Source organism: Saccostrea cucullata, unplaced genomic scaffold (genome assembly GCF_032062105.1).
Source record: "Saccostrea cucullata isolate Sc308-1 unplaced genomic scaffold, CSIRO_AGI_Scuc_v1 ctg1135, whole genome shotgun sequence".
NCBI lineage: Eukaryota > Metazoa > Mollusca > Bivalvia > Ostreida > Ostreidae > Saccostrea > Saccostrea cuccullata.
The window spans coordinates 4,381-76,469 of NW_026924282.1; the positions used below are offsets into that span (position 1 = coordinate 4,381).

Genomic DNA, 72,089 nt, shown 5'->3' on the forward strand with positions numbered 1-72,089 from the left:
TTTGAAAACAGATTTGGAAAGAAAATTTACAAAATCAAATATTGTACAAACCAGATTTTTTTTACATGACTGACGTGTTAGTGGTGTCAGATTCTTATCTCATTATCTCATTAAACGCAGCATTGTTAAGGCTTGAATAAGGGGGCGAGGCTTAATTTATACGGAAATAGTTTACTGTGACGTCACACAAAAATATTACTTTTATGTATTTCTCATTATATCTGAAAATGAAATGGTTTGCCAATTTTTAACTGTATTAGCATAATAAAAAACAATAAAACTTGTCAATGAATTTAAAAAACTTGCTAATTAAATCCCATGTAGCTTGTTATAGACAAAGCCCTGATCGCGATGAACTTGTAAACATGACGTCATTTTGGTAAAAATGACGTATTTCATGTGCTGTGAGGGGCAGCTTGAGGAATTTTTAACAATGAAAAATGCGTTTTATTATCAAACAGAATATTATTTAACAGGTTTTAAATAGTCGATTAATACTTTTGTATATCCTTTGTTTAGTGCGATTATTCATTAACTATCAAGAGAATGTATTTTATTAATTATGTCGTGTTTTTATGTGCAGGTTACGTATATTTTACAATGAGATGCCTCATAAAATCGTACTTTCGCAAGGGCATACACTTAATAGATCCATTTTTTGAATATAGATAAAGGATATTTTTTTTAACTTCAAAAGTGCTGCTGCTTTCTTTAAACCAAGGGCGTGGTTTTATAAGTACACACAATATTTGGTAAAAGTCAAACATATTTCGACATTGACCTATTTACTTGAAAATTTAACTATTAAAACGCGAATTCTATTCAAAGCAGCAACACTTTTCAGAAACTACAAAGTATGCAGAAACAATTAATAGCTTGAATTTTTTTTATTTCAGCTAGGGTATGCCCTTGCGATATTGAAATTTGTTCATGACCTAAATTCAGTACACGGACTATGCATTCATCACGTGACTGTCCATCGATGGGACCAAACTTCATACAGTACAGAGTGGGTTATACTATGCTATTTCCATAAGTATTTGAGTACTGTGATAAAAAAAACAGCTTAATTGAAATAAATTCAGTTTTAAAAAGGTCCCCCTTTTTGCACGTCTTTTTTCCATTGATTTCTCATAATAGGCCTTAACAGTGGTGCGAAGTGGCAATACGGCGCATCTCTTCAAAAACAGACTTGTTAAAATTTTCCTATACGATTTGGATTTTTTTTTTCATACTCATAAATGTATACACTTTTAGAAAATTACAAATTTCAAAAGTAAATAATTCTGATTATTTCATTAAAATTAATAATTATTTATGGTCCATAAATATATACATCGCAACGTGTTCGAGGTTCCACTTTCCATGATATCGAGCACATGCGTATAGTTTTCATAAACAAAACAGCATGGTAAGAGAGGGAAGCCCGGTAGGCCTACTACATTGACAAAGTCGACCAAAACGAAAAACAAAGCCAAACATAGGGCATGAAATTAAAAAGCAACTTTGCTGACAAAAATTTAGTCAGGAGATTAATATAATCATTGGATGAAGAAGAGACGGGATCTCGGCGACATTCACGTGGGGCTTGCGAAGGTTCTACCCTACAAGTTTGTTGATACATGCTATAATTTCTCGTATCACCATGGCTTTCAAAAAAAAAAAAATCAATGTAAACTCAACGTTAAAATGCACTTATGACATATAAAATTTATTGTCATTTGAAGTGCAAATTGTATTGGAACTACAGAAAGGTATTATGTTTGATATTTTGCCGCGATGACGTATTATTTGGTGGATTTTCCTTTCCTGCACCCCAATACACCAAACGTCAACATGTACTTAATCATGTTAAATTCGTCTGAATGCAGATTAATATGTTAAGTATTATTAATTTACCGAAGAGTTAAGTTATTTTAATTCCCAGAATTGAATTTACTTAGGCCTAATATTCCATTATAATTGTAAACCCTACATTGTATGCACGTAACATTTTAGAATTCACGTGGTACAAGTGAACAGATCTAATTTGTGCGACCTTAGATTTTCTGGCAAATTCTAATTACGTTAATTTTGTATGAGGAGGGAATATTTATTTTTCTCAAATGCTTAATTCAACTTTTTACCTTATTCCTGAATAATATATTGGGTAAATTTGAATGAAAAAGCACACGATTTGCACCCGTAATGCCGCTTTAATTGTCGGCACTACTCTGGAAAGAGAGTTCCCTTTACTATTTCCAGCTGTGTCTTGCTATCAGATGCTGGCTATGTGATTCAGTGAATTAAAAGTACAGAAGACAGTAAAAAAATAATAACAAAACTCCCAAAAGATTAAATTGGATGGTAGTTAATCAATAAAATGTGAAATGTTTGTTTATAAAATTAATGTGAATCAAGAGACTGAAAAATCAAATATACTCAAAAGTAGATAGATTATGTAAACGATTAATATACCATGCCATTGTAATAATTCTTTTAGTCTTCAGTCAAAATGCCAAAAAGAATTGAAATATTAATCGTGCATAGATTTATCAATGAAAGTCATGTTGTTGAATTACAATATAGCTAAATTGAAAGAAATGTAATATTCCATGTGCATATCAATTGAAGTCAGGTAGATACGAGGGCCATTCAAAAATTACGCGGAGTTTTTGCACAGAAAAAAATATTTGACGACATAATCGGATAAAATGTCACAGATAATATAAAAGAATCTTTACATATATGGTCTTTGAAATTTCATATCAAAATGTTGTAAATTGGTATCAATTTTGAGTAATTTATCAGGACATATCATTGAGTCACGGAGCAGCAAAATCTTCGACGTCACAGGCATTATATAAAAATTGAGTTTTCATTTTCTTCACATTTTCACAAGAGTACCTGTACAGATTGAGTTACCTTATCTACTCATGCAGCATTCAAACACAATTTCTTGTCGAGCTTATTAATGAAAAATCTTTTAAACAAGTAAAGAGTATTCTTTTCTGTTTAAAAACCAAAAACTGCAGGTATTTATGAGATATAGTGCGATATTGGTGACTCTCAATCATGTTCTTTACAGTCCGCCAAGTTTTCGTCGATAATCTTCTCGTCCTTCTCGCCTTTATACAGAACTCTAACGGTCTAATATTTCATTTTGCTATTTGTGGACGAATGTCACGAATACCCTAGTTTACTACATGTTTTATTATGCATATTTTGGATCTATGTTGGCGATATCTCGAGCATACATGTAACACATAATTTAACAGAAGTGTGGTGCGCCGTCAACTCAGGAGACGTCATTTTCACGGGAGTCGCATCGTGAAAAAATCACTATATTTCTGTTAGTAATTAAAATATTATGTAAGAAATATACATACAAAATAATAGAACAATTTAAAGATACTTGTGAGAAAATTGTCGAAAAATATAGCTAATTATAGACAAGAGGCCCAAGGGCCTTGAATCACTCTTCTGATAAATTATACAATCTATCCTAAGACCCAAGATGCATCAACTGACAAAGTTTGATGATTCTTAGCCAGTTAGTGCTGAAGATATTTAAACGTAACTATAAAATACTATAAGTAGGTCATGGTGACCTACTTTTTGATTGAAATTTTCTGAGGACACAAGATGCATTATTTGACAAAGATTGATGATTCTAAGCCAATAAGTACTTGAGATATTCAAAAGTGGGTCACAGTGACCTACTTATTGGTCACATTCTCCGAAAACCCAAGGTGCATCAACTGACAAAGTTTGACAATTTCTAAGCCAATAAGTACCCTAGAATATTCAAATATAGCCATAAATTTCACAAGAAGGTCACCGTGACCTGTTTATAAATGATCATTCTCCAAGAACCCAAGATGCTTCAAATAACAAAGTTTGATGATTCTAAACCAATAAGTACCCGAGATACCTAAATACAGCCAAAAAATGTCAAAAGTAGGTCACCGTGACCTACTTTTTGGTCAACATTCTCCGAAAACCCAAGATGCATCTACTGACAAAGTTTGATGATTTTAAGCCAATCATACCTGAGATATTCAAAGGTAGGTCACCGTGATTTACTTTGTGGCGACATGATCCGAAAACCTAAGATGCAACTATTTACAAAGTTTGATGATTCTAAGCCAATCAGTATCTGAGTTATTCAAAAGTAGGTCACCGTGACCTACTTTTTGGTGGACATGCTCCGAAAACCTAAGATGCATCTACTGACAAAGTTTGATGATTATAAGCCAATAAGTACCTGAGATACAAAAATCTAGCCATAAAATGTCAAAAATAGGTCAATGTGACCTACTTTTTGGTCGTCGATCTCCGAGAGCCCAAGATGCATCAACTGACAAAGTTTGATGATTCTAAGCAAAATGGTACCTCTTCTACTGACTTAAATCTAGCCATAAAATGTCAAAAGTAGGTCACAGTGACCTACTTTTTGGTCGACATTTTCTGAAGACCAAAGATGCATCAACTGACAAAATTTGATGATCATAGGTCTTAAAGTATTCAAAATATGCCTTTTAAACAATTTGAAAACAAATGCCTGCAAAGTTCAAAAAGTAGGTCACAGTGACCTACTTTTAATAAATATATCTTAAGGACCTAAGATGCATCAACTAACAAGATTTGGTGATTCTAAACCTCTCAGTGTCTGAAATAATGGGATTAAATGTTTTATAAAAGATTAGCAATAAAATTCAAAAAGTAGATCACGGTGACCTACTTTTAAATTGACGTTGTTTAAGGACCCAAGATGCATCAACTGACAGAGTTTGAAGATCATAGGCCTTAAAGTGTCCAAATTATGCCTCCAAATCAATTTGGAAACAAAAGCCCGTAAAATGGTGCTCCGTACCTCTCCATCCTTGATATCAACATACCGATAATTTTCGTAGAATTTCTTTAAAATACAGAAAGTTTGCCCAAAATTTATTGGAATCTTTAAGATACATATTTTTGTGAAATTTCCTAACAATATGACTTCTGTAAGAGTAAATAAGAGCACAGTCCGCGTAATTTTTTAACGGCCCTCGTATATTTCAAGAGTGACTGAACCAAACGAAAAAACATAAAATTAAAATGTTCATTTCAATTCAAAGTCAAAAAGAATTGAATTTTAAGAGCAGCTAAATCGGGAGTATTGGATTATTTATTTTGCATATCAAAGATCATACAAGTCAAGGAGTTGAATTTCACGAGTGGCTAAATCAAGAAAATATCAAATATACATGCAAATTTTGAAAGACGTGGAGCTGAATTTTAATAACCATAGTAACCAAATCAAGAAGTTTGAATTTTGTAATATACATATCAATGAAAATAGAGGATTTAAAATTTAAGAGTGGCTCAGTCACGAGAAATGAAACATATTGATGTGCATTGAAAAATGTCAAATTATTTGTCAATTTATGAAAATGGGGAAAATATTTCATGTGTATATTAATGATTTTTTTTCATTTGCGCTCTTTGTAAATTATAGCGAGCGCAGCGAGGCGGCGCGAAGCGCCGGTCGCGTAGCGAGCTCAATAGACTAACGTGTACGAACGGAGGAAATTCAGGTTGAAATATGCACATTGTTCCAATAAAATTTTATCTCACCGCGTGAAAAAATTCCAAACTCCCAATAATGCTTTGCGGTGCATAGCAACTTGGAGGTTGAAACATAGCAACAACTTACTTGAAAAAAATACAAACAACGATTTAATGCAATCTCCGGATCCATTCCATAAAACTATCGTTTGCGTCCTAAGTCAAAAGGAATTTTTATTTGACGTAATACTTTCGTCTTTTCAACGGTTCGTGAATTTCCGATTTTGTCGGAAACTTCCGAGAAGTTTGGAATCTCGATCCCGATGCATGGGAAATGATATATTTTTTATTGTTTCGTTTTCTTGTTTCTTTTTCTTGAATGATAGGGCCATAGACAGTACATGTGTAGGCTTAAGATAGAAAATAAACTGCGCTCGCCCCAACGGTCACACCGTAAAACATATTAATTCCCTATTTGTAATATTGTTGAAGGTTGGTACTCCTAGTTTGAAATATTTGTGTGGAAAGCTGCTTTATTTATTTTTTCATGATTGCACATAACACATATAACCCAAATATGGATCAGAGACCTCAACTCATTTTAATACGTGTGGCGTAGTAGTTAGAGCGTCTGATCTAGAGTTGCAAAATAAGCAGTTGATCCTTACATTGTGCGTTTGATACCCCCTCTGGGAACTGGCGACTGCTCCTTCATGTGAGACCGTATAAATCGAGGTGCTGTGTCGCAGTGTGTGCTGGCACGAAAAAAGATCCATCACTGATCAATGGCCCTGTGTGCCGAGTATAGGCCAAATTTGCAGCTCTCCACTGGCAAGCGGTGGCGACTAGTTGTATGAGTTAAAATTCTCGAGAGGGATGTTAAACAACGTACAAACATTACCATCAACTCCTAGCAGTACTTTCAGTACATTGATTATGAGATGGAAAATTATATGAAAGCTTCTTAGTGTGATCAGACTTATTATAATTCAGGACATGCTATTAAATTCATACAGTAAACAAGATGTGTTTGTGAAACACTGATGCCCCCGTATGGCAACATAGCAAAGGTTAATATTTCTCAAATGCAGATCAAATATGTTGATACATTAAGAAAGGCTTTTTCACAAGAAATACAAATGTGAAATATAAAACCATAGCACCACCTGTTAAAGGGTTATGACCGAGGTTAACATCTTTAAAGTTAGAGCAAACTTCCGGGTCAAGGTAAGAGGGTCAAGGTTATTGGTTCAGAAAGAAAGGAAGTGTCTCAAAGACTATATATGGGAAGAATTAAAGCGCTGGCCCCTACCGTTCAAAAGTTATGGCCAAGGTTAAAGTTTGTAAAAAATAGGTCAAACTTTAAGGTCAAGCCAAATGGTCATGATGTTGATATCCAATGAAAGGTCTTCTCACAAGAATTACATATTTGAAGTATGAAAAACCCTAACCCTTACCGTTCAAAAGTTATGACAAAGGTTAAAGTTTTTTCGTAAGTATAAAAATCTCCAAGGTCAAGGTCAAAAGGTCAAAATTGTTGGTTTCACATGAAAGGTCTTACCAAAAAAATTTGATATCTGAAATATAAAATTCCTAGTATCTACCGTTTAAAAACCAGAACCGAAGTAAAAGTTTGGAATTTTTGTGTAAAAGTGGGTCAAAATCCAAAGTCAAAGTCAAAGGGTCAAGGTTCTTGATATAAAATGAAAGGTCTTGTCACAAGGATTAAATTTGTGACGTATGAAATCCCTAGTTCTAACCCTTCAAAAATTATTTTCAAGGTTGTATTTTAAGGTAGGTCAAACTCCAAGGTGAAGGTCAAAGTCCTTGGTATCCAATAAAGATTCTTTTTACAGGAATTACATATGTGAGGTATAAAAGCACAAGCATTAACCGTTCAAAAGTTATAGCCAAGGTTAAAGTTTTATCATAAGTACAGAAATCTGAAAGGTCAAGGTCAAAAGATCAAGATTGTTGGTATCCAATGAAAGGTCTTTCCACAAAGAGTACATATGTCAAGTATAAATGTCCTGGTTTCTACTGTTTAAAAGATATGACCAAAGTAAAAGTTCAAAATTTTTGTGTAAAAGTGGGTCAAACTCCAAGGTCAAGATCAAAAGGTCAAATCTGGTGGTACTTAAAGAAAGGTCCTGTCAAACCGAATACACATGTGAAATATGAATGTCATAGCTTTCCTAAATCATAAGTTATGGGCAAGGTTTAAGTTTTGCGGACAGACAGACAAACAGACAGAGAGACAAACAGATGGACACGACAAAAAATATATACGGGGGCATAAAAAAGCAACAGAAAGCGAGAATTTGATACATATGTTGATTTCCGTTTTACAAAAACGCGCATTTCGTCATAAAAATATATGGGAATTATATTTATTTTAAAGTACAGCTCCGTGTAAAAATCATGCAGAGGGTGATTCATGGGGGGGGGGGGGGGGGGGGGGTTCAGAATTTTTTCAAACTTTGCATGTTGGTAGAGTATGCATAGATACTCCAAAAAAAATTATAATTTTTTTTTAAATTCTCTCATTGGTATCCATGGCAACCAGCAAACTGTTTTGGACAAAAAATGGCTGAAATTTCCTCTAAATACAGGCAAAAATATCAGTATTGAAGATCAAATTAAAAGAAAACTAAACAATAAAACACATTTATGTTTATTTCTTATTAAAATACAGCATAAGTAGTTACTTTTCATAACTAGTCAAAATATATTTATTACCAGTAATGAGTTCCAATTTTAAGCTAAAAAGGGGAGGTAATCCATATTTGCAAAAACTGTCAAATATTCATTTTTGAGGATTTTTATCTATCAAAAATTTCTAAAACCCCCACAGCTAATCTAAAAGGGCATGGTGGTTTCATAGACACTATATTCTAAAGCAAATAAAATAATAAAAACATTTTTGTGCAAATGATTATTAATTTCCCAAAATAACTGATGAATTTTGTACAAAAAATGGTAATTTCACCCTTTTCGTCACAGTCCAATATATGCCATATATGTTGGCATGTAAAAAATAAATAGAATTTCAAAACCATTTTTTTTATATTACCAATTTCAAATACAATTAAATTAATTACTTTTTATAATTAATCCAAATATTACCACGTCCAGTAGTAGTTTTTAATTTTAAGCTGAAAAGGGGAGATAATCCATGTCGAGAAAAACTGAAATTTTCAATTTTAAAAGGATTTACAGCTAAATTCAGCTATATGATAAAAAAATTAAAGAAAAAATACAATACTGCCAAACAGAAAGACTGCACTTACTTCATAGACATCATACCTTATGGCAAAAAATAATAAACATTTTTGGGCAAATGATTATTAATTTCCAAAATTCATTGAAGAGTTTCATACAAAAAATGGAAATTCACTTTTTCGTCATGGTCGAATAAATGACATGTATATATTCATGCATGTTAAAACAAAAATAGCATTACTAAATAATTTAAATTTCTTTATAGTTCCAAATACAACACAATTATTTATTTTCATTAATCAAATTATATCTATGTACAGTATTATTTCTAATTTCAAGCTGAAAAGGGGAGATAATTCATGTTGACAAAAACCAACAAAATATCAATTTTTCAGGATTTCAGTTATCAAGAAAATAATATACCGGTATATCTATGATTTAAAAAATAGCCAAACAAAAATGCTGAGTACGTTTCATAGATACCATACCCTATCAAAAATTTAAAAAAAATCATTTGCACAAAAATCATTGTGATTAATAATTTCACCAAAAAAAGAAGTAGCATCATCTTTTGTCAGAGTCAAATATATACACCATGTACACACGCCAATACATGTTTACATGTAAGAATATCAGTTTACATTTCAAAATAAATTACTTTACATTTCCAAATTCAAATACAACACAAATTATTTTTTCATTAATGAACAGCAAAATGTTGTAAAAAACATTTGAAAATATTAATCATATTAATATTGATTACTAGATACATTTATTATATAAACATTGTATTTGTAAACACAATTTTAAAAGTTTTACATCTTTGTAAGGTGCAGTACATGCCAAACAGAATATCACTAATCTCCCCTGCTTCTCTTCTGTAGTAAGTGACTGTCCTTTGTTTATTAGCCTCTTCTAAAAGCACTTAAGATCCTTGGGAAGAGAATCACTGCTTGATTAACATTATCCAAAGTACCGTCACGGAATCCACTGAACTCTAATCTATGCTTTTTGACAGCTTTAAATATTTTATTTTCCATTATTCCTAAAATAATAATTACAATATACATGTACATGTATTTATCATTCATCAATTTAGAACTCTTTAGTTTATGCCACATTATTATTAAGGTACTAAATGGTCATTTTGATTTTATAAGTTTATAAAATGCAGTAATTTCATTAAAAATCTGTAAGAATCCAAAGTGCGATGGTGACGCCAAAGCCCGATGGTCTCGCCAAACCCCGATGGTCTGCGCCAAACCCCGATGGTTTGTTGTCATCACGGACGCCAAAGTCCGATGGTCACGCCAAAGTGCGACGGCTCGTTTCCTATGAGACACGTTGCGCTAAAGTGCGATGGTCTGACACGCCAAAGTCCAGTCTACGCGAAAGTTTAAAATTTTTACAGGACAAAATGTCTGGTAAAAACAAAATTTTGACCAGACCGAACAATTTCTTACCAGACCGACTTTTTTTCCCTTTAAAATCCATAAATCATTATTATACTTTAGATTAAGAGGGTGGGTGGGATGGGGTTAATTTTCACTGTGAAATTTAACCTTAAATAAATACAGAGTGAAATAGGAAAGTTAACTATTTATAATTTTCCTTTGCAAAAGATGTCTATTTATATAATTGCATGCATTTTTTTCTTCATATTTGACTTATACAACATACACTGTATCAAAGATTTTCTTAAATTTAAGATGCACTTTCAATGCATATTTATTTTTCCTGAAACAATTCATTATGGTTACTCAAGTCAATAATCATTTGAAAATAATTTCCCAACCGAATCTACGTATAAGCTATCTAAATATTTTCCCAACCAAATTTACGTATGAGCTATCTAAAGATCTCTAATCCTTGACAGAGGAAATTCGAATTAGAATAAAAACGATCATGACAGGGTTGTAATACATAAAAATTAATCAGGTATTACTACAAAATTGGTCAAATAAAGGATATTTGTGGGGAATTTGACCATGTGTACCTCTTAATTTAGATTTATTTGGCCTTATTTTTTATCGGACATTTGGTCCTGTATACTAAAATTTTTTACCGACCCGACCTAAATTTTACCGGTAAAAACCGACGGTCCGGTGACTTTCGCATAGACTGAAAGTCCGATGGTTCGAAGAAACAAAATAATTCGACGTCAATCCTTGACGCCCTTTTCATGCATTCAAATGCTCATTTCCGAATTTATTCTTGCAGACGCTTTTATTCATTTTGCGTATTGCTGACATGTTTCAGAGATATTAGGATTAATCCTCGCACACCACACAACTGATTAGGATCAGTCCTTTTAAATTGCTTTGATATAGGGTTAGTCCTCACACACTAGTCAAGTTATTAGGGTTTAGTATCGCACCCACCAAAGATATCTAGATACCTATAAAGCTGTTAGTCCTACTCACTTTTCTACCGATTAGGGTTAGTTTTGCAACTATTCGAGAGATAATGATTAATTTTCGCATAATGAAGAATGTAAATACTTATTTAAAACCTTGGCATGGTGTGGCTTTGTAGTTTGGAGCAATAGTACTATGACGTCATATACGTTAATTGTTTCTCCGCACCATCGCACTTTGGCGTGTCAGACCATCGGGGTTTGGCGCAGACCATCGGACTTTGGCGTGACCATCGGACTTTGGAGTCCCATCGCACTTTGGAGTCCTACAAATCTAAAATGGTTGCATGACATATATTCTCCCACCTTTGGAGTCTTATTAGTTGGTGGTGTTCAATGGTGTTTCCTTGCCGTCTGTAATAAATAGTGTAACCTTTTCCTTCAAAACCATGATGCAGCCCATCGTGTACATTCTGTGAAATTATTAATTAAAAATGGGGTATACATGTAATTCATTTCAACAAAAATAATACTAATTTATGAAATACAGTGAAACAAAAGTTATAACAAAGTCACCGGAACCTATGAAATTACTTTGCTACATCTGTTACTCCTTATATCAATATAAGGAATTTGTTAAATTTATATAGCTGGGGATCTAAAATAACTTCGCTATATCCATGAATTCGCTATATCCATGTTCGTAGTAAATGAGTTTTGCTGTATGTGAAATATCTTTTCTACTAGTGTATTTTTCATCATTTGCAATATGTCTCCGGTTTTAACTTTAGTAAAATTTAAACAGCATTATAAACTTGAAGCCACACTACTTAGGCTTCTTCCAATGACTTCCATATCAGTACAATATTAATCATGGCTTTGCTGTTCTAGGGAAGATTCTCCCCTATATATTGCAATGTGAAACTTTGATCCCCATTGTGGCCCCATCCTACCCAAAGGGGGGTTTAACTTAACCAATTTATTTATACACTACATCATCAGAGAATGCTTCCATATCATCACTTTGCTGTTCTTGAGATTTTAAAAGATTGTTACTTAAACCATTCCAAGTTTTCTATCTATTTTTTAAGATCCATGTGCGCCTTGGTTATGAATCCCAATGAGAAAAGACCTCTTTTTTTCATTCAAAAGTCATGACCAAGGTTAAAGTTTTTGAAAAATTTTACATGTCCAGTCGGGTGTCAAATCTGAAATCTGTTTCAATCTGTTTGCCTGTGACAAAATTTGTGCATCTCAGGCGGTTGAGCAACAGTTATTTTAAACACTGCCTTAACCATACTTGTCAATCATACTTTTTCATGCTTCATTGCACACAGGGGAGTGCAGAGTTACTTAAACAGGTCTGACAGTATCTGACGTCAGCTTAAATTTGCATGTAAATTGGCTATCAGTTTACAGTTTTCTTTACATAGTTTAAGACAGCAGTACAAGGTGCACAATTTTCATTTAAACCCTCAATCAAATATCAAAAGTAGGACATGCAAACCTCACAAGATTTGTACGGTACGTATTGGAGGCAACTACAGTGGAACCTCATTTATCCGGACGCTTTGGTTCCTAGTCAATTTGTCCAGATATGTGAAGGATCCAGATACCTGAATTACCATTTAAACAAGACAAAATAACGTTAAAAATTTCCGTTTTGATGAAAAAGCCTCCGGATACTGAAGCATCCGGATATCTGGCGTCCAGATATCTGAAGGTCCACTTTATTTATCATCTAAAACTACAATTTTAAATGTGAGCATTGAGCAGTGTGTTTGAAAAAATAATCTTTCAATTTTGGCTGTATAAAGTAAAAAGAAACTTTCTTGTTCTTGGTGATGAAGTAAATAAAGTATGTTATTATCTGATTGAATAATTTTCTTCTCTCTGATTGACTGAGAACCAACTATGTTAGAAAAATGCTACGTTGCATTGACCTGCACGTGACGTTCCAGGTCAATACAAGGAGTTATTGCAGGTCAATATAAGGAATTATTGACCTGTTCAATTTTTTCTGTTACAACGTGTTCTTGTTGAAAGTTCTTGTTACTTTCCATTAAAGCAAAGAAACAGTCTTGTAGGAGTTTGCTATCATTTAATCATATAATAAAACAGTTATTGCTGTTTTTTGCAGTCAATACGATGATTTATCCACCTTCGAAGTACTATATTCACTTCGCCCTTCGGGCTCAGTGAATATTGTACTCCTCAGGTGTCTAAATCATCGTATTGCATGCATGACCTTAAAAACAGCAATAATTGTATACAGTAAACCGACAAAAACTGTGTGTAGCTTTTGATTTGTATTAACAAATAGTAGACTGTCATGCTTGAGGACTCATTCAGTTAATTTGGAGAATGCTAGAGACAAAAACATTGTGCTGAAAATTGCCTTCCATTAACGGTATACATGGTATAGTGTACACGAGCTTTTGAGAAAATGGAAATTCGTCTTTTGCTTAATTAAAAGTATTCAACAGCTGCAATACTACAATTTAAGTATCTATGATTTGAGGTTATTTTTAAGACTCATAATACATTGTCATATAGGACTTGTAAAATACATTTGACTGCATATAAAAAGCTTTACCAAGCTATTTTGAATAGATTAATAGCAAGTGCAGCGAGGGTCGCAAAGCGATGCACGTAACTGCGAGCTCTAATGACAATGCCTGTGCAAAGAGAAAATTTGGAATACTGCAAATTCATTTCGTAGAATTTTTTATCGCAGTAATTTAGACCCACATGCAATGCTTTGATTCGTACACAAACTCTAAAGCAACGTTCTCGTGAGAATAACAACAAAAGATAAACGAATAATAATTTTGTCTTGATTTAATTAAGATAGAAAGACAGTCATTAACTGATTGAAATCAGCCTTGTTCAGGCTTCGGTTTGGTAAAGCAACATACAAACGACGTCATATGACATCAGAGTCTAATACGCACCAAATGTCATGTGCGGATTTACATGTCCAATCTAAATGAATATGGATAAGAATCTGCGCTCGCCTTAACGGTCGCACCGTCAACATATTAAAGCTACATAGCTATTTCAAGCTACAAAATTAATTATCTTAATCAAGACATTTTTCTGGATCTGATCTTACCTGGTGAAATGTAACTGTCCAAATGTGACATTTTCCCTCTCCAAGTCGAGTATGCTGAAAAATCGGACTGCCACCCCTCTCTGAGAGTTTACTCTTGCACTCTGGTGGATTACCGTAGAAGTTTAACTTCCGAGATCGATCACAATGGTGTCAGTAGGCGAGTAGCATTTCGGGAAAGCGTCAACATGGTCAATAATGGATATACTGATCAACACGACACATGCCTACTTTCGCCCCAAAAACTATGCCTAATCTGTTCTTGTAAAATCCTTCCAACCAATTTATGTCACTTCACACATATTTTTGCAATATACATCACAGGATGCATCAAAATAACTTTGCAGCGTACAGCTAACCATGGAGCCTGCCATTATTTTTACTAGCGCCACCTATGTAAACTTGCAAAGGGAGATAACTCTTTTGAAGAATCTTAACAAATTCTCGATTTTAAACACCTTGTATCTTTTCAATACTTCGTTTGCACAAAAATGTTAAAGTAAATTTTTATTAAGCCTTCCATTTTCACTTTAATCATGATGTATTAAGTTTTTGTACATCTTCTTGGGTTTTAAAGATATTCTTTCCTGAAATAGGCATCATTTGCACACTATCTATACAAAATTACACCTCAAGTACTTTATCCCTGGCTATATGAAAAAAGAAGAATTATAACGAAATCAACTGTTTATATTCATTTTAGACCCAAATGAATATATTAAACCCAATTTTTATGAATTTGAAGATTATCGATGAATCACCTTTTCTGTACTATCTGCATGATTTTTACACGGAGCCGTACTTAAAGATTTTCTAAAAGGGAGTATAGTAATGAAGGCTTAAATATTGTCCGAGTACAGGCATAAGTTCTTTATTCTTTGAAAAGAAAAATGATCGGGTTTGTTCTTCATTATGAGATATAAGCGATAAATTTAATTTTTTTAAAGGTGACCACGCCATTGCAAATAGCGATATCGGATCTTGAACGCACCACTGTTAAGAAGCGGAAGGAAAACCCTTCGCAAGCAAAGCAAGATTTATACTGATACAAGATTAAGCGCTGCATGCAGTATATATGTTATTTTTACAAAGGTAAATCTTTACATATTTCGACTTTATCATTTTACATGTTTAGCCCTGAACAGATATGAAAGAAAAACAAAATAAAGAAAACGAAACAGGAAACAATTATCAAATATTATGCTATTGTGGATTTTGGAGTAAGAATCGAAACCGAAAGTAAGAATTTTTTAATTCCAGAGGGTATTGATTTGATGGAAGTTTTGCATCCCCAGGTTATCTGACAGAGTTCATTTAAAGAGAAAATAAATGGGTAATGAAACATTTATTGATGTTAAATCTCTACTTTAAAAAATCTAAGAGTGTTGAATGTTTTTTCTTTATTTGCATACTACACCTGTACTACATGTACATATCTCATTTGGGCATTTCTTTTGGCATTACGTAAGCTTCTGAGCTATCCATTATTTGTTCTTTCCTTACAATTGCGTTCATTGGCCGTCTTCCTGGATCTTGATTAGTTGAAAAAAAAACATGTTCATAACAACGGGTTACTAGCTATAAGCAGGATATACCTGATTAAACCGCCGTGCAGTCAAATTGCAGTAGGCGGAGCTATATGTGGTTACTACACTTCTCTATTTCGTCTACATGTATTTATATAGCCAAAGTCAAAAAAATCTAACCTAATATAGTCACAAGACACTCTTCTACAAAACAAGAAGTATATTTTAATTAATCGTTCAGGTTATCTGACATTTTAATAGGGTCAACAACATAATAAAATCTACTTGTAAGGTGTTGCTACTACGCCGAACAGAAAAACGGTACGGAACAGAAAACAGAATAGATTATTTTAGATTAAATTATTATTAAAGCCGCTTGATCCGAAACAGGCACATATTATCTTACACAATAAAAGTACGTCATTACATAGATAAGATATAAAAATAAATTATAAGATTGGTTTAATAGTTTATTACACAATCCTTACGTGGAAATCATAGATCAAAAACCTTATTGACAAACAGAAGTTCTGACAGGAAGTTAAGATCTGTTGAGAAGTCACCTTTGAAAAATAATAAACTTATCGCTTTTATCTTATTATGAAGATAATTCAAACCCGACTATTTTTTTCCAAAAGTTGAAGTCTATCACGGGATATATAATCCATAGTAACTTTTATATCAATATGCGTATTTAAAGAATGGAGGAAAATCAGATATGATTGCGCCCATGAGAAAAGGGTCCTTATGACATTTTCACTAAAACAGAGAAATAACGTCATAAAGACGTGACGTTGCAAATCGACGGCGAGTGTCAACGCAGATTTTTTTTTTTTTTTTTTACCACGTGTTTACGTTTTTGACACTAACTTTTGTCGTAGGTCTGAATATTGATAATAGTCTCTTATTGAGCTGTCAGTCTCTTATTCAGCTGACAGCTCAGTGACCTAGAAACGAATTTGAAAGAGGGAATTAAACTACCTGAAAAGAATTTGACAAGCTTAAAAAAAAAGGACAATTGTTTCATTCGGAAGGGGGCATAAGTTCCAACTCCAACATCTTTCAGTACTATTTTTTTTACACTGGTTATTTACTTCAATAATTACATTAACAAAACGCATGGGGGTTTCAGTGAACATTTCTATTGTAAAAAGGTTATGTCTTGAAAAAAAAGGGCGGCAAATATTTGATATCTAGATGAACCATGGTATAATGTAAAATGTAAAAAAAATATTCTTAAGATTGCCATCAGAGCTAACCTTTCCGTTAAGTTCAGATAGTCGCCCGCGTGATGCAGTAGTTAGAGCGTCTGCTCTTGAGTCGCAAAGTATGGAGTTGATCCTTACGTGGCTGTTTCAAATTCCCACGTTGAGATCGGTCCTTCAGATGAGACCGTATAAACCGAAGTCCCTTGTCGCAGTAGGTGCTGGCACGAAAAAAGCTCAATGACCCTAAGTGCCGAGTATAAGACAAAATTTGCAGCTCTCCAGCGGCAAGCGGTGGCCGGCATCTCAATGTGAATAAAACATTCTCCTCTAGAGGTACGTTTAACAACATGCAATCAATCAATCTGGCAAGCTCGGATAAACACCTCTAATGTAGTACTTGAGTAGTTGTTAAAACTTTGTACAAAATAGAGTCGTTTCCTACATGATAAAATTCTGGATAAATGAGGATGGTAAACTTTTCTGTGGTAAAGAGGGTGTTGCAGTTCTTTTGTCATTTTCCCTAAATGTAAAGCAGATTAAAAGAAGAATTTTATGTTAAAGAAACTAATATTAATTTTTCTCAAATGCAAAAGTGTATAAAGCAAAATGAGGAACAAAATTTGGAAGTTGCTTATTGACTTCCAATTTGCCATATAAAACGAAGTTCCGCTTTTCGTTCCGTTTTCCAACTATACGTATTTCGTGTTTCTATGCTTCATTTGATTTAACTCCGCCCATCAACCAATCATCTTTTAAAAAGGTTGTCCAACTGAAAAGGACATTGCTTAACGCCTATCAGAATGAAGAGCGTAAAGAAGTAGTTAAATGAGAACAGCAATTACATGTTGTTTTACATCCGTCTGGAGAATTTTAACTCATTTGGAGAAGCATCCACTTGTCGGTAGAGGGCTGCAAATTTTAACATATGCTCAATACTGAGGGTTATTGAGCAGTAAGGGATCTTTTTTGTGCCAACGCCTATTGCGACACGAGACTGATTTATACAGACTGGTCTCCACGTCCCGCAGTGGATTCGAATCCGCAACGTAAGGATCGACACCTTAATCTGCGACTCTAAAGCAGACGGTCTATTTACTCCGCCACGCGTGCGACAAGCAATATTGCAAGTTTCGGGTACATTTTATTTTCCTCTTAGGAAAATATTGCAATTCAATTTTCTTTGTTGTTGGTTTTTTTAAAATTTGAATGATTTTTTTAAAAGGCATTGCTCAAAATTCTCATAAATTGTTAAATTTCAAAAGCATTTTTTTTTGTTTTTTTCACAGAGACCTTTCAGAATTCTCATAAATTGTTAATTTTTAAAACTTTTGTTTTGAATAAGCGTAATTCAATAAGTACAAGTCATCTTTGGCTGTTTGGAATTGACTATTAAGAATCTGAGTAGTACCATGAAAACGTATTTTCCAGCTGGTGCAAAGTAAATCAGACTATAGCTATATATAGCTGATTTAGCTGATTTAAGTCCTCTTCAAGAACACATATGACATAATCCAGATGTTCCCATCGGTAGCAAGTCAATTTTCTTCAAAATTACTTTAATTCGGGCTTTGTTTTTATCAATAATTTCTTACATTTAAATGGAAAGTTTTACAGTTTTGATTTCATTCAATATAACATGAAGGCAAATGCAAACTATGTTGAATTATCAGAATATGCAGGACTAAGGAGAGCAATTAGAAAGAGACTACTGTAGTATCCTGTTTTAAGGATTATAAAATAAAGCCAATTCTTAGACCACTGTTTCCATCCAGTCTTGGAATTTTCTTAAAGAGTAAAAATGTTAATGTTATCATTAAGAATAAAAAGTGCAATATAACTTCAGTTATAAAATGGAGTGCAAAATGGGTAAGAATTTAGTGAATAATACTGGGAAAAATGTTTTGAGCTACCTTTCAAAACACCCAAGAATCAAAACGTCAATGGTAACAATTCCAAATCTACATAGAATAATTCCTACTAAATGCGATCTTTTCAAATGAAGACTTATTGATTCAACATTATGTTCCTCCTGTGAGAAAGATATTGAAACTATTGATCACCATTTTGTTGAATGTTCCGTTGTAAAAGAAGTTTGGTTAGAGATTGAGGAATGGATCTTGCAAAAAATGAACAGGTCTGTTTTTTGGATGGGCAATCAATTTTATTTGGTAAACAGAAACTCCTGCAAGTATAGAAAATCTACTAATTCCGATTATAAAACTATATATTTTTGCAAGTAAGTATGCCAAAACTATAAAATTAAACACTGAGGCTTTGAAAAATGTTATAACGTAAAGAATTAGAGTAGTGAAAATTATTTTGTTAAAAAATTGTAAATATGATGAATTTGAAAGACACTTGCAGGAAATAGTAGAAAAAAAAATAAAAAAAAAATCTTACCGTAAATTATCCTATAAAGTTTGTGCCCCCTCATCTTTTTCTCTCTCTCTTTCTCCTCTCTTCCTCATTCTCTCTCTCTCTCTCTCTCTCTACATTAACTTTCACGCTAGTTTTGTTATTACCTCTTTTTTGCTCTATGTCAAACTGTCCTGTACATTCATTTACATATATACGTTTGTTTGTATTTGTGTAATAAACTCTTTAATAGAAGAAAAACACTATTGTTTAAAGTTACAAAAATTAAATTCAAAGAAGGTTTTCAAAATTACCACATAGCTGTTTTAGAAATTCCTTATAAAAAAGTCTCGTAAATTATTATTTTTTTTCTAAGCTAAATAGTGACTTCAAAGTCCTCAAATAACTGTGTTCATAGTTTCAGATATGTTCTCTTATATTATAACTATGATTTCTAATAGAAATGAGCCATGCATAGTACGAGTGGTCGGTAGAAACTATTCCTGCTAAACTATCCCATTTTCTAGAACCACCTTTAACACCTGAGTGTTAAACAGTGGTAAGTGTTCCTATGTAATTTACAAACCCCTGTCACACCGGGGCTGCGTCCTCACGGCGACTGCATTGCGTCCTCAAAAAATGCAAAACGCCGAGGTGATCGCAATAGAGTCTCCTACAGCACCGTGACAACGTGGCGAGATCTCCACTGAACGCCGTTGGGTCGAGTAGGGTCTCGGTCTCCTAGAACGCCAGGGGACGGCGATCACTTTGGGCATGCACAAAGTACGCGCCGTGTGATCGCGGTCTGATAACAACGCATTAGAAACGTTGTATGATCGCCGTAGCAGAGCGGTGAGATCTCCAACAACGTAGTGGGAGCTCCGTAGGAACGCCGTGAAGACGCACATGATCGCGGCACGAACGCAGTGATAGAGGACTTCGCTTCCACGGAGACCTCACCGTCCTCACGGAGATGTCGCGGAGTCCTAGGAGATATCATTGCGTTTCTATCGCGTTTTTACGACGCCTCTAATGATATTTATCGTCTTGTGATTTTTTCGACTGCGATTACACGGCGACAGCACGGAGTTGTCACTGCGATCATTGCGCTTCCATGGCGTTTCTACAGCGTCCGTTGGCGATCACAACGCGCTTTCGCGGCGTTGTTAGAGTGTTGTCAACCAGCTAACAAAACAAAAGCAATGGGATCATATTTTGATCAGCAATATTTCCAACGTATTTGCTGCACTAGGGGCATTTAAGTGTAAAAATGGAAGAGAAAATTACAACAGAACTTATTCTGTTGTTTCACTTATTTTTTGTAGAAAACTTTTCAGTGTGTTTACTGGTATTTTTTTTACATTCATAATAAAATCAAAGAAAATCTAACAACACATCTGAACCGATGAAATTGAAAAAAGGAGTTTAATCATAAAACTATTAAATTCTAATAATTTAGTACTTAATTATTTAAATACAGAATTTTTAATTAATCAGAATATTTCTAGGCATGATTAGAAGTCTTTTCATCGTGTTACTTGTATATTTAAACAAAAATGTTTTACAATCCTTCTGAATTTATATCAATGAGTATAGAACACATTGTGAACGTATTGTGAACGCAGCAAGCTCAGTGAGAACGCCGTGAACACGAGGTGAAAACTCCTAACGCGCCGTGAAAACTCCGCGGAAGCGCAGTCAATCGACGAGAGATCTCGTGGGAAAGCAGTAGAACTCCGTGAGATCGCCGTAGAATCGCATCCGTCGCCGTAGGGACGCCGTGACATCTTCATATTGTGAAAATTTTACAGAAATTTGTGCAATTTTCATGCGATTCCACGGCGATTTTTTAAATTAAACAACGCCGTAAAGACTCCGTGTGAATGCAGCTTGGTTTGACAGGGCCTTAAAGTATATAATACGTCAATTGTCTTTATGAATGATAAATTTTATACTACATTCTTTTAATTTTTCAAGAGCTATTTCACAGGCGATCAAATATTTGGTTTAGATATATGTGTTTACTCTTCCTTAATTAGATGACTGAATTGGATGGATATACCATTCCCGTATTTTCTGTGAATGAATGCCCTGATGATGAATTCAGCTGGCAGAAAGCATCAAAAAGACTGAACTGCAGTAGCGACAGTTCCCTGAAGTACAGATATCACTGTGTTTCAAATACACAAAGAACTTCATTGGTCGAGTTCTGCTATGATGCTACTAGACCACTTGTTCAAAAAGGTATCTTCTTCAATTATCAACACTTAAATTAAGAATAATTTTAGCCTTTTTTAATCGTAAGTCGTTATGATTGATTGATTTTATGTTGTTAAAAGTCCCTCTCGAGATTTTTTCACTCATATGGAGACACCAACACTTGCCGGTTGAGAGCCATTGAGCAGTGAGGGATCTCTTTTGTGCTAGCATCTACTGCGACATGGGACCTCAGTTTATTCGGTCTCATCCGATAGACCGTTCTCCACATCCCACATTGTTGTCACACTCGTGTCGCAGTAGAAGATGTCAGTAAATGATGTCTCACTGCTCAATAGCCTTGAGTGTCAAGTATATAGTGTACGTCAAAATTTACAGCTCTCCACCGCATAGTGGTGTACGTAGTGTCTCCATACGAGTTAAAATTTCTTGAGAGGGACCTTAAAACAAATCATTATACCTCTACTGTAATTACACTATATAAAATCAATACCATAAAACTGTCTATTTCCCCGAGAAGAGACAATTTCCCTCATCTGAAGACTACTCCCTGGAAAATCAGAGCTACTCCCGGGGACTACTCCCTCATGAATATTTATTAGTAATTTTAACCAATCAAAGTTTTCAGTGGGCGCTCTGTTCAAGGAATCTCGAGGCTGTGACGTCATGTTATTAGCAATTTAACCATTTCGACATGCGATGTCAAAATCATACTTGAATACTAGCAAAATGAAGACAACAAAAATTCTACAAAATGTCAGTGAAAATACTTTTAAAAAATACTTTAATTGTTTTAGGACACGATATATTAATTACAATTAGTTAAACCGCATGCATGTGTAATTATGCCTCTACAGTGATTTTTTTAAATGTCGGAATATCTGGTAAAAAAAAATTAAATCGCCTATGATTGTTTCGGTATAATAAAACAGTTATGGAATGGGAACTCGGGAAATAGCAAATTTATGGTTCCCCTCGGCAGGAAACTATTTCCCTCGGCGCCTTCGCCGCCTCGGGAAATAGTCCCCTCCCTCGGGGAACCATAAATTTGCTATTTCCCTCGTATCCATTCCATAACTGTATACAAATATATGAGGCCAGTATATTTCACTATAGAAGGAAAGCTAATGTATATTATGTTGCTGATAAAAAAATGCTTGTCGCACGTATATCATTACAGCTGTAGATATATATATATATATATATATATATATATATATATATATATATATATATATATATATATATATATATATATATAACACAATTTACAACAACTCTTAAACTAAAATAACTGCCCTAAGTGAAGAAATATTAATATAGAAAGCACAAAGAAATTCACTTTTACATGGATACCCACTTCCACCTTAGCCCGGGGTTGAACTCTCGACCTTCGGAATCTGTCTCCTAGCAGTGCAGGAACAGCGCGCTAGACCGCTCGGCTATCTAGGCAAGTAAAAAAAACTTGCTTTCGATGCCGATGGAATTCTCGCGGCGCTGCCCTACACTACACGGTCATTAAGAATAGAAGTGAGATACAGTTATTTGGACATTAGTTTTAACAGAGGATTGTTACCAATACATGTTGTAATGAAATTAATTATTATTTATAAAGCACAATTTACAACTCTTAAACTAACATAACTGCCCTAAGTGAAGAAATATTAATATAGAAAGCACAAAGAAATTCACATTATATGGGTACCCACTCCTGCCCCAGCCCGGGGTTAAACGCTCGACCTACGGAATCTGTCTTATAAATAATTAACTGCCAAGAATTTAACTTATCAACGTATTCTTGGACTGGTACAAAATCAGGATGTCGCAGACAAGAACCAAATCAGTAGCGGAAAATACTGGAATAGAAAAGATTTTAGAAGAAATATCCGGAAAATTATCAATTTTTTGTAGTAAGTGCGATAACTTTACTACTTCATTACTAACTATGGAGCAGCAAACTCTTGAATACAAAAAAAAAAAAAAATGACCTTTTGCCCTTACATAAAGAACTGTTAGAGAACAATGAAAATAGAGAAATTAATTCTGAGGAATTTCCTTATACAAGTGTGCAGGAATTATTTCAAGAATGGAGCGATCTTAATATTGAAAAAGATGCTTACAAAAAGAGAAACCAAATGTTATGATTATGCCCCCCTTCGAAGAAGGGAGGGCATATTGCTTTGCTGTTGTCTGTCGGTCTGTCGGTCCACTTAGTTTCTGTTCATTTTCTTCGCAACCGTTGCACATACTGAAATGAAATTTAGTATACAGATATATCACATGAATATCTAGGTCACTTTCTGTTTTGGGTACAATCGTGCCATTTTTGACAGAGTTTTGCCCCTTGGACTTAGAAAAAATTCAATTATTTGCAGTTTCCGTTCATTTTCTTTACAACCGTTGGACATACTTAAATGAAATTTAGTATACAGATATATCACATGAATATCTAAGTCAAGTTCTGTTTTGGTTACGATCGCACCATTTTTCACAGAGTTATGCCCCTTGGACTTAGAAAAATTTCAATTATTTGCAGTTTCCGTTCATTTTCTTTGCAACCGTTGCACATACTGAAATGAAATTTTGTATACAGATATATCACATTAATATCTAGGTCAAGTTCTGGTTTAGGTATGATTGCACCATTTTTGACAGAGTTATGCCCCTTGGACTTAGAAAAATTCCAATTATTTGCAGTTTCCGTTCATTTTCTTCACAACCGTTGCACATGCTGAGATGAAATTTAGTATACAGATTTATCAGATGAATATCAAGGTCAAGTTATGTTTTGGGTACAATCGTGCCATTTTTGACAGAGTTTTGCCCCTTGGACTTGGAAAAATTCCATTTTGGGGGGCATAAGTGTTTTACAAACATCTCTTGCTATGGTACAAACTTTTAAACCAGAGAAAGCAAGCCTATTGGAATGCCTATTGGAATGCCATAAAAAGCGAAAATTTAGCCGACACCTATGAGGAATGGAAAAACTGTGAAAATGTTATTTTTCCTAGAAAATTCCGAGTTAGGGAAATAACAACAGAACCAAGTGAAGAAACCAAAATCCGAATCAGCCTGGCACTTCAAAGATTTGAAGCAGAAATTACACTACTTCGCCTTAGAATTCCGAAATACAAAAACAACTATGATATACAATTAATCACTCTTTATGAGGTCAACATGGTGAAATGATGACCCGAGACCTGACCCACGAGGTGACCTGACCTGACCGAGGCCCACGGCCGAGGTCAGGTCAGGTCATCGAGTGGGTCAGGTCAAGGGGCATCATTTCACCATGCTGACCTCATAAAGGGTGATCAATTGTTTTATTATACCGACAATAATGATAATGAAAAATTTGAACACATGAAACATTTTATTTCAACAGTTTCAACAGAATAATGCATATTCTGAAATATCAATTTTAGCAACAATAACTTCAAATTTGATTGTTCAATTGAAATGCGAAAAACACATCTTACAACCGTTAACGATTACAAAAGTCCAGTAAAGAACTTTACATTATCTTTACTTTTGTTGTTCCTTTCCTACATAATAGTGAATATGCACTTGTCCGACTTTCTAAATACTGGACCACAAGAGTTTTGAGGCATTTTGTCAACTTTAACATTCTCTTTTTCTTCTGGAACAAACAAATCTGAACTATTTTCATCAACCAGGACTTCAGAAAGCAATTTTTCGGTACTGACAGTCTCAAATTCACAGTAATTTAAATCCAAGAGCTGAGTTTCTGAAGTATCGGTACTAGAATGTGTTGGAACTACTGGGTTTTCTAGCCCTAGCTTTGGTGATGGATAAACCACAGATGATAAAACATCAAACATTTCTTGCTTTTTGGATTCACTTACACATGTTGAATAGCTTTTTATCGAGGTTTCCGACTTATGTCCACTTACAGACATGATATGTCTAGCTTCTATCCCACGCTGATCCAAACTAGTAATACACGTGGCACGTATGCAGTGGTTTGTATACAGAGTTTAGAGTTCAGCTTTCATAGAAATTGTTTTCATAAAATTTCCCAAAGTGTTATGACCTACTGGAGAATTATCATACCAAACAGCATCCGAATCTTTGATATGGCGCTTCGGTCTCTGCCAAAAACTTTCACAATTTGGATTCAGCTTTGCAAGGTATTTCTCCAGGCTAGACACAGGGCACTTCTCATCACCTACATGAACATATTAACATGAAAAAATTGTAAAGCAGTTGAATTCAGGAAGATTATGATCTAAAATTAGTTAATACTGAAGTTTACATGAATTTTATTTTAAATGATTGTAATTGAAGTATTATTACCTGGTATTTCATATATTCTTGCTGAAGATGCATCATAGTCATTAACATCACTTCCTCTGTGATTTTTGGTTTCATACTGAGCGACATTTAAATAATATCTCCTTCCTTGGCCATCTGTCCTCAAAACAAAATCAGTTTTCTTCATACTTCTCAAATTTTCCCTTCCTCTTCTACATGTGTAGAACATCACATCAAGAAAAACTTTATACTGCAACCCCTGCGGACTCTTTCCGGTTAGGACGCCGCTGCTATACAATGTTGCCATGTCAGCATCGCTGATAACTTCCTTGTGCTGAGTGGTTCCCTTTCCAGTTCGTTTGATGTTTGTCAAAACTGCCTTGAACATTTCGTTTGATAGACGAAAATCTGGGTCATTAATAATGTCATAGTTAATTTTTTGGAAAAATCTCTGCAAACCAAACCTGATGCTGATCATGGAAGATCTACTATACAATTCACCATCTTTTCTTCTGAGTTCAGCGTAAAAGTTGATCAGAATTTCAGCAATTTCACCTTTTGTTTTTTGCAGTACGTTGTCCACTATCAGTCCCTTTTCAGTGCAGTATGTAATGAAAATTCGTTTCGCTGAATCTATACATTGTTTTGTGTTAGAACTATCGCGGTTCTCTAGGATCGCTTGTAGTTCCTCACTACTCAAAGTTGCAAATCTTGATTCACCAGCCATCGTTTTCGTAAACAGACGACAAATCACACATTGGAAATGACGTAGTACACAATGTTATAGTCTATATCTTATTTCTAACGAATAACATAAAGTTAATGAGTTATAGTCTTTATCTAAAAACAGTAAAGTAAACATGGTAAACGTGAAGAAATAACGAAGCGGTAATATGTTCCGCCATTTTTTTTTTATGCACAGGTCAGGTTCTGCGGTCAATAATATTAATGACCGGTCAATACCTCATACTCCTGCAACAATCAAGTCATAAATGGTCATGTGACACAAGAATGGGTCATAAGCTAATTTTATTGTTTCCTCATCAACCAATCAGATTCTTTCATTCTAATTGGAGGTATAATAAAAATACTTACGCCATTATGCTGGAGGAATTAAACAAAAGAAGTAGTGGCAACGTTTGTAAAAAGCTGAATCAATGGAGTAATATTGAATAATGATGTAACTCGGGTAGAGGAAAAATCTTAGAAGATATTGGAATAAAAATCTGCATGGTTGAAACAATATGAAATCAACTATGGGAAAGGGCAAACAAAGCCTAAAAAAATGAAAAGAGCACCGGTAATAACAGTAAAGATTTTATTTAATTTGGACTGCAGCATTCTGTTTATATATGTATATATAATTCGGCATCGAAAGCAAGTTTTTTGACTTGCCTAGATAGCCGAGCGGTCTAGCGCGCTGTTCCTGCACTGCTAGGAGACAGATTCCGAAGGTCGAGAGTTCAACCCGGGCTGGGGCGGAAGTGGGTATCCATGTAAAAGTGAATTTCTTTGTGCTTTATATATTAATATTTCTTCACTTTGGGCAGTTATGTTAGTTTAAGAGTTGTTGTAAAGTGTGCTTTATAAATAATAATTAATTTCATTACAACATGTATTGGTAACAATCCTCTGTTAAAACTAATGTCCAAATAACTGTATCTCACTTCTATTCTCAATGACCGTTTAGTGTAGGGCAGCGAAGCGAGAAAGCCATCGGCATCGAAAGCAAGTTTTTTGACTTGCCTAGATAGCTGGGGCGGAAGTGGGTATCCATGTAAAAGTGAATTTCTTTTTCCTATATATATATATATATATATATATATATATATATATATATATATATATATATATATATATATATATATATAGTTAATTCTCGATAAACCGCCACCTTTTGTAATTTACAAATCAAGGCGGTATAACGAATTTGGCGATGAATTGAATTTCCCATCTTCTGGAAAACATGAAGTAGAGTACCGTTCTTAGAAATACCATTTAGCGTTTCTATTCTTATCATTACGTACATGTATATAAAAATATATTTCTGATTGAAAATACTTCGAGAAATTTTTTAATGTATAATTTCGCTAAAACAATATGTGCAGTTATGAAATAAAGACAAGTACATGGGTGTGCATTTAAATCTGCAGTTCTGCTATTGAAAAAAAAACACACGGGGTCGATCGGCATGATATATTGCCGATAGTAAGTAAAATGAATTTTTGAATAAATGTATTGTTTATGGCATCATTGTTAATTAAACACTCACAATTTATACCGTAGAATTATTTTTTCAGCAAACTTTGTATTGTTTAAAGCAGTGATCATCTACATAATAAAGTTATTGGCGTACTTTAACAACAACCGCTTTCGTGGCAAAGCCGTGACAAAATGCTTCATTCTCTTTCAATGGGAGGCTGGGAATTTTTGTCTTTACTGGAAATCGGAAAATAAGTTTGTTCTGTGCAACTCCAGTTACTGTGTGTGATACTGTTAGAAATTTTGACAACTCAACTGCCTTCTCCAATCCTTTCCTTCAACATGAGCTGTCCTGATAGTTTTTAATAAGGTGACCGTCTTATTCTGTTGCTTCACCTCTCCATTAGCATGCAGCCAATAAGATGTCTTATGTTTCATGGGTGATGTATTCCTGTAGAAATGTCTCAAATTCTGCTGATGGAAATTAATTGTTCTCTGCTGTCACTCGTCAGACGGTCAGGAATGCCTTAACGATCAAATGTTTTCACCAGATCTTGGCTGATCCTGTGTTCTTCCAAATAGATGTTTTAAAAAAGGCTGTAAAAGCCCACATACACCAATACAAGTACTGATTTTCATTAAATCGATTGCTGTAGCTTGCCATGGAACATCTTGAAGCACTTTACTGCGTCAAGGTTTAGGTGACGATGGATCTCCAACTACTTGACAAGCGTAACATTTATTGCAAACATGTTCGAAATCACTGTCAAATTACCACCATATTTTCTCTATCAGTTGTTTCGTTTAAGTAATTACCTTGTGTCCCTCATAAGGAGCGGTTAATACTTTCTCTCTATCAAACTTGTTAGAATCACAATATGTGTACCTCTGAGGATCACTTTTCGTATACTGCAGAGTTCGTTTTGACAACTTTATGTAGCTTTCCTCACACTCAGTGATTCTGTCCTGTATCTAGTTTGTAAAGCTTCTTTAATTCTGTATGCGTCAAGATCTCTAGCAGACACTTTCTCCACACCCTGAATCATCAACATTCTGGTTACTGCTTGCAGAGCTACGAATCTTATGAAATACGATATTTGACTTGGTGAAGGTGTAATTGCTTTAAAGATACACAGGCGAGAGTTTACTGTGAACTGGAAAAAGTTGAAGTCTCAGAACCCATCGTTGAATGCTAGAATGGGTTTGATTTCTTACTGTAGATGAACCGTAGAAGCCTATTTGATGTGGTCTGTTAGCAAATCAAATTAGCATCAGACCAAATACATCTAAAAGCATTAATATGCCCAAACCAGTGTTATTGCCTCTTTTCCGGTCAGTAAGGAACTTTCCTCGACATCTTTCAAGGTTTTCTTTGCAAATTAAAATATACGTATAGAACTTTCCCTTTTGTATCTGTACTAGCACTGCACCAAGCCCCACTGGCTGGCATCTGCTATCACTTGAGTTCTTGCTTAATTTCTCAAATGAAACTTGTTTTCAGCTACCTGAATGTTTCTTGTTTTTCAAAGCCTCCAGTAAATGGTTGAGTTTTCCTCGTCAAAATTCGCAACGGTTCTGACACTGAACTTTCCACAAATTAAACCGTTATATAACCAGTCAAAGGAAATTCTGAAATCTGATGCAGTTGTTGGCGGACTATAATTTTTATTATAGCTTTCATTTTCTCTCTGGTTGGGTCGATTCCTTCGACAAATAAGATGTGTCCCATATATTATAGTTTTAGGAAATTTTACATGCATGGGCATGTAAAGTGATGTCGTCCGACATGTTTCTAACTCCGTCACATTCTTGGAGTGCCTATTGGATGTTGTGCTGATATATTTCATGTGCAGAAGTAACACCAAAACAAAGTCTTTTATAACGAAATTGTCAAAGGTAAATAACAAAAGTGGTGATGTCAAAATTTCTTCAGCAAGCTCTAATTTATGAAAACCTTCTTAAGGTCCAAATTGCTGAAAATACAACTTTCATTTAGCTCGTACACAGTCTCACCAATGGTAGGTATTAGATGTTATGCTCTTATTATGGCCTTATTAGCTTACTTCTTGTCAACGCATTAACGAATATTTCCTGACGACTTAGGTGTAACAACAATAGGGCTGACCCAAGATGATGGACCGTCGACTGGCTTATTGACTTCCATATCCTGTAGGTCTTAAATTTCGCTTAAATCTTCTTCATTTTGGAATTTTTGTGATAATGATAAACAGTATACCATACAAAACAAATTTAATCATTTATCTGACGTCGGCCTGAAACGTTAGGATAAAGTCATTATTTCAAGAATAAGAATCGGACATTTAAAGTTCACCCATTTATATTTACTGAACTTGTGACTGTACAATTACTATAAACCATATACTTTTAGAATGTCTGATTTGACGCCTATTCGAAATAAACTTTTTAATGGTACGCAAACAATGCATTGCCTTTTCACAAATGTCCTTATACAATTTTACAATACTTGCAAAAAGCTGATTTTTACAAAAAATAAATTAAATATATATATTTTATTACAATGTTTATACTTTTCAATTTAACTGTTTTATTTTAATATTAAATTCCAAGTCCGTCGGACGGAACGTAAAACGGCGCCCTGTATCAGGGATTACAAGCCCCCTGGCAGGTTATACATCGTTTCTCTGGTTTTCGAAAAAGAGTAGGCTCATTGGGGACCGCCGGAGAAACCCAAAAAACTTTAAAAACCGTTCATACAGTAAATTCATACTGAAATACGGCTGAACTATTGCAAACTCGTCGGAAAGCACAACAATCATCAATCATCTCCCTCATAACGAATAGCACCCTCCTGACTTATATTATTGTGCCACATGTGTAAATCAACTTAAATTTCCTCAGCTTTCAAACACCTTTAAAGTACTTCTCATACTTGTAAAATCTAGAGTACTGTTATCAATGAGCTCTCTAAATGGTACCCCCGCCTCCCATATGAGTATAATGGCAGTGTCAATGTTTTGCTGTGGGATACCCAAAATATGTGTCGGATCAAAAAGAAAATAGGTGGTGCACAATGTGAATATGTAATAAAGATTCTATTAAAGTTTCATCAAAATTTAATTTAGTGGTATGAGTTGCGGACAAGAAATGATATCCCAAAGCGTAACAGACGGACGGACGGACGTACATATTGAATATATTTTCACACGGGGGGTATAAATGTTCTGTCTTTTGCCTTGGATAACAATGATTTCTGCAATCACTAATTAATTTTCCACAGCAAAATCTGCAATAAATTAAGGATATGGAGAAAACGAAGAGTATTCAATATCGAAGTCAATAAAACAATACAAAATAGGAGCAGAGCAAACACTGACCTCAAAATATCAGAGGTGGGGTCAGGTGCCATGGAGGAGTGAACATCCCTTTCCGACCGGTCACACCAGCTGTGTGCTCCTTTTCATGATCGGGAAATAAGGGAAAAATCCGTCGTCAATTCAATGTATAGATAATGGACTAACAATTAGTATGAAAAACGTCAGTCATCATTTAACTCAATAATAAATTGCATTGCTGACAAAGTCATTGTATCGAGTATAGAACTTACGAAATGATGACTATAAACGAGACTGATAATTTTGTTTCATCAACTTGTTTGTCAATGTTCATATCGCTTTTGCGTATCGAATCAACTGACATATATAAACTCGGTTTGTAAGTGATGAAGATATATCGCTACATAAGTAAGGAAGTTGACGATAGAAAAGTTAAAGTCATCACGTTTATCATAGAGCTATCATATCATAAAACCTCCTATTGTGTTCAGAGGTTTTGAACTTCCGTACGGATGACATTTCTTAATAGTCTGATCTTTGTGAAGTACATCTCTGACCTTTTTTCCTTTTTAGCTCCTCCTATAGCCATAGGTCAATACCATTACATCTGACACCAAAGTCAACGATCATGAAACTATCCTGTACTCCCCAAATACCTGTGGTGATCTGGCTGTTGACACGAAATTTTTAACCCAGGTCTGGACATGTTGCCCCAGTTTGCCACATCTATAATAAGATATACTTAAGGAATCACTGTCTAGTTTTGAGAGTATGCCAGGGCATCAACAATAGTGGGAAACATGGGATAATTTGCATAACGGGCGAAGCCCGTTATGCTAAAATTATCCCATGTTCCCCACTATTGTTGATGTCCCTGGCATACTCTCAAAACTAGACAGTGATTCCTTATATTTCCATTTCATTGTGAAATAAAATTGTAGACTTAGACATTAAGAATGTAGACTAATCCATTTAAATTACACGAGGACTTATGTGCTAATTTCACACTGACGTCAAACACAAAGGCAGCCGCACGAGATTTACATGCATATATGGCCTCTTTAGCGTCAGACACAGAGACAGATGCGCACGAGATTTGCATGCGTATTAGGCCTCCTTAGCTGCTGACCTATCGACCTGCCTAATTTACATTCCGGCAGAATTATCAGGAAATCAACTCTGCCTACTTTCAAAGGGTTATTATAGAGAAAAAAATTAGAAATGGAAATATTTGTGTATTGTTCGTGTGTATCTTCAATGATTATAGATAGTAGATATGTATTTCTTTTTTTTCTCCGGTCAATAAAGGGATTGCTAACTTGCTATTTCATCTGGTTTTAAGGAATCTTGACATTTTTAATGAATATAAAGTAACTTACCACTTACCAGAGTGGTAATCAGGGGCGAATCCAGTGAATTTGAAAGGGGGGAGTTTGGGGTCAGGATAGGGCCCATAGCCACAATCCAAAAATGATTGATTATATCTTATGTATTTTGGGCACAAAAGGAGGAGGGGCTTGCCCCCTAAAAATCCGCCAGTGGTATTTAACAAAAACTTTTTAAGATTTCAGTGTGTGGCGATATATTTGAAAAACTAACAAACGAAAGGTATACTTAACTGAAATATATTTAAAAATTTTGTTTACAAAGGAAACTGTATGGAATTGGCTCAGAGCACTACATTGAATCAGTATGCGTGCAATCAATCATTCCGCTTTGGATGTCCTCAGACTTACTACTACAGCGACGTGTCTTTTAAATGTAAGCTTCGCATTTTTATGTCGTTTCTGAAAGTTAGTTTTCTTGCAATAAGATCAAAATAATTATTTCTGTATATGAAATTTTAAATTTTTAAAATCTTTTGATGAATCATCATTATACTTTATTTACTATATAAAATAATGCAATTGGTGTTATTTTTGCAGATCCTTTTTGCACCTTGATTGAAACATCGAAGAAATGTTATATTGCAGAATCAGGCTGTTTAGTACAGTAAGAAAAATTGTTTTAAAAATATATTTTCCATTAGTAAGAAATATCGTTTAGCTTATCTATAATCTTTTGTTTTAAATGTTTCTGTGTATTGTATATGCTTAGTAATATTTAAAAGCGTTTTCTCCACGAATCAATGCTGTTGTACAATTTGTATATTGTAAAAAACAGTAATTATAAATTTTATACTTCATCATGAAGTTTCTTTTATTACATTCAAAAAATAATTCTAGGTCACAGTTGTCAACTCACCCCAACAGTGTTGAAATTGACCAGGATGCAGTCATCGCTTTATCTAGCATTTGTGGATTTCTGTTATTATTTCTATTACTTGCTGTTATCCTGGTATTTTGTCGAAAGAAGATTTCAAAATATTTCACAGGTTAGTATACTTCTTTTTCAACTGTTATAGTCAGAATGTTATAAAGACCATTGTCATAGTATTAATTTTGAAGCTAGGAACTCCTTGAGCATACATTTACATTTCTAAATTATGGAACATCCTCATTCATTAAGTTAAACAAAATCTTAGTAAGTTATTAATACTTTCATTCAAATAAAGATTGGCTTGATTTTTATAATATAGATTGAAAATTGAATATTTTCATTAAGTACTTTAGGATTATAACATGTTTAATATTTATCTAAAATTTTGTCTCATCATTTTAGCTTTAAAACATTTCATTCTTTGTTGTTTGATTAATAATACTAATTTCGAAAGAAAAGAAATATCTTTGTCATTGAGATATCTCTCCAAAGATAATTGCCGTCAAAACCATTGCAATCAAAGGAAATCAACCCTACATAGAGACATTCAGTCCATGATTTGGAAGATAAAAACAATAAAGGTGATTATTTGAAGTAAAAGTGCTCAACTAGCTTTAGAAAAGAATAACTTACAATATTACAGTTATTTTAGAAATAATGTTTTGGAATTTTTCATCTGAAAAACAATGATTAGAAGTATTATACAGAAATATTCCTGGTACAATGACTAATACTTTGAACATATTTTATTGTATAAGTTTAAATAATGAAGTAATGGTTTGAACACAAGTTCTAACATCTAACGAGGTTCTCACCATAAATGCCTACATTGTACAAATGTCAATGTCTATACATAAAACCAACTGTATGGTAACATAGCAAAGATTAAACTTTTCTTAAATGTAAATAAAATATATTTGCACTCAAAGTAAGGTGTTCTCATAAGATATAAAATTATGAAATATGAAAGCCCTAGCACCACCTGTTCAAAAGTTATGTCCAAAATGTTTTTAAAGATAATTCAGATTCCAGGATCGAGATCAAAGAGTCAAAAGTTGTTTATAAAGAAAGGTCTTGTCACAAGGATTATATATGTAAAGTATGAAAGGGGTAGCCCTAAGCCTTCGAAAGTTATGGCCAAAGTTAAAGTTTTTAAAAAGTTGGTCAAACATCAAAATCTAGGAGGTCAAAATTCTTGATATCTAATGAAAGGTCTTCTCATGACGATTACATATGTGAAGTATGAAAGCCCAAGACCTTACCGTTACGGTTCAAAAGTTTTGATCCGAGATCGATGTTAAAGTTTGTTATAATGTACATAAATCCCCAAGGTCAAGATATAAAGGCCAAAGATGTTGGTATGCAATGAAAGGTTTTGACACGAAAAATACATATGTGAAGTAAGAAAGTCTACTGTTCAAAAGTTATGGTCAAAGTAAAAGTTTGAAATTTTTGATTTAAAATATGTCAAACTCGAATGTCAAGGTCAAAATGTCAAATTTGGTGATATCCAAAGAAAGGCCCTGTCACAAGGAATACACATGTGAAAAACAAAAATAATAGCTCCCTTAAATTAAAAGTTATGAGCAAGGTTTTAAGGTTTTGCGGAAAAAACAGACAATAAGAGAGACGGTTGGACACGACAAAGACTATATATACCCAAATCTTCGAAAGGTAGCTTATGAAATGAATTCATCTAATTTGTGAGAAACATTCAAATTTACAAAATGAAGACCTTTTTTCCAGAGGGTAAACTTTAAAATTACAAACATTTAGTTTATCATTTAGGGATCTGTTGTTTTAGAAAAATTTTTAAGTCTCAGATTTTAAGCTAAATTCATCTGAAGTATGAGACAAAAGACAGTTGCAAAATTTATTCAAAGATGAAAATAGTTTTTGAAATAATAAATAATTGGACAGTAATTCGTATAATACATATACCACATTCTCAATCAGGAAACTCAAAACCTGTCCTATCTATTTTGGGGGAGTCATTCATCTAAACTAGTATATTGTTACCACAGTCTTATCAAAAATGTCTACTGGTTATAAATAAATGTTTTCTCGGCTGTTGTATACATAGCTGTTATATGCCAATCCAAAAGTAAATCATGGGTTTTTTCATTGTCCTTAACAGGGCTGTATTATGCTAAGGTGCATGGTCTATACGCCTCTTGTGAAAATAAGCAGAGAAAGAGGATCAAAAGAAAGTTAACCATAACTGACCATAATAATTTTTTGCAACCAATGTTTAATTGGCTGTTACGAGAAAAGAATTTGAACAAAGATTCTTCTTTTACAACATAGCCAAAAGGCTTCGCCAATCTTTTCCTTATGGACGGATGATACAAAAACAAGACACTGATGCCCCCGATTGGCATCTCAAGACTAAGGATGACGTTTCTCAAATGCAAGCCAAACTCCAAGATCAAGGTCAAAAGGTTTCAATTTAATGTCCCTCTTAAGAGGTAATCACACAAATGGAAATTTCATCACTTTCCAATGGAGAGCTGCAAAATTTGTCCTATACTTGACACTCATGAGCAGTGATGGGTCTGTTTCGAGGTAACTCCTACTACGGCACGGGACCTTTGATTAAGCGGTATCATCCAAAGGACCACTCTCCATGTCCCACATTAGTATTCGAACCCGCAATCAAATCCTTACTTTGCGATTCTTAGAGCAGAATCAATGGCCCTGAGTGCCGACTATAGGTCTAAATTTGAAGCCCTTCACCGGCATACGGTGACGTCTCCATATGAGTGAAAAATTCTCAAGAGGGACGTTAAACAATATACAATCAATCAATCAATCTTAGAGCAGAAGCTCTAACCACTGTGCTACACGGGCAACATTTAAAAGATTTTTCCTATGAAATAGAATACACACCCTAAATAGAACAAGGAGGATCATTTATTAATACTATCATAATATTTTGATATGAGTGGATCATTGCACTATTCCATAACGTGACTCAAGATCACAATGGATAGTATTTTTCAGATTAATAGTTTGAAAGAATATATGTGAACTTGTCACGGATGGGGCTTGCTTATAACCAGTTGCAGAGTGTGTCATGGCTTAACGGAGGGTCATTTGTACAAGCTCAAGTCACCATTATTAGAACTGTACATTCTTTGACTAAAACATTGCAAAATGATACACTTTAAAAGATTGCTTACACCCTTAGAATGTGGCATGACCTTGACTCAAGGTCACTTTGCCCTATTCGCAGCTCCAGGAGAAGACCTACTTGTTGCTTTGCAACGAGCTTGGCTTTAGTTCATTAAAAAAATTTTGGTCATGTGTACTCTTAATCATGTTATTGTTAAACTGTGAAAGAAAAAAGAAAATATATGTGATGCATTACATATAAGGTCTATAAGATGATACATAAACAGTTTAACAAGAATGTATTTTTGCTAATCCAAATTTTCTCTTTTTTTCTTAAATTTAAAGGATCTATAGTTATTTTTATACGCGTCCTACATTTAATTTCGTCTTATTTTCACATATGATAAAGAATCTCATATAGAGATACAAAATGATACAAAAACAAAAAGTGTTGATGGTTTACAAAATAGATACAAAATGATACAAAAACAAAATGTTTTGATGGTTTAAACACAAATATTTGTTCATACATATTTGTATCTGTTCTTAAATTGTAAGTTTTTAAAAGCTTTTAATTTTGAGCTTTTAAAAGCTTACAAAATTGTACTTTTTTTTGAAAATCATATTTATTCGAAATACAATGTATTTGAAAACTTTAGTCCCTTATTATTTATTTAACTAACATTTGAAAAACTCTATATTCTAAATTAACAATGTATAATTAAATTCGCTGTTCTAGAAAAGTAATATATTTGCATAAGCCATTATTCCGCCATAGTTCAGCTATACTTTAAAATCAGTTTTTCTATCTTTTTAAAGTTGTACAATCGTGATGAGAAAACCAAACCATGATATTTTAGATTTCTTAAATCTAATTATATGAGATATGTAAATATAAATTGAATATTCATACCCCATGCAACAAGTTGCGTGAGGTATGATTTTTTTTACCCGTCCGTCAGTCAGTGTGTCAGTCAGTCCTGTTTTTTGTCAGCACAACTCCTCATAAATCGCTGTACACAATTTCGTCAAACTTTGCAGATATTAAGGACACAATGTGTAGATGTGCATATTACCAATAAATTCCGATTCCTTTAATTTTTCTAGGAATTTCAGCACTTCGACTTTTTTGGGAGCGTGGGGGATGTGAGCTTGCGTACTTTTTTCTTTATCATGTAGTTAGAAACCAGAAAAAAAATCCTACCTTAAGTTGTTATTTTTAAGATTGTCGATTTCATCTGTACTTAAGCTCCAATATCCATGTCATAATGTAGCTGCACGGAATCAAAGAGTGTACGATACTATCATTGTAAAAGTTGTCATTACTGTTGAATACTCAAGAATTTATATACAATGTACTCCTTGAAAGAGATTGTACTTTTGTATTTAAATTTCATCATTAAATCGTCTGACTTAAAAATGATACTTAAAAATAATTCCGAAAATAAATATCTTAAAGAAAATAAATGCTTATAAATTATTGTGCATTATTACATATTAAGTCTGTTCAAATATTTTCTGATGCAGAGAAAATTTGATAAATCAAAAAATAATTGTTCTTCTTTTTTTCTAAATGAAGTGTTTAACAAACGGATGAAGAAAGGAGGTAAGTTTTTTTTTTTACTTTTTTGAAAATCTTTTCACACAACCAGTTAGATTTATTTATCAGAGTATTTGAAATTTATTGTAATGTTTTAAAGTTACCATTTTCGTCAAAGAGATCTTTCGTATACAAAATATTACTTTCAATCCAATTTTTGAAGCATATTGTTTTACCTTTAAATTGATATAAAATGTTATTTCAAAGTGGTTGTCGTGCAACTTTGACATTAGATAAATTTGATACTTCCATTTCCTTTGTCGTTCATTTAAATAACAGAATATGATAAAAAGTAGGTAAGTTAGATAGAAGTAAAAAGTTTTCGAGTTTTCTTACAGACAATGTAAGTAAATAATGTCTATATTCCTCTCATTAAGGTATCAATTTATGACTTTATATTAATACACAAGACTCATCACTAAGTTTTGTTACCCAAGATGCGTTTAAGCTCAATATCAACATATCCTATTCCCCCATCTTCTTGTTTGCCTATAACAGTGTCCCGCTTAATTCTGTCTCGTTTGTGCTATATAAAATTGAATATACTCCTTTTTTATCAACTGGTGGTCTGGAATGGGTAATATTAAACCAACATATATTTATTTCAGGAATCACTGTCTAGTTAGTGTAGTATGCCAGGGCATCAACGATAATGGGAAACATGGAATAATTTGCAAAACGGGCGAAGCCGGTTAAGCATAAATTATCCCATGTTTCCCACTATCGTTGATGCACCTTATATTTCCATTTCATTGTGAAATAAAATTGTAGATTGAGAGTGTAAAAATGTAGACAAATCGATTTTAAATTCACAAGGACTCCCATAAATAGTCCTCGCCTACTGACGTCAAACACAAAGGCAGCCGCACGAGATTTACATGCATATTTGGCCTCCTTAGCATCAGACACAGAGACAGATGCGCACGACATTTGCATGCATATCAGGCCTCCTTAGATCCTGACCTATCGACCTGTCTAATTTACATTCCGGCACAATTATCAAGAAATAAACTCCCCTAACTAACAAAGGGTCATCACAGAGAAAAAAATAGAAATGGAAACATTTTTATAAAGCTAAAGAATTACCCACACAAGACTCTCCAAAAATTGTTTATTTTCTCTTTGTCCATGATTCAAACAGTTTTGCCATACCTTCATAAATATTAAACAAATTCAGGTTGTAGCATTGGTCTTTGTTATGACGAATAAAAACATTACCCAAGCAGCAAACAGCTACATTTATACCGCACACATTTTAGTGCCTACCGGTATATTTGAAACTACTAAAAGTATACATTGTGTTTTATTCAGATTAATTTTTGATCCAGCACGGTTGCAAAAAGTTTAAACAATTTCAATTGCTGTTTCTAATGATCATGAGGATATATATTTTAAAGCTAAAGTTATATAATCATATTGTAGATTTTTTTTTAATTTCTGGCGATGTTGCATTTAGTTTAATGCCTTTAACTTGTTTATTTTTTTTCAAAGCGTATATTTCTGCAACAAATAAAAAACAAGGCTGAAATAGGACATCTTTGTCTCATTCCTCTAGACATGCAACAAATTTATGAAATCCAACCATTATTTTTTACTTTAAAAATTTGGCTTGTGTATAAAATGTTTATCCATTTGTTAAAGTTTACTCCAAAGTTAAATTTTTGTAGTACTTTAAATAGAAAATGCCATTCTATCGAATCAAAAGCCTTTTCAAAAACTATAAATAACAAAAGTTCCTCACTATTATTTTCCATGCAATGTTCATAAATATCTAAAACAGTTCTAGCATTATTTTTGATATAAAGTCCTTTAATATATTCTGGTTTTTCTTTAATTATTTATTGAGCTATAACTTTTTGTAAATATGAAAGCTATAATTTTATAGTCAGTGTTTGTTAAACTTAAAGGTCAATAATTCTTTAAATCATTCTTATCTCCCTTTTTAAATAAAACTGTAATAAGAGATATACGTTGTTAAAAAGTCAACTTTTTTAAAATCAAAAACAAAAAGAAGTGCTTCGTAAAATGAAGAGCCTATAAGGTTCCAAAGACGTATTTATAAAAGTCACACGGTAAACCATCTAAGCCAGGAGATTTATTGTTTTTCATATTGAAAAATCGTTTCTTTACATTCATCTATTGTAGGCATTGCATCACATTTTTCCTTCTCTTGATTTTCTAATTCTGGACAATAACATTTTGTAGATACTTTTGATATTTCAGTATTATCTATTAAATATTTCCATTTCTAATTTTTCTCTCTGTGATAACTCTTTTAAAAGTTAATTTCTTGATAATTCTTCCGGAATGTAAATTAGGCAGGTCGATAGGTCAGAAGCTAAGGAGGCCTAATATGCATGAAAATCTCGTGTGCATCTGTCTTTGAGTCTGACGCTAAGGAGGCCAAATACGCATGAAAACCTCGTGCAACTGCCGTTGTGTTTGACGTCAATGGCCGAAGAATAATGGAATTGGCATGGGAATCCTCCTGTAATTTAAATCTATGTCTTCATTTTTAAAGTCTAATTCTATACAATTTATTTCACAATGAAATGGAAATATAAGGAATCACTGTCTAGTATAGTATGCCAGTGACATCAACAATAGTAGGAAACTTGGGATAATTTATGCATAACGGGCTTCGCCCGTTATGCATATTATCCAATGTTTCTTTCTATTGGTAATGCCCTGGCATACTATACTAATAGACAGGGATTCCTTAATTAACTGCTGTAAAGGTTTTCATAAAAGTGCACATTTTGTGCAATATTTCAGAATTTGAAGAGAATGTCTACTTTTCATTTCTTACTTCAAAAATTGTATTATTAGCTTGATTTTTCTTTTCTAATCCAAGGAAAAAACTTGTGTCTCTTGCGCCCTTTGCATTGTGCTTTAGATATTATTTGTGCGCCTTTTGGTAATGCATTTTGCATTTCATCTAAATTTTTTTCCAACTTTCTTTTTTCGTTCATATTAATTTGAGCGCTAGGAAGATTTTCATGTTCATCAATTTTCCTTTCAGTTAACTGTATCCTCATATTTAGCTCACCTGAGCCGAAGGCTCAAGTGAGCTTTTCTGATGAAAATTTATCCGTTGTCTGTCGTCGTTGTCGTCGTCGTTGTTGTAAACTTATCACATTTTCATCTGCAGGGCGAGACTTCTACCTCATCCCTAAACACCTGAATAATAATAATTATAATAATAATAATAATAATAATTAAAATCCAGTTGGATAAGACGATTAATTCACTCTGATTCTAAGTGGGTAAAATTATTTCAATCACAAATAAACAGAGATATTAAAAATCTTTGGTTAATGGGTACAGACTTTACTGCTAAATTATGTAAAAAAATAACAAACACTTTTTGGGTAGATGTCCTTAAAAGCTGGCTCAAAATATGCTATGCAGAGCAAGAGAAAAATAAAAATATATTCCAAGAACACATATGGTATAATCCAAAAATAACCATGGGTGGGTCTTCTGTCTTTCTTAAAAGCTACTTTAATGCTGGTTTTGTTTTCATAAGTGACCTGTTCAACTTAGACAAGAATTTCTTAAGTTTAGACGCTTTTAAAGACCTTGGTGTAAAAACAAATTTTGTTGAATTTTCTGGTTTGAAACAGGCTGTGTGTGACAGATTTGTTAGCAAAAACCAAATGAATATATTTCTTTCTTATGGTCCAAATTTACCCAGTTCTGTGAAGATGTTTTACATTAATATGAAAGGCTGTAAAGATATGTATGACATTCTTATTAATAGAAAGAAAGAAACAAGTACTTCCATTTTAAAATGGAACGAAAAGGGATATCTATTCACCATGCAAGAATGGAGTAAAATTTTTGAACTCCCATTTAAAATTACCAAAGAATCTAAACTGCAGTGGCTACAATTTCAAATTTTACATAGAATAGTTCCAACAAATTTATATCTTTTTAAACTTAAGATAAAAGAATCTCCAGCATGCAGTTTCTGTAAGACTGACATTGAGTCAATTGAACATCTTTTTGTTGAATGTAATTTAGTAAAAGAGCTTTGGAGTGATATTGAAGAGTGGGTTTTGTGTAAGTTTAATATATCTTTAATTTTTGACAGAACAACAATATTATTTGGCAAACATAAGAATAAGGATGCCCATAAAGTGCAAAATTTGATGACACTGATAATTAAGAATTATATTTTTTTGACTAAATATAAAAATCCTTCTGTTCTAAGTATAATGACTTTAAAAACAATTATTGAGGAAAGATTCTTGATTGAGAAATTTTTACTTTTGAAACAATGTAAATATACAGAGTATGAGAATAACTGGCAGAGCATCTGTGATATGATATGATTCATTTGTACAAGTCTACATTTACATATCTATTTATGAATTTTTTCAAGAAACAAATCTTAATCTTTACACCCCCCTTAATGTAAAGAAAAAAAAAACAACACTATGCCCCCTATATATTTTTTGTTTTTGATTTTCTCTTTTTAATGTTCTTTTCTCGCTCCCTCTCTCTTTCCTCTTCTCCTCCTTTTTCTATCCTATATATTAAAACAACTTTCACATGTGTTTAATTAAATGTGAATTTATGTATGTGGATGTCCTTTAGTAAATTTAATACTTGTATACGCTATCTATAATAGATACTTGAAGGAAGATATATTTGTGAACATACTTTTGTATATACTTGTTTGATTTAAATGTGAAAGTTGAAATAAAATTTAAATTAAAAAAAAAAAAAAAAACACCTGAATAATTTATTATTTGTAAACCATGATACTACACAATCTCTTTTGCTCTCTTTTCCATTTAAATTCGTAGAGTAGAATCTGATTGCAGAAAGGCATGTGTGCTAATGTTTACATTCCACATCCGTGCAATTGAAATGTCTCCGCCTATTTGCAGAAACCTCAAATTCGAAAGTGGTCCCGTTCAAATTCTTTTTGTTTTTTTTTATCTTTTTAAATCGAGATGCCGAATATAAGCTAAAAAGAAGTATTTAACTACACATGCATCATTGCTTATAATTAAAGTACGGATTGGTTGTTAATTCTTTAAATTATTTATAGTGAATAAGGATCTTCAAATTGAGGAGGAAAAGCAACATTTAAAAGAGAATAATGGAATTGAAATGCAAGGTAAGAAGAATGGTTTTATTATACCCCCCGCAAACGAAGTTTGGGGGGGTATATAGGAATCACCTTGTCCGTCTGTCCGTCTGTCTGTCTGTCCGTCCGTCCGTCTGTCCGTCCGTCCGTCTGTCTGTGCAATCGTGTCCGGTCCATATCTTTCTTACAGAGGGACATTAGAATCTACTACTCCACACTAAGATTGCTCATGACCTAAGGGTGTGTCATGACCTTGACCCAAGGTCATTTGGGGAAGTTCAAGGTCACTGGAAGAAAAATTTCATAATTCGTGTCCGGTCCATATCTTTCTTATGGATAAACTTGGTAGGTTCTCATTTCACACAAAGATTGACCATGACCCAAGGGTGTGTCATGACCTTGAACCACGGTCATTCGGAGAAGTTCAAGGTCACTGGAAGAAAATTTCATAAATCATGTTTGATACATATCTTTTATAGATAAACTTGGTAGGTTCTCATTTCACCCAGAGATTGCTTATGACCTAAGGGTGTGTCATGACCTTGACCCAAGGTCATTTGGAGAAGTTCAAGGTCGCTGAAAGAAAAGTTTCATTATTCGTGTCCGGTCCATATCTTTCTTATGGATAAACTTGGTAGGTTTTTATTTCACACAGAGATTGCCCATGACCCAAGGGTGTGTCATGACCTTGAACCAAGATCATTTTGAGAAGTTTAAGGTCGCTGAAAGAAAAGTTTCACTATTCGTGTCCGGTCCATATCTTTCTTATGGATAAACTTGGTAGGTTTTTATTTCACACAGAGATTGCCCATGACCCAAGGGTGTGTCATGACCTTGAACCAAGGTTATTTGGGGAAGTTCAAGGTCACTGGAAGAAAAATATCATAATTCGTGTCTGGTCCATATCTTTCTTATGGATAAACTTGGTAGGTTCTTATTTCACACAAAGATTTCCCATGAGCCAAGGGTGTGTCTTGACCTTGACCCAAGGTAATTTGGAGAAGTTCAAGGTCACTGGTAGAAAAATTTCATAATCCGTGTCCGGTCCATATCTTTCTTATGGATAAACTTGGTAGGTTCTCATTTCACACAAAGATTGCCCATGACCAAAGGGTGTGTCATGACCTTGACCCAAGGTCTTTTGGGGGAAGTTCAAGGTCACTGGAAGAAAAATTTCATAATTCAAGTCAGGTCCATATCTTTCTTATGGATAAACTTGGTAGGGTTCTCATTTCACTGACAGATTGCCCATGACCCAAGGGTGTGTCATGACCTTGACCTAAGGTTATTTGGGGAAGTTCAAGGTCACTGGAATAAAAATTTCATAATTCGTGTTTGATACATACAGTGGACCTTCAGATATCCGGACGCCAGATATCCGGATGCTTCAGTATCCGGACGAATTTTCATCAGGACGGAATTTTTGAAATGTTATTTTTTTTGTTAACTAGTGATTCAGGTATCCGGACGCTTCACATATCCGGACAAATTGACTGGGAACCAAAGTGTCCGGATAAGTGAGGGTCCACTGTATCTTTATTATGGAAAAACTTACTTCTGAAAAACCTAGCGGGGGGTATTTTGTCCCGTTTGGACAGTTTTAGTTTAGTTAGTTGGCCTTTTTGGTGAATGGTAAATGTAAAAATTTGGTTTAATTGTACCAAACTAATTTTATTGATCACAAGAAGAGTTTATAACAAAATGTTCAAGTGATAGATATAAAAATTAGAGTGTTCCAAGGAATGCATGAGTCGCCTGCTTTGAAGCTTCATTACAGATGTCAATAGATCTTAGTGTGATCAACTTTTATTAACTATCAGCATGATATTTCATGCATTTGCCTAGAAATGAAAAATGCATTTAAGGATAGAGTGAGACTACGATAGAACCTGACAAAGAAAGTATGGTTCCCTAAACCTAACATGAATTCGTGTATTTAAATTCGTCACAAACATTAGGTATCAATTAATTTTAATTTCCTACCATGACCTTAGGTTTAGAGTTTGACCCACTTTTAAAAACGTTCACCCTTGCGTTCAACCTGGCCATAACGTTTGAACAGTCAGAGCTAGGGCTTCCATATTTCACATGTGTATTCCTTGTGACAAGACCTCTCGTTGGCCTTCTGACTTTAATCTTTGACGTTTGACATGCCTTTGAAAAAATTCAACCGTCTCCATATGCTGCTGTATAACATGTATGAGGGTATTATGAGGGCATAATGTTTCAAGAACACATCTTGTAAAGCTTCAAATGCTTAATAGGGAATTAGTGAACATTTGGAGGCAGTATTTTTTTTAAATAAAACTTCTCAAACCACTGGACCTGAAAAGATAAAACTTATGTGAGATCTTCATAATATACTACAGATTGCACATTATTCACATAATGACCCCTGTGGGTATTTTGAGGCCACAGAAGGGTTCAAAGTTTTATTTTTTCATAGGGTTATAAAGGAAATGTTTATATTTGGGCCACTCATTGTGTCAAAAATTTATAAAGTAATCTATAGAAAAAAAAAAAAGGAAAGCGTTTTTTTTTATTCATATTTATTTAGAAAACATTCTCAATTATTGTAGAATTAAGTATTTAAAAATCATAACCCCAAGGCATAAGACAGGGTCACAACAAGAGGTCAAAGTTTTACACAGGAATACGTAAAAAAAATTCAAGCCATAATTAGTCATTGAAGTTAAGCATTATCATAGTTTCAAGATTGTTTAAATCATAGCCCGCTAAATGTAGGGTGGGGATCAAAGTTGTGCAAACGAAAATCTAGTATATGTCCAAAAAAAAATTTAGGTTTAGGTTCAGCAAAACCATGGTTTTCAGAGAATGGCTCTTTAAAATTAGCAAGATATTTAACAAGAATCTTTCCGCCAGGAACAAAAAAGCCATAAATAATTTTATTAGATGCTAGCAGTGAAGATTGTTTGAATTATTACCTCGGGGAGTTGGTTGGGGTAACAATGGACAATTTTGTAACGTAGGTATACATCGAAAAACTTTTAAGGTCTTTTTCTTTGCGGAAAAGTAAATTCTTTATTAGTCATTTTTAGATGAAAGTTTCCTTAGAATATGTAAACTGAAAGTAGTACAAGTCATGATTTCCTTGGGGGCGTGTGGGTTCGACCATGAAAAGTGATCAAATTTTTACTTTAAAGTATGTTGGAAAATTAATCTGCTGATGGGTAAAAAAATTCATTATTCGCTTCTTAAAACAATCGTAAGTGTACTTGAACCACCTTTGCACAATGTATGAGAAGATGATAACTTCATGTTTTTTATTTGTAATACAGATTTGTCAAATCTCTTTCTTCTGCCCGTCCGTCAATCCGTCTGACAGAAAAACTTCTAGCAAATATGCAATCTGTTCAACTTAAATTTGGAATTTCGAACAAATGCTAACATTATTTTTATTTTAATATTCGCAGGTGATGGGGATTACCATCAAAGTGAAATAAATCCAAATGGAAAGAAATTCATAAAGGATGCTACGCAGTCAACAAATACATCTGAAGGTAATCTATTGTCCTGTATATAATTATATTGTATGCCATGTACTTTTGATAATAGTCAGCATCAGGAGAATGGAAATCAAGCACAAAACACATTTCATGATATACATTCGTGATATACATTCGATTTTTTAAAAAAAGTTTGCTATGGAATTTTTATTCATCTATGTCTTATTATTTTAAAAGGACACAAAAAGCATTTCACATCCACAAAAATATATTATGTGAAAATCTAGGATATGTCCATTAAAAAATTAGGAACGGCAAAACCATGATCATTCATATTTAAATGGAATCATCCTGAGATAGTAATGATTGACTTATATTAAAATCATGAACCATGTTCGGAGGATGTGCCACAGATGGTTAAACATGAAAATGTATAGAAAATATTATGAAGAACCATACTCTGTAATGACTTATATATATTTTTATATAGGAGATGCTGCAGGCATAGTCTTCGAATTTCTCCAAACTCTGTATGATAAAAGTCTGATACCCTTAACTAATTTTGGGCAAAAAATAGTTGCTGTGTGTTATGGTAACCATGTCAACATGTCTAAATGTTTGAAAAATCAAAATTTTACACATGTTTAGAACCACATACATAATATTTGCGGCAAAGCAAACAATTGGCAATGACTTTTTTTTTTTAGAGTGGAAGGCCTGATGTCTTAAATGAATAATAAACATGTTTTGTAAATTAACAATTACATACTTTACTATGGTAACAAATTACTAAAAAGTGAAAATTTTTTTTTTTTGAATTTTATAAAGCCATACACGTAATAAAAAAGCAATAATAGTATAAAATGTGACCAAATAATTGCGAAAAGAGCCTAGAAATATATACAAGGAACAAATAATGATATTTCATTTTAGTTGGGAATGGTTGCCAAGGTTTTTATACCATAGAGACCCTAAAAATTTTCACTCCGTATGTTTAAATCTGATACTATGTTTAAAAAAAAGCAATAATCAATTTTAAAGGCGTTGGTGTGGTCCTAATTTTCCAATTAAAACAACTCAAATCAGATTCTCTAATTAGGGCGTTGTTATTAAAATAAAAAGAACATATGTGTTTAAAAATCTGAAAAAAAAATTGTTTCCTTGGATACGTACCCCTAAATGTAGATTCCCAAACTTTTTATGATTGATATTGGTTAACACCTAACCACACTTTAAATTTTGACTATCATGCAATCTCTAAAGGAATGCAAGAAGTTGGCACACGGACTTTAAAATCGCTTTACAGTTGACAAAATCGAACATTTTCCCTTCTTGGTAACCATAGCAAAAACACTTTATTCATCTTTTTTTCGATCTATGATATTCAACTTAAGTTCTATCAGATAAACACTATTCAAGGAGTCATAGTATATGTTTCTTGATTAGATGGCACGTTAATTCTTAATGCAGTAAAAATAATTCCCTTTTAAGTAGTGGTACGTTGTTTTCATTGTAACAGTGCAAAGTAGCAATTAATCTAAATTTTTTTTATAGTGATGATGTTACAAGGTCCTAAGGATGCACATTTGCCAGTCTTGAATTTTCAAGTTTTTTCCTTAAAACAGTACACCCCTACTTATGTTTTCCGAAGCTTTTTTTTCGGTGTTCTACAAATTATAAAACCCGATGAGATCAGAGTAGCTCTTACAGCGGCTCTGGCGAGAGTCAGCGAGACTACAGCGAGATAGGGTAAAGAAGGAGGTATGGTTTTCAAACAAATTTTGCCCTGTGATTTTCTAAAAAATGAAACTGGTGTAAAAGTTGAAAACTCATGCTTTTTAAATAATTAAAATTCAATGCAGAAAAATCATACAAGTCATTTTTCTCACATGTGTTTTTAAATGCTAATTATGACGTCATAAACATGTGCATTTTCCCGTATTTTCTTAAAAAGTTGCAGAAGACACCAATTTTCAATGAATTTTCTTTCAGATAACATTGTCCACAGGCATCGCCCACCCTTGAGATATATGATTTGTTATTAAATTTTGCACAAAATATCAAAAAATTAACGTGGAAGACGGCTGTGGACACTCTTTTCTAAAGAAAAATCATCCTTGAAATGTGCCATTTTGAGGCCTTTCCTCTTGAAAATAGAGAAATGCTTCACATTATTGACATCATATTTGCAGAATGGTAATCCTTCATGCCATATTCTTTCCTGATTTATCAGAGTCATTTATTTAACTAATATTCAAGCCAGTGTTAAAACTTTTTGATGTCATTACATTTTTAGGGCGCAATGAAGCGAAAACCATACCTTCTTATTCACGGAAATGTAACTAGGAAGTGACTAGCACGTGGAGACATTGTAAACAGAAAAGTTTGTTGTGTTTCAGTTTCCACCACCCTATAATATCTGTAGAAATGTACTTCAATCGATCTCTCTTGAATAACTAAGTAAGTATTCTCTATGATGCAGTTTTCTGCAGTCATAATTTAAAATTTCCTTTTTAGACAAATATTTTTGCATGGAACCGGGACTATATTTTTGGCATCAGATTAGCAAATGAGGCACCAACATGACTTTAACTGACAAAATCAGCTCAATGACAATTACATTATGGGTTACTACGAATGCTACAGGAATTTTACGCTTGAAAAAAGGAAAATCTTATGGCGATCGGAAAGGCACAAAGACCATTTTTCTATATATTTCGTACCTGTAAATGAAAAGCATTTTTTAAATTCCATTATTTTCTTACTCACAATGACAAAACAAACAATTCAATTGAATAAACAGTGGACGTCTAGGTTTCTCAAAGTCATAGTGTATTAATTCCTTTGTTGTACTATCGGTGCATACAATTTTTTAGATTCCCTGGCAAAAAGACGTGATTGCAAGTATAGTTCTGTAAAATGTTTTGTCCATTAATCACAAATCTTGCTCGAAAGTATATACTTTGACCGATATTGTGATGCGTTGAGTGATGACACTGATAGATCTGACTGAAATACAATTGAATCCTAGTGATCTTTAATTGCGAAATCCAACAAAAAGTCTGAGTGGTGCTTTTTTTATAGGCCCGCCCACTTTCTCAAATGTTTAGCCGAAGATATGGAATGTTTCCAAGAAAGGTAGAACAGCTGTAGAAAACGGGCCAAAAAGTGGTACTTGTTGCACTAAGTATATAGTAGACCTATGCAATTCGTTAGTAAATTATTGTAAGCGTGGGTAATCTGTATAATGATCTTCAAATAAAATAATGTTCCACAACTGGCATGTTCCCGGGCCACAGGAACACGGCCGTTTCTTTTGTTTGTTTTTTTTTTAATTTCAGTACATCAATAGAATTAAACGTACATAGATTTGGTAAATGTTGTTATATTACTTATTTTTAATATGAATTATAAGTGATATTTTTTATTTTTAATGAATAATATTCGCCGTAACAGTAAAAATTGCACTGCCTGAAGAAAAGCACAAGTATTTAGATTTTTCTTGTCGCATGTTTGTTGCCATAATGACGGTTGAAATAGGTATGTAGTAGCACACATGCATTTGAAACATATGGTATTTTTGACGGTCGTGACAAAAAAAACAAGAGGCCCATGGGCCACATCACTCACCTGAGCACTGTTGCTAGGAAAAAGTAGAAATTGGATTATTATTGAAAAGTTTAAAATCCAAAAGTAGTCCCATGACCGATCATGGCTTTGCTATTCTTGAGAAGAAGATTTTTAAAGAATTTTCCTATATATTTCTATGTAAATCTTTGGTCGGCCATTGTGGCCCCGCCCTACCCCCAGAGGTCATTATTTAATTAAACTTGAATCTACACTACCTGAGAATGCTTCCATATAAATATGATCAATTATGGCTGTGTTATTCTTGAAAAGAAGATTTTTAAAGAATTTTCCTATATATTTCTATGTAAAACTTTGGTCAGCCATTGTGGCCCCGCCCTACCCCTGGGGGTCATGATTTGAACAAACTTGAATCTACACTACCTGAGGATGCTTCTATATAAATATGATCAATTATGGCTTGGCTATTCTTGAGAAGAGGATTTTTAAAGAATTTTCCTATATATTTCTATGTAAAACTTTGGTCGGCCATTGTGGCCCCACCCTACCCCCAGGGTCATGATTTGAACAAACTTGAATCTACACTATCTGAGAATGCTTTCATATAAATATTATCAATTCTGGCTTGGCTATTCTTGAGAAGAAGATTTTTAAAGAATTTTCCTATATATTTCTATGTAAAACTTTGGTCGGCCATTGTGGCCCCGCCCTACCCCCGGGGGGTCATGATTTGAACAAACTTGAATCTACACTACCTGAGGATGCTTCCATATAAATATGATCAATTATGGCTCGGCTATTCTTGAAAAGAAGATTTTTTAAGAATTTTCCTATATATTTCTATGTAAGACTTTGGTCAGGCATTGTGGCCCCGCCCTACCCCCGGGGGGTCATGATTTGAACAAATTTGAATCTATACTACATGAGGATGCTTCCATATAAATATGATCAATTAAGGCTCGGCTATTCTTGAGAAGAAGATTTTTAAAGAATTTTCCTATATATTTCTATGTAAAACTTTGGTCGGCCATTGTGGCCCCGCCCTACCCCCAGGGGTCATGATTTGAACAAACTTGAATCTACACAACCTGAGGATGTTTCTCCATAAGTTTCACCTTTTCTGGCACAGTGGTTCTTGAGAAGAAGATTTTTAAAACATACCACCAAATTTTCATAAATTCCCAATTATCTCCCCTTGAATGAGGGCCTGGCCCTTCATTTGAACAAACTTGAATTCCCTTCAGCCAAAGATGCTTTGTGGCAAGTTTGGTTTAAATTGGCCCAGCGGTTCTTGAGAAGAAGTCGAAAATGTGAAAAGTTTACAGACAGACAGACAGCTGGACAGACAGACGGACGCCGGACAAAATGTGATCGGAAAAGCTCACTTGAGCCTTCGGCTCAAGTGAGCTACAAAAACAAAAAAAAGTAAACTTTTGAATAAATCTGATGTTTTTCGTGTTTTACCACCTATGAATTTATTTTTTTTCACTGAATAACAAGTCCGTTATCAGCTGGGTAATCGCATGGTTTCAAATATAACCCCCGTTTTAGACTTGCTTGTATTTGCAATAAAGTAGCTCACTAAGTCTTGTGACTAAAACATGGAGAACAAAAGATTTTTAATGCACTGAAAAGTCGCACAGAACAAACACCTATAAAATGTAAAATGCCGTAAATAGGAAATCGGCAGAAATACATGTAGGTTAAAATGAAATACCCGCGCCATCGATTGATATACATGTACCGTCTCCGTAACGAATAAATCACATGCTAAACGGTTTTTAGCTCACCTGAGCCGAAGGCTCAAGTGAGCTTTTCTGATCACATTTTGTCCGGCGTCCGTCTGTCCGTCTGTCTGTCTGTCTGTCTGTAAACTTTTCACATTTTCGACTTCTTCTCAAGAACCGCTAGGCCAATTTCAACCAAACTTGCCACGAAGTATCCTTGGGTGAAGGGGATTCAAGTTTGTTCAAATGAAGGGCCACGCTATCATTCAAGGGGAGATAATTGGGAATTCATGAAAATTTAGTGGCATATTTTAAAAATATTCTTCTCAAGAACCACTACGCCAGGAAAGATGAAACTTATTGGGAGACATCCTCAGGTAGTGTAGATTCAAGTTTGTTCAAATCATGACCCCCGGGGGTAGGGCGGGGCCAAAATGGCCGACCAAAGTTTTACATAAAAATATATAGGAAAATTCTTTAAAAATCTTCTCAAGAATGACAGAGCCATAATTCATCATATTTATATGGAATCATGTTCAGGTAGTGTAGATTCAAGTTTGTTCAAATCATGACCCCCGGGGGTAGGGCGGGGCCAAAATGGCCGACCAAAGTTTTACATAGAAATATATAGGAAAATTCTTTAAAAATCTTCTTCTCAAGAATGACAAAGCCATAATTCATCATATTTATATGGAATCATGTTCAGGTAGTGTAGATTCAAGTTTGTTCAAATCATGACCCCCGGGGGTAGGGCGGGGCCGAAATGGCCGACCAAAGTTTTACATAGAAATATATAGGAAAATTCTTTAAAAATCTTCTTCTCAAGAATGACAAAGCCATAATTCCTCATATTTATATGGAAGCATGCTCAGGTAGTGTAGATTGTTTGTTCAAATCATGACCCCTGGGGGTAGGGCGGGGCCAAAATAGCCGACCAAAGTTTTACATAGAAATATATAGGAAAATTCTTTGAATATCTTCTATTCATGATATTTATATGGAAGCATGTTCAGGTGGTGTAGATTCAAGTTTGTTCAAATCATGACCCCCGGGGGTAGGGCGGGGCCAAAATGGCCGACCAAAGTTTTACGTAGAATATATAGGAAAATTCTTTAAAAATCTTCTTCTCAAGAATGACAAAGCCATAATTCATCATATTTATATGGAAGCATGCTCAGGTAGTGTAGATTCAAGTTTGTTCAAATCATGACCCCAGGGGACAGGGGGGGGGGCCAAAATGGCCGACCAAAGTTTTACATAGAAATATATAGGAAAATTCTTTAAAAATCTTATTCTCAAGAATGACAAAGCCATAATTCATCATATTTATATGGAAGCATGTTCAGGTAGTGTAGATTCAAGTTTGTTCAAATCATGACCCCGGGGGGTAGGGCGGGGCCGAAATGGCCGACCAAAGTTTTACTTAGAAATATATAGGAAAATTCTTTAAAAATCTTCTTCTCAAGAATGACAAAGCCATAATTCATCATATTTATATGGAAGCATGCTCAGGTAGTGTAGATTCAAGTTTGTTCAAATCATGACCCCCGGGGGTAGGGCGGGGCCAAAATGGCCGACCAAAGTTTTACATAGAAATATATAGGAAAATTCTTTAAACATCTTCTTTTCAAGAATGACAAAGCCATAATTCATCATATTTATATGGAAGCATGCTCAAGTAGTGTAGATTCAAATTTGTTCAAATCATGACCCCGGGCGGGGCCAAAATGGCCGACCAAAGTTTTTAAAGATATATATAGGAAAATTCTTTAAAAATCATTTTCTAAAAAATAGCAAATCCACGATTGGTCATGGGACTACTTTTGGATTTAAATTTTACAATAAAAAGCCATTTTCTACTTTTTCCTACCCTTAGTGCTCAGGTGAGCGATGTGGCCCATGGGCCTCTTGTTATATTTTGTTTGCTTTTTGTGTTTTTTTTTCTTCAGAAAATCAACAACGCTTTCCGACAATCAAACACGGCTATTCGCTAAGCCGTTGGACGCTCTCATACTTATACAGGAAAAGGATACCGCACGAGAGTGGGCGGGTCCTTATCAACCAATTAAAACGCTTGTTTTATAAAATAAAATCCGTGATTCAATTTGTTCAATTGTCAAATCCAGCAGTGTCATCACTCAAGGCAATTTCGACCAACGTGTAATACTTTCAAGCAAGATTTACGATAAATGCATAAGAAATGCTGCTCGTTTTCCTTACCCTTGAAGCGCTGGTGTTAACACATTTTATTTAACATATATTTTTTTAAGTTAACAACAAATTTAAAACGCCCGTGACATCTTTCATTGTTTCTAATCTGTTTTTTGTTTATAAGAACATTATGTTTTTAGCTCACCTGAGCTGAAAGCTCAAGTGAGCTTTTCTGATCACCCGTTGTCCGTCGTCCGTCAGTCCGTCTGTCCGTCCGTCTGTAAACTTTTCACATTTTCAACTTCTCAAGAACCACTGGGCCAATTTTAACCAAACTTGGTACAAAGCATCCTTAGGTGAAGGGGAATGTAAATTGTTAAAATCAGGGGTCAAGACCCCTTCCAAGGGGAGATTATCAAGAAAATACAAAAACAGGGTGGGGTCATTAAAAAATCTTCTTCTCAAGAACCACTGGGCCAGAAAAGCTGAAACTTATATGAAAGTATCCTGGGGTAGTGTAGATATTAAATTGTTAAAATCATGACCCCCGGGGGTACGGCGGGGCCACAATAGAGAATCCAAGTTTTACTTTGAAAAAATTTTTTTCAAGAACCTCTTGGGCAGAAAAGCTGAAACTTATATGAAAGCATCGTGGGGTAGTGTAGATATTAAATTGTAAAAATCATGACCCCCGGGGGTAGGGCGGGGCCACAATAGGGAATCCAATTTTTACATAGAAATATATAGAACAAATCTTTAAAAATCTTCTTCTCAAGAACCACTGTGCCAGGAAAGCTGAAACTTACGTGGAAGCATCCTTGGGTAGTGTAGATATTAAATTGTTAAAATCATGACCCCCGGGGGTAGGGCGGGGCCACAATAGGAAATCCAAGTTTTACATAGAAATATATAGAACAAATCTTTAAAAATCTTCTTCTCAAGAACCACTGGGCCTCAAAAGCTGAAACTTATATGGAAGCATCCTTGGGTAGTGTGGATATTAAATTGGTAAAATCAAGAACCCCGGGAGTAGGGCGGGGCCACAATAGGGAATCCAAATTTACATAGAAATATATAGAACAAATCTTAAAAATCCTCTTCTCAAGAACCACTGGGCCAGGAAAGCTGAAACTTATATGGAAGCATCCTTGGGTAGTGTAGATATTAAATTGTTAAAATCATGACCCCCGGGGGTAGGGCGGGGCCACAATAGGGAACCCAAGTTTTACATAGAAATATATATAGAACAAATCTTTAAAAAAGATCTGTATCACCAAAGTTACTCAGGTGAGCGATGTGGCCCATGGGCCTCTTGTACTTTGCACTCCATTGACATGATAATAGATTGACCTGATCCACGTGTTTGAAGTAAAATGTACACATGTATTTGGGGTAAACGTTGCTATTCATTCAACGATTGGTCAGTTGCTCGTGGTAAGATCCGCTGTGCGCATTAAGAACAATAGCCATATAAGGCAAATAAAGGTTTGTCAGTGTAGATGATATACAATTTTTAACCAGCGTATTGGTCACTAGTGAGCCCTGATTTCCGCCATCAATTATATGTTATTTATAACACCCCACCCTACACCCCATCCCCCCTGTAGCCACTCTTTTCTATTGAAATTCATGCAAGTCTTTCAAAATTGTCTGAAAACACGTTTTTCACAGGACATATGTTTTAAAAAGAAACAAACTATAGCAATTTCCTGTTTACGGTAAATTTTATTCTTAAAACCGTTTCTACCTTTTAACCTCTGAATAGGTCAACTTAAACAAGATGTCTTGAATTTAAATCACAATAACAATAGTAGGGGTGAGTAGCATTAACCCAAACTCAGTGACTGATTCTACTTCTTAACAGTATGTTACCATTGTAACCATAAAATGATTTTGATTATACCTTTATAATTAGACTCATACATTTTTACTGAATTTCTGAAGTTGTTGATTGATTTTGAGCATGTAACACTTACCAAAATAAATCCTTGGGGCATTTTTAATGCATTCCAAATGTACCCATTGTTACCACTTACTTAGAGATATATTCTGAAAAAAAAACTTTACAGCATATGTGGCAGCAAAGTGTAATTGTTTTGTGAAAATCCTTTGTTTGCTTTTCCTGGTTTTTATAAAGGCTCAGTAAAGATTTAAAGTCGCGGAAAATCTCATTTTGGCATTCAAATTTTGATTTTATACATTACGTTTTTTGCCGTTACCATGGCAACAGAGATACATAGTAACGAAAATTTATTTGGTATATGTTTCTAGCGTCAAGTACTGAGAATGGGTGAAGTTTCATCAAAATTGTGACTATGCATGGCAACGAATTTAAGTGGTTTCAGAGAATGGGTCTTAAAAATTAGTAAGATATTTAATTAGAATCTTTCCGCCGGGAACAAAAAGCCATAATAATTTTATTAGATGTTGGCAGTCTAGGTTGTTTGAATTATTACCTCGGGGAGTTGGATGGGGCCACAAAGAACAAATTTGTAACGTAGACCTGTATACATCGAAAAACTTTTAAGGTCATCTTTGCAAAAAAAAGTATAATTTTTATTAGTCACATTAGTCATCTGTAATACGGATTTGTTGTCCCCCGTTTTCGCGAATGCGACGAGATATCGAATTTCATTCTTCTGCACGTCCGTCAGTCTGTCCGGCAGAAAAAAAAACAAACTTTAATATTAAATATATGAAGAAGAATTGTATCATTGTCTAGCAAATATGTAATCTGTTCAATTTAAATTTGGAATTTCGAACAAATGCTAACAAAATTTTTATTTCAATATTTGCAGGTAACGAGGATTCCCATCCAAGTGAACTAAATCCAAATGAAAACAAACTCATAAAGGATGCTACGCAATCAAGAAATACATCCCAAGGTAGTTTATTTTCCTGAATATAAGTTTTTTTGTATACCGTATACTTTTCACAAAAGCCAGCATCAGCAGAATGGAAAGCAAACATAAAAGCATTTATAATATACATTCAATTTTTTTAAAAAAGAGTTTGCTATGGAATTTATGTACATCAATGTCTTATTATTTAAAAGTCCACAAAATGCATTTCACATGCACAATAATATATATTAAAAATTCATTCAAAGGAAGAATTATGCAAATCAAAAAACATAGATAATTTCAAGAAAGAAGACGGTATTTATAGTCTTACAAAAATGGTAGAGAATGCTTAAATGGTTTTTATGCCCCCCCCCTTTTTTAGCTCACCTGAGCCGAAGGCTAAAGTGAGCTTTTCTGATCAAAATTTGTCCGTTGTCTGTCGTTGTTGTTGTTTTCGGTGTTGTCGTCGTCGTTGTTGTCGTCGTAAACTTTTCACATTTTCATCTTCTTGACAAGAACCACTGGGCCAGTTTCAACGAAACTTGCCATAAAGTATCCCTAGGTAAAGGGCATTTAAGTTTGTTCAAACGAAGGACCACGCCCTCTTAAAAGGGGAGATAATTATTAATTAAATCTTCTTTTCAAGAACCACTGGGCCAAGAAAGATGAAACTCATGTGGAAACATCCTTACATATTGTAGATTCAAGTTTGTTCAAATCATGACACCCGGGGGTAGGGTGGGGCCACAATGGCTGATCAACGTTTTACATAGGAGTATATAGGGGAAAACTGTAAAAATCTTCTTCTCAAGAACCAATGGGACAGGAAAGATGAAACTCATGTGGAAGCATCCTACGATAGGTGTAGATTCAACTTTGTCCAAATCATGACCCCCAGGGGTAGGGTGGGATCACAATGGCTGATCAAAGTTTCACATAAGAGTATATAGGGAAAGTCTTTAAAAATCTTCTTCTCAAGAACCACTGAGCCAGGAAAGTTGAAACTCATGTGGAAACATCCTCAGGGAGTGTAGATTCAATTTTCTTCAAATCATGACCCCCGAGGGTAGGGTGGGCCACAATTGCCGATCAAAGTTTTACATAGGAGTATACAGGGAAAGTCTTTAAAAATCTTCTTCTCATGAACCACTGGGCCAGGAAAGTTGAAACTCATGTGGAAGCATCCTCAGATAGTGCAGATTCAAGTTTGTTTAAATCATGACCCCCGGGGGAAGGTTGGAGCCACAATGGCCGATCAAAATTAGACATAGGAGTGTATAAGGAAAATCTTTTAAAATCTTCTTCTCAAGAACCACTGGGCCAGGAAAGTTGAAACTCATGTGGAAGCATCCTCATGTAGTGTAGATTCAAATTTGTTCAAATCATGACCCTCTGGGGAAGGTTGGGGCCACAATGGCCGATCAAAATTTTACATAGGAAAATATAGGGAAAATATTCAAAAATCTTCTTCTCAATAACCACTGGACCAGGAAAGATGAAACTCATGTGAAAGCATCCTCAGGTCAAATCATGACCACCGGGGGTAGGGTGTGGCTACAATGGCCGATCAAAGTTTTCCATTTTCTTTGCAGGGGTTTTGCGTATTTAAATGAAAATTGGTGTAAAAATTGATCATATAAATATCTAGCTCAAGTTCTGTTCCAGGCACAATCAAACCATTTTTGACGGGGTTATTTCCTTTGGACTTAGAAAAATTGCAATTTAAATTGGGAGTATTTTACAAACATCTCTTGTTGTTGTAGATTTAAACGGCGAAGTTACTGTACACATCACTGAAAGGGAAGAATCCTTAAGAATAAGAAATAAGAGACAAGGAGCAGCTACAACTTCGTTTTTGAGTAGTAAGTTTGGTGATAAACTTATGATAGTTTGTATATGTACTTAGTTGTTTTTTTACTAAACATTAACTCTTTTCACGATGAAACACACATTTGCACTCGTACAAAATTTCATTTTAGGTTATGTCTAAAACTGAAGCTTATCTCTCTTCATTAATCCTTTTGGAATGTGTGATTTACACTAATTACCCAATAAATTATAAATTAATTAACGAGGCCAAATCTAGTTGAAAATCACAACAAGAGGCCCATGGGCCATATAGCTCACCTTAGAATCTTTGGCAATGGCAATACCCTGCTTTACCCGATTTTGGAAGTTTCTAATATGCCGGTCACCAGAATCACGCGACTGCGCATGAGTGGTTATTTCCCTTGCCGTTACAATGCTGAATGTAAGCAAACCGCCATTTCCCCTTTCGCTTCAGCAAAACACATTCATGAAGTGATTAGATTTAAAATATGTAGTTTTAAGGGAACATTTTTAAAAATTCACTTTTAAACCTTCTTGGCGTTGGGCTAATTAATGACCAAACAACGTGCATGAATCAGCCTAAGTCGAAACGTGTAGATACATTATCTTACAGGAGTAAAGCATGAAGCATGTAAAAGTTAAATAAGAAGGAGGAAAACGGTAACTTGATTATGAGTGGATTGTATGCGATCAATATATAACAGTTTTATACACCTTCATCATTTTGAAATTAGACTGGTTGCCAAGGTTTTTATACCAAAGAGACCCTTAAAATTAACAGTTAGTATCTTTTAGTCTTATCCTATCTTTTAAAAAAGCATTTTCCATATAAGAATATGGAGATAAAGAACAGTATTCAATATCGAAGTCCATAAAACAATACAAAACAGGAGCAGAGCAAACACGGACCTCCGAAAAATCAGGGTTGGGATCAGGTCCCATAGAGGAGTGAGCATCCCCTGCTGACTGGTCACACCCGCCATGTGCTCCTTGTCATGATCGGGAAATAACGGGAAAATCGGCCGTCAATTCAGTGTATAAATAATGGACTGACAATAAGTATGAAAAACGTCAGTCAGCATTTGACTCGATGATAAATTGCATTTGCTGACAAGATCATTGTATCGACCATAGAACTTTCAAAATGATGACTTTAAACGAGACTGCTTATATTCTTGATTCATAAAATTTCTTGTCAATAATTTACCTCGTCGTGAGAGCATGCTCTTGTTTATCGAATCAGCTGAGATATATATACTCCGTATGCAGGTGATGAAGGCATATTGCTGCATAAGTAAGGGAAGTTGAGGATAGAAAAGTGAAGTCATCACGTTTATCATATAGCTTGGTTGTTAGACTACTAGTAACGTCTTTTTCAAGTAAAATATCCAAGTATGAATCAGATGTGTCAGACTCTGTGGTATCTTTTATCTCAAGCTCACCGGGATATATCGTATCTACATGTACGTAGGAATGGAAATTACTATTGTTAATTGACAATACGTCGTAGATATATCTAAAGGGAGAGGTGACTTGCGGCCCCCGGTAAATTGACAAAAATTAGATGTCTAAAATTTACTCAAATTTTTGTATGTAACTAATCACTGATATGTGTACCTTTATAGAATACTATTTCTAACAAAAATAGAAACGTGATTCGAAAGATATAGATCTTTTATTTGGATAGAGGTATCATGAGGTATCAAGTACTGAAAATTTTGGAGTATATATATATATATATATATATATATATATATATATATATATATATATATATATATATATATATATTCTAAACATTATTTTTCCTTGGTATAGGGATATTATGAAATCCAAATTCGAGTGACACGTGGCTAAAGCGCTTTAGATGAAAATTTATTTTATAAATATATGTTTTTAGGCTGTCACCATGACAACAGAGACACATGGTTACGAAAATTTGTTTGGTGTATGCTTCTGGTATCAAGTACTGAGAATTGGTGAAGTTTCATTAAAATCAGTGACTATGCCTGGCAAGGAAGTTTAAGTGCATCACATAATGACTCTTAAAAATTAGTAAGATATCTAATTAGAATTTTTCTTCCAGGAACAAAAATGCAATAATTAGATGCTATCAGTGTCGATTGTTTAAATCATTACCCCGGGGAGTTGGATGGAGCCACAAAGAACATATTTGTAACGTAGATATACATTGAAAAACTTTTAAGGTCTTCTTTCGAAAAAAATTATATTTTTAGCTCACCTGAGCCAAAGGCTCAAGTGAGCTTTTCTGATCACAATTAGTCCGTTGTCTGTCGTCGTCGTCGTCCTTGTCGGCGTTGTCGTTGTAAACTTCTCACATTTTCATCTTCTTCTCAAGAACCACTGGGCCAATTTCAACCAAACTTGTTACAAAATATCCTTGGATAAAGGGGATTCAAAGTTTGTTCAAATAAAGGGCCACACCCTTTTCTAAGGGGAGATAATTATGAATGAGAGAAAAATTAATGGCATTTTTAAAAAATCTTCTTCTCAAGAACCACTGGGCCAGGAAAGATGAAACTCATGTGGAAACATCCTCAAGTAGAGTAGATTCAAGTTTGTTCAAATCATGACCCCCGGAGGTAGGGTGGGGCCAAAATGGCTGATCTAAGTTTTACATAGGAATATATAGGAAAAATCTTTAAAAATTTTCTTCTCAAGAACCACTGGGCCAGGAAAGATGAAACTCATGTGGAATCATCTTTAGGTAGTGTAGATTCAAGTTTGTTCAAATGATGACCCCCGGGGGTAGGGTGGGGCCAAAATGGCTGATCTAAGTTTTACAAAGAAATATATAGGAAAAATCTTTAAAAATTTTCTTCTCAAGAACCACTGGGCCAGGAAAGATGAAACTCATGTGGAATCATCCTTAGGTAGTGTAGATTCAATTTTGTTCAAATCATGACCCCAGGTGGTAGGGTGGGGCCAAATGGCCAATAAAAGTTTTACATAGGAATATATAGGGAAACCTTTTAAAATCTTCATTTCAAGTACTTCAAAGCCATGCTTAGTGATATTTATAGGGAATCATCCTCAGGTAGTGTAGATTTTTAGTTTGTACAAATCATGGCCCCCTGGGGGGTTAAAGTTCAAGCCCCCCCCCCCCCACCAGTAAACTTTCAGTTCTGATATGATATGTACTTTTTTCAATTGCTCAGGTGAGCGATGTGGCCCCTGGGCCTCTTGTTTATTAGTCACATTAGTTATCTGTAATACGGATTTGTTGTCCCCCGTTTTCGCGAATGCGACGAGATATCAAATCTCATTCTTCTGCACGTCCGTCAGTCTGTCCGGCAGAAAAAAACTTTATTGTTAAATATATGAAGAAGAATTACAGTTGTATCATTGTCTAGCAAATATGTAATCTGTTCAATTTAAATTTGGAATTTCGAACAATTAAATGCTTACATAATCTTTTCTTCAATATTTGCAGGTAACGAGGATTCCCATCCAAGTGAACTAAATCCAAATGAAAAGAAACTCATAAAGGATGCTACGCAATCAAGAAATACATCCCACGGTAGTATTTTGTGCTGAATATAAGTTTATTGTATACCGTATACTTTTCACAAAAGCCAGCATCAGGAGAATGGAAAGCAAATACAAAGACATTTAATAATATACGTTGGAATTTTTTTTTTAAAAATTGGCAAGGAATTTATGAACATCTATATATTATTATTTAAAAGTCCACAAATGAATTTCACATGCACAAAAATATATATTAAAAATTCATACAAAGGAAGAATTATGCAAATCTAAAAACATAGATAATTTCAAGAAAGAAGACGGTATTTATAGCCTTACAAAAATGGTAGAGAATGTTTAAATGGTTTTTATATGCCCCCCACCTTTTTTTGAAGAAGGGAGTGCATATTGCTTCGCTGCTGTCTGTCAGTCAACCATCAGTTTCCGTTCATTTTCTTCGCACAGGTTGCACATACAAATTTCCATGGTATACAGATGAATCATTAGAATATCTAGGTCAAGTTATGTTTTGGGTACGATCGGACCATTTTGGACAGAGTTATACCCCTTTCACTTAGAAAAATTCCAATTATTTGAAGTTTCCATTCATTTTTTGCAAAAGTTGTACGTATTGAAATGTAATATGGTATAGTTTATCATAACGATATAGTTGTGCTGTTCTGGGTATGATCAGACCATTTTGGACAAAGTTATGCCCTTTTGACCTAGAAAAATTCCAATTATTTACAGTTTCCGTTCATTTTCTTTGCGGAGGTTGTGCGTATTTAAATGAAATTTGGTGAAGACATTGAGCATATATATGCCCTGCTCAAGTTCTGTTCCAGGCACAATCAAACCATTTTTGACGGGGTTATTTCCTCTGGACTTAGAAAAATTGCCATTTAAATGGGGAGTATTTTACAAACTCTCTTGTTGTTGTAGATTTAAACGGCGAAGTTACTGTACACATCGCTGAAAGGGAAGAATCCTTAAGAATAAGAAATGAGAGACAAGGAGCGGCTTCAACTTCGTTTCTGAGTAGTAAGTTTGGTGATAAACTTATGAGAGTTCGTGTATGTACTTAGTTGTTTTCTTACTAAACATGAACTCTTTTCACGATGAAACACACATTTGCACATTGTACATTCCTACAAAATTTAATTATAGTTTATGTCTAAAACTGAAGCTAATATCTCTTCCTTAAAACCTCTTGGAGAGTTTGATTTACACTAATTACCCAATAAATTATTAACTAATTAACGAGGCCAAATCTAGTTGAAAATCACAACAAGAGGCCCATGGACCTCATATCTTTGGCAATGGCAATACCCTGCTTTACCTGATTTTGAAAGGTTCTAATATGCCGGTCACCAGAATCACGCGACTGCGCATGAGTAGTTATTTCCCTTGCAGTTAAAAATACTTAATGTAAACACACCGCTATTTCCCCTTCGCTTCAACAAAACACATTCATAAAATAAATAGATTTAAAGTACATCCTATGTAGTTTTAAGGGAACATTTTAAAAAATTCACTTTTAAACCTTCTTGGCGTTGGGCTAATTACCTTATTAATGACCAAAAAACGTGCATGAATCAGCCTAATGTCGAAACGTGTAGATACATTATCTTACGGAAGTAAAGCATGAAGCATGTAAAAGTTAAATAAAAAGGAGGAAAACGGTAACTTAATTATGAATGGATTGTATGTGATCAATATATAACAGTTTTATACACCTTCATCACTTTGAATTTGGACTAAATTATGCAAAGTTTTGCATACAGGGAATGGACAATTTTTATGACATAAACCCTGGATGAATTAGCCTAGATTTAATGTAGAAATGTGGTCGATATTATGCTCTGAATTTTGTCGAAGTGTTTGATAAACGCGGCTTACTGTTTACTTCAGCTCGACATTTTGACCTAATGTCCCAATTCGAAAACATTCAAATGAATGATGATGCACAATTTCAATCGACCAGATATTTCTAAGTAGTTACAATTTGTTAAATCTCTGCATTTCTTCAAAAAATCTCGCATTTTAAAAGCGGTCTTCTTTGAGTTATATCAGCTATTTCTTCATTACGTCATAGCAATAGTTAGGTACCAAATGAATATATATGGGATGTGTAAAAAAAATACGTAAAAAATCTTTTAATTCTCTTTTACCATGTTTACAAAACTGTTTTAAAACCAGTTTTGAAACGAAATTTTACACAAGAAACTCGAATTTTTGCTCAGCTTTGCGATTCTAGCTTTTTATCGATTTGTCGATCGCTCACGCGATTGCATACCACAGGCACTTGTTTCTGTAATAAATTTTTGACCCATAGTATGATAATGTTATTATTATACTATGGGTCAAATTTTTTTTACAGAAATAAGCGCCTGTGACCAGTATACTAGGAAGTGTTCCCCAGCTCCCCCCTTGTACTAATGGTGATCCTGCCCTACCCAAAAGGGTCATGATAAATTAAATTTAAAATCTACACTGTCCCAGGATGCTTCCACATAATTATAAGTTTCAGCTTCTCTGACACAGTAGTCCTTGAGAAGAAGATTTTAAGATTTTTGTTATGTATTTTAATGTAAAACTTGGATTCCAAATTGTGACTCCGCCCTACCCCTAGGGGTCATGATTTGAACAATTCGAAATCTACACTACCTAGGGATGCTTACACTTATAGTTTCAGCTTCTCTGGCTCAGTGATTCTTGAGAAAAGATTTTTAAAGATTTCTATATATATCAATGCAAAACAGGGATTCCCTTTTGTGGTTCAGCCATACCCCGGGGTCATTATTGGGTAGGTATTCGTAGTAAGATAGAAGAAATATGTTAAAGGAATCTTATAACAACAACTTAACTGCTAGGCTTTACTTTCTCCGAAAACGATTTAAAGGCGGGGGGGGGTGAGGGTTAATATATGTCTTCAAGATGCCAATTTAGGTACCTTGATAAAACAAGACACTTCTTTGACATACATGTATACGAGTCTTTTTCTTGCTTTTAACGATATTATTTCTCTATATCATTCAATTCATAAGGACAATAATTCTCCAAAAATAAAATCTTGAAGCGAGGGGTCGTGTCAAACCGGAAGTGCTATTGATAAAACAACTAGGGCCTAAGGTGCTGTTGATAGCTTTTTCATTCGTTCATGAATCTTTAAATTTTTTATACCCCCGCAAACGAAGTTGAGGGGGGGTATATTGGAATCACCTTGTCCGTCTGTCTGTCTGTCCGTCTGTCTGTAGACAAGATTTTGTCCGGACAGTTTCTCAGAAACTATTGGATTATTCACTATATGAAGATGTGCACCTGGTATTTTCAACATGTTTGGATGATTTTTCTGCATTTTCCAGGCATTTCCTTCTTTTTATTTTGTTGTTTTGTTTGGCTCATAACTAGAAAACTATGAGACTTACAATCATTAAACTTGGTCAATTTATGCATCTTTGGTAGAAGGTGTGTCATGACCTATTTCAAGGTCACCCTGGCCTTTAAATAAAGTGAAATTTTAAAAAACCCTATCTTTTACTATTGAATTACACAATCCCAAAAAATGTAAGACTGTTGCAGTATCCCTATTTAAAACATGTAAAATTAAGAAAATATATTTTTTTTCATGATATACTTTACAGCAATCCATAACAAATGTTATTTCATAAGAGAAAATTTACCTCTCCCAAGGGTATAATTATAAAGCACTGATCAAGGAGAATTTTGATAACAGAAAATTGCATGTCAAATAAGAGAGAATTTAAATAGTTTAGAGTAAGGAGCTAACTGGTAGAACTTCTCTCTGATCGAGCAGTTGTTATCTGTCTCCTGGGAACTGGGCTAAGAAATCAGCCTTAAATAGTTTTAGTGACTAGCCTAACTTATTTAATGAATTTGAGAAAAAGCAACTTCAAACTAATTTGATATTGTATAATAAACTATGAAATTGTTTAATAAACTTAATTAATATTGTATGATATAATTAAAACTAATTATATTGTGTGTGTATTAAGGGGGGGGGGGATTGGAATCAGCATACCCATTCTCCATATGAATTTAAGATTGAAACTTTTAGTCTTATATCAAATCCAAATAAATCAAGTTTAAAAAAATGTTAGATAGTCCATACAAATCTATTAATTATACTGGAACCTAATTCCAAATGATGCATCAAGATTACACAAATATTTTTTCAGTATAAATCTTTGTAACAAAGTTTAACAAAATCTTTGTTTTCAGATTTAATTTCAGAATGACACATGCAATTATGCATTTTGATTGCACTTCAAAGGAGAAAGTTGAGATCCATTCATCCCTTGATAGTTATAAGTGGACATGCATCCAGTCAAAGAAAAAGTTCTATGTAGGGAAGTTAGCTGTTTCAATCATTTCTGAAAGAGCATATCTCTGATCAAGCAGCTCTTATCTGAGTCCTTTGGAAATTAGACATAGGTGTTGGTCAGTTTAAATAACATTTGTCATTTGATGGCCAGTCTCCTATATCTAAAATCAATTTGGTAGATTAAAAAAATAAATAGTGAGTTGGTAGATTAAAATAATAAATAGTGAGTTTTCACTTAAGTTGTTTCTAAGAAAATAGTGAACACCTCTTAATAGATCCACAAATATTTTTGAATTTGCACCTACTCTGAAAAACCCACGGGGGTATTTGTCCCTATTGTACAGTTCTAGTTTTATATAACTTTATAGACAATGCGTTCATTTTTAAAGTATTCACCTCATTTCTTCAAGATGAATCGAGTTTCATAGCTTTTTAAATAAAATCGTTTGTTAAAAAAATTATATATTCCTACAAATTATGTAAATACTTCAAACTATCAACGATATATGATGAATTGAAAGTAAAAAGTTCACATGGTTTACTGGAATATTTACAGGTTTATGCATTTCATTTAAAGAAACCTTAAAATCAGTAACGTCGTGATGACGTTATAACGTCAAAAAATTGTATTTATCGAAGAAAATCCACCATTTTTCGAAACCTCTGGCGGAAAACGGTACACTGTATGTGATCATTTAAAAAAAATAATGAAATAATTTTGAAAGGACATATTGTAGGCGTGTTTGTAAAAACATTCAATCAAATTTAGAGTCAGGGCCGCCTCGTTATACGTGACGTACTCAGTTCTTCGTATAAATTGTAACTGACAATGAACTTATTGGGGGTAGTGTTAATGGTATTCAACTTTTTTGAGGAAAAGCAAAAATCCTAAGAAATCTTCAATTCAAAATAAATAGTATTATATCTTGATAAATTTAATCCGAGTCAAAGATGTGTTGAAGATTGTTTTTTTAATTTCGTTATGTCTATCATGAAATTATAATTATGTGCATTCCTTTTCATAATTATTCGTGCATTAGGCCTATTTATGAATGTTGTTTTATACACCGCCATTAAATCATTGAACCGTGAGGGATCTTTATCGTGCAGGCACCTATTGCGACACGGAACCTCAGTTTATACGGTCTCATCCGAAACACCGGTCTCCACGTCCCAAAGTGGGATTCGAATTCGCGACCCAAGTATCAGCTCATTACTTGGCGACTTTAACTGACGCTCTAGTTATAACCACTGTCCAACACGGGCGACAATCTAAATTTGTTAAGCTAGAGAAAGTTCGCCAATTTTTTTTATCAGTACTCTTATGAGAAGGGAATAAATATAAACTTCATGCCTGGGATCTGTAATATTTGTTATTATATCTATTAAGTAGCTTTATACAATGTAGTTGTATCGATGTCTAGAAGATATTTAATTTGTTTAATTTAAACATGTATATTACATCATTTTGCACAAATTCTTATTTTGTAGAGAACGTTATGTTTATTTCAATATTTGCAGGTAACGAGGAACCCCAACAAAATGTACTAAATGCAAATGAAGAGAAGCTCATAAATCATGTTCCGGAATCAACAAATACATCCCACGGTAATTTATTTCCAAAGTATACATATATTGTGAAAATATTTCAAGTTTTGTTTTATTGATTAAGTGATCCTTAAGAATAAGAAATGAGAGACAAGGAGCAGCTACAACTTCGTTTCTGAGTAGTAAGTTTGGTGATAAACTTATGAGAGTTCGTGTATGTACTCAGTTGTTTTCTTACTAAACATTAACTTTTTCAACGATGAAACACATATTTCCACTCGTACAAAATTTCATTTTAGGTTATGTCTAAAACTGAAGCTTATCTCTCTTCCTTAATCCTCTTGGAATGTGTGATTTACACTAATTACCCAATAAATTATAAATTAATTAAGGGGGCCAAATCTAGTTGAAAATCACAACAAGAGGCCCATGGGCCATATAGCTCACCTAAGAATATTTGGCAATGGCAATACCCTGCTTTACTCGATTTTGGAAGTTTCTAATATACCGGTCACCAGAATCACGCGATTGCGCATAAGTGGTTATTTCCCTTGCCGTTACAATGCTGAATGTAAGCAAACCGCCATTTCCCCTTCGCTTCAACAAAACACATTCATGAAATGATTAGATTTAAAGTATGTAGTTTTAAGGGAACATTTTAAAAAATTCACTTTTAAACCTTCTTGGCGTTGGGCTAATTACCTTATTAATGACCAAAAAACGTGCATGAATCAGCCTAATGTCGAAACGTGTAGATACATTATCTTACAGGAGTAAAGCATGAAGCATGTAAAAGTTAAATAAAAAGGAGGAAAACGGTAACTTAATTATGAATGGATTGTATGCGATCAATATATAACAGTTTTATACACCTTCATCACTTTGAATTTGGACTGGTTGCAAAGAATTTTATACCAAAGAGACCCTTAAAATTTACAGTTTGTATCTTTTAGTCTTATCCTATCTTTTTAAAAAAAGCATTTTCTTATAAGGATATGGAGATAAAGAACAGAATTCAATATCGAAGTCCATAAAACAATACAAAACAGGAGCAGAGCAAACACGGACCTCCGAAAAATCAGGGTTGGGATCAGGTCCCATAGAGGAGTGAGCATCCCCTGCTGACTGGTCACACCCGCCATGTGCTACTTGTCATGATCGGGAAATAACGGGAAAATCGGCCGTCAATTCAGTGTATAAATAATGGACTGACAATAAGTATGAAAAACGTAAGTCAGCATTTGAATCAATGATAAATTGCATTTGCTGACAAGATCATTGTATCGACCATAGAACTCTCAAAATGATGACTTTAAACGAGACTACTTATATTTTTGTTTCATAAACTTGCTTGTCAATAATTTACCTCGTTTTAGAAATTGTTCATACGTAGAGCATGCTTTGGGTATCGAATCAACTGAGATATATATACTTCGTATGCAGGTGATGAAGGTATATTCCTGCATAAGTAAGGGAAGTTGAGGATAGAAAAAATGAAGTCATCACGTTTATCATATAGCTTGGTTGTTAGCCTACTAGTAACGTCTTTTTCAAGTAAAATATCCAAGATGTGTCAGACTCTGTGGTATCTTTTATCTCAAGCTCACCGGGATATATCCTATCTACGTAGGAATGGAAATTACTATTGTTAATTGACAATACGTCGTCGATATATCTAAAGGATGAGGTGACTTGCGGCCCCCGGTAAATTGACAAAAAAATTAATTTCTAAACCTACTCAAAGTTTTGTATGTAACTAATCACTAGATATGCATACCTTTATAGAATACTATTTCTAACAAAAATAGAAACGTGATTTGAAAGATATAGATCTTTTATTGGGATAGGGGTATCATGTTTACATTCAATTCCCATTGCATTTTAACTTCGCCCCACTCTTTGAAGCCCTTAAAATATACGAGCGCAAGTAGGTACAATTTTCTCCTTTAGCTGGTCACTGTATTTTATTGAAATCTATCTATATATGAGAAAGGAAGATATTGTACCTAACTGCGCTCACATGCTATTTTAAAAAAAAATGTAAATTCTAGCTAGCCTTTCCCATTATGAACAGATCGACGGAACTAGATTTTCTGAAGTAAGAATAAATTCATATGCTAATCGAGGCACTAGCGATACTTTCTAACTGACCAATCAGCTAAATGAAATTCGTTACGAGTGAGTACCACAAAAATACTATGGAAACATGCTTTGAATTTTACTGCTTTCTGATATTTTTTAATGCATTTGAGTTTCAGATTAGATACGGATAAACGTATGAACAATTCCCGAGACAAAAGTAAAAATTATATACAGTTACAAACAATTGATAGATATACATTAGTTTAAAGTTTTGTAGCGTGCTTGGTGTCAATTCGCTAGGTCTACACGTATTTCCGAATATCAGTGAATACAATTTTCATGAGCATTTCTTGTCCGGAGAACCGTAAATGCTGAAAATCCATGCGTATTATATAAACAGCCTTGACTGACCATTACAAAAGTTTGAAATGTAAAAAAGGATAACAGGTAAATTGACCTCAACCACGTGTCTGTGATAAAATGTAAAAGTAGTAAACCAGCATGTTTTGTTGTTCTGTCACCGGATTGGAAAATGACCATGTGCGAAATAATAACAATAGCCATATAAGGTCTTCTCGAACACGCATATCCCTCTATGGTACTAAGACCCGCCCATTCTCTTGCCACAAAAGAACATACTCTCACAAACCTGGCCGAATTTTGCTGTGATAGGGTCTAAAAAATCAAAGATAATGCAGTATTCCTTATAATTTAAATATGTCTGAACTCTTGAAAATATTCAAAAGGCGTCGTATTTATTCACTAATGTTTGAAAGCTACCAACATCGTTGTAGATTAAATATAATTCGTCGTTTAAAAGGGGCCCCAGATAGCAGTTATGTCACTTCATCCTTTAACTGGCGGGGCCGCCACGTTTAACGGCCCATGGAGAACCCTGATAATCTTATCTCATAATGTTATATACTATGAAGTCGCCTACATGTCACAGTGGTAAGAACTCTGCTTTAGAGTCGCGGAGTAAGTAGTTGGTCATTTAATCGCGGGTTCGAATCCCACTTTGGAACATAGACACAGGTCCTTTGGTTGAGACCGTCTAAACCGAAATCTAGTGTCGTAGTAGATGCTATCACTAAAAAGTTCCCTGCCTGCTCAATATCCTTGAGTGTCAAGTAAAAAACAAACTTTGCAACTTTCCAGTGGGAACTGATGACATATCCATATGAATGATAAATTATCGAGAGGAACGTTAAATAACATGCAAGTAAATAAAAGAATATGGGTTCTTTGATTAAGCAACTTCTTTTTCTTAGGATGAAATCCTCAAATGATGTTTGGACATGGTTAATAAGAGTAGAAGGTATCATGTCAATCCTCCTGAATTCAGCAAGCATTTGGTAAATGGCCTTAAAATACATAATTTTAATGCAATAAATAAAAGCATATAATTGCTTTATTTATAATTCAACATAAATCAATTGAATCAATTAAATAAGGAAAAACTTGTAATTTTAACCGCTATTGGGATTAAGATATTCAGGGTAAAATATATAGTGGAAAAATGTCGTTCAAGAGACTTCAACATAACTGTGACATCCCCATGGTGTGCAAGATATCACGCAGTATTTAAGATACCAAAATTTATATATGTCATATACGGATGCAATCTGT

The 72,089-nt window shown here is 34.1% G+C and overlaps 2 protein-coding genes and 1 long non-coding RNA gene across 3 annotated transcripts; 1 reads left to right on the forward strand and 2 right to left on the reverse strand.

Moving 5' to 3' along the window:
* Nucleotides 1–9,256: 9,256 nt before the first annotated feature.
* On the reverse strand, nt 9,257–15,002 carry LOC134266128 (uncharacterized). Its single transcript, XR_009991896.1, has 3 exons — nt 14,223–15,002; nt 11,474–11,580; nt 9,257–9,796 (listed from the first exon to the last, which is right to left on the reverse strand). It is a non-coding gene; the product is annotated as an uncharacterized LOC134266128 (long non-coding RNA).
* Nucleotides 15,003–15,489: 487 nt separating this feature from the next.
* Nucleotides 15,490–33,312, forward strand: LOC134266133 (uncharacterized). Its single transcript, XM_062748378.1, has 4 exons — nt 15,490–15,514; nt 21,348–21,552; nt 32,967–33,077; nt 33,242–33,312. The coding sequence occupies exons 1-4, from the start codon at nt 15,494–15,496 to the stop codon at nt 33,310–33,312; spliced, it is 408 nt and encodes a 135-aa protein (XP_062604362.1). The 5' UTR covers nt 15,490–15,493.
* On the reverse strand, nt 25,118–26,541 carry LOC134266129 (uncharacterized protein KIAA1958 homolog). Its single transcript, XM_062748376.1, has 2 exons — nt 25,843–26,541; nt 25,118–25,714 (listed from the first exon to the last, which is right to left on the reverse strand). Exons 1-2 carry the CDS (start codon nt 26,525–26,527, stop codon nt 25,524–25,526), a joined length of 876 nt encoding a protein of 291 aa, XP_062604360.1. The 5' UTR covers nt 26,528–26,541; the 3' UTR covers nt 25,118–25,523.
* Nucleotides 33,313–72,089: the final 38,777 nt, after the last annotated feature.

Coding starts and splice junctions, on each gene's coding strand:
- LOC134266133 (XM_062748378.1), top strand. CDS start 15,494: ATGGAAGTTTTGCATCCCCAG. Junction 15,515..21,347: donor TGGAAGTTTTGCATCCCCAG/GTTATCTGACAG, acceptor TTCCTTAATTAG/ATGACTGAATTGGATGGATA. Junction 33,078..33,241: donor CAGCGACGTGTCTTTTAAAT/GTAAGCTTCGCA, acceptor TTATTTTTGCAG/ATCCTTTTTGCACCTTGATT.
- LOC134266129 (XM_062748376.1), bottom strand. CDS start 26,527: ATGGCTGGTGAATCAAGATTTGCAACTTTGAGTAGTGAGGAACTACAA. Junction 25,715..25,842: donor AAGAATATATGAAATACCAG/GTAATAATACTT, acceptor ATGTTCATGTAG/GTGATGAGAAGTGCCCTGTG.